General features: G+C 38.7%; 2 protein-coding genes across 2 annotated transcripts; both read right to left on the bottom strand.

Moving 5' to 3' along the window:
• Positions 1-14,294: 14,294 nt before the first annotated feature.
• LOC308362815 (complement factor B-like) lies at positions 14,295-32,627 on the bottom strand (the record flags this gene model as incomplete). Its single annotated transcript, XM_080835539.1, has 18 exons — positions 14,295-14,450; positions 14,870-14,919; positions 15,111-15,243; positions 15,576-15,676; positions 16,555-16,634; positions 18,556-18,688; positions 18,773-18,902; positions 19,236-19,348; positions 20,571-20,708; positions 21,079-21,168; positions 21,324-21,452; positions 23,300-23,447; positions 23,934-24,076; positions 24,626-24,703; positions 25,713-25,886; positions 26,085-26,270; positions 26,420-26,632; positions 32,564-32,627. The coding sequence occupies 18 exons, from the start codon at positions 32,625-32,627 to the stop codon at positions 14,295-14,297; spliced, it is 2,259 nt and encodes a 752-aa protein (XP_080691665.1).
• A 1,841-nt stretch (positions 32,628-34,468) lies between these two features.
• On the bottom strand, positions 34,469-59,572 carry LOC308362814 (complement factor B-like; the record flags this gene model as incomplete). Its single annotated transcript, XM_080835538.1, has 18 exons — positions 34,469-34,642; positions 34,808-34,857; positions 38,088-38,217; positions 38,525-38,640; positions 38,879-38,958; positions 39,280-39,418; positions 40,712-40,847; positions 42,307-42,422; positions 42,722-42,856; positions 47,098-47,193; positions 47,559-47,690; positions 54,047-54,194; positions 55,927-56,069; positions 56,718-56,804; positions 57,492-57,665; positions 58,579-58,764; positions 59,147-59,344; positions 59,512-59,572. The coding sequence occupies 18 exons, from the start codon at positions 59,570-59,572 to the stop codon at positions 34,469-34,471; spliced, it is 2,301 nt and encodes a 766-aa protein (XP_080691664.1).
• Positions 59,573-62,653: the final 3,081 nt, after the last annotated feature.

Raw genomic sequence — 62,653 nt, 5'->3', positions numbered from 1 at the left:
ATATGGCGCATCTAAAAAGTTAAGGGGTGTTCAGCTGGTTTTCGCTGAGCATGTGACTATCCCACATGTTAAGGGGTGTTCAGCTGGTGTTATTGAGCATGTGCCTATCCCACATGTTAAGGGGTGTTCAGCTGGTATTCGCTGAGCATGTGACTATCCCACATGTTAAGGGGTGTTCAGCTGGTGTAAGTTGAACATGTGACTATCCCATATATTAAGGGGTGTTCAGCTGGTGCCTTGCTGACTGGTACTGAATTGGTAATTCAATCATTGGGGAGGCTAAAATTGCCCCATGTTAGGGGTAAGTTGAGCCATCTGAGGAGACAGTTACTATATATTGTATTAACAAGTGTATGGTTCTATATACATGTACAAGTATAATTCTAAATAGACTGTTTAATCATTTAATCCCCCATTCTGCTGATTCTATTGGGGTTTATTTAATAAATATTAAAACAAATGTGTCTCCAGTTTTGACTCCAGTCTAACAAACCAGAGCTGCACTTTCACTAATTAATGTATTTTGTACAGATTTTCAGGTCATCAACATATTAAATGTAACTGTTTTAACTGACATTAATAACTTTTGATGGGGGTCTGTTTATACCTATACAAATCATTTTTTGGGACAAAATTGTGTATGAACTTACCAACTGGCTCATCTTGCCCCTCTCTCTCCCCCAAGCCTAATTGCTTCAGTAAATATTCAGCTGGATAAATTAATGGTGTGTAGAAGTGAAAACTGTGGATCAAAGTGTCTGCTAACTGCAGTAGGTTTCATGTCATTTTATGTTATAATGTCATCAAAATGCACATTTTTTATCCAAATGAACTGAAACTATTTTAAGGTCATTAAATGTTATCTATTTATATATTCTGTCTTTTTCATCTTTCAGGCCAACACAGGCTGCACTTGAACATCACTGCTTAGATACAGAAGGATTCATTAAAGATGGGGAATGGACCATCAGAGAGCACCATGGGCGACCGGCTGAGGTGCTGTAAGTGTTCTAAAGTCCTGCCTCCTTGCTGTTCCGACTCAAATTACTACAAAAGTACTGTTAGTGGGCGGCATGTATATGTTTACAATAATGGAGAATACTATAGACCAATTGGACACCATGACGCCTACGAGTGTAAGGAGTGCTTTCACAAGCCAGAAGAGGAGAGGAGAAGATTGGAGGAGAGGACAAGAGAGGAGGAGAGGAAAAGAGAGGAGGAGAGGAGAAGAGAGGAGGAGAGGAGAACAGAGGCGGAGAGGATCAGAGAGGAGGGGAGGAGAAGAGAGGCGGAGAGGAATATTGGCACAGTGCTGAAATGCAGTAAATGTTACCATGTCCTGCCTACTGACCGTAACTTGTCAGATGACTACCAAAGTACTGTTCATGGGCGGAAAGTATGTATTTTCAATGGAGGACAATACTACAGACCAGTTGGACAAGATGCCTATGAGTGTAGACAGTGCTTTGTCAAGGAAGAAAAGGACAGGAGATTGAGAGAGGAGGAGCAGAAATGAAGGAAGGAGGAGCAACAGAGAGTGGAGAGGAGAAGAGAAGAGGAGCGAAAGAAGAAGAACTGTCTCAAAGACTGGAAGTACACGCAAGCATGCTTGAGAACAGCATGAGACACAACTGATCAGTGACATTTTAGAGGAACACAAGTCCAAGCACCATGTTCTAAAAAGCCATCCGAATAAGTTTGAGCCAAACTATGAATCAGGCAGTGACAGTGATGAGCTTCTAGAAACCCTCTCCTCAAAATGCAACATCCCCCTTTCACCCCTCAGTGCACCCTCACATCATCATTATAAGGTTAAAAGAGATTCAATGTCTATTTTACAGATGGAAATCCGGTGCTTAAAGTCTTTAATACTCAGGCTTACACATCTAAAAGGCAAGGAAAGCCATGCAGAATACATTGAAATGCTCCTCAAACTTGTGCAGACAAGCCAGGGGCCCCCAGAAGAGGCAGTGAATCTCCTCAAAGCACGTTAATACCTGAAGTGCTCACGATGGTATAAGTATATAACATATCAAGAGTGGACAGATGACTCCAGACACTCTCCCATCCAGGCTCTGGACTTCTGTGGCTCTGAAAGATTCCAACTGGATTTCCAAAAGACTCTTAGAAAGCAGGAGTCTAGATTCACGTCTGGCAGAATTAAAGAGGTTCAGGAATTTGCAAGACTCTGGTGATACGATCAAAAACCTTACCAATGGTGACCTACAATATTCAGAAGATGCCCCAAAGGATGAACCATTTATGAAAGATGTATTTAAATGTACAAACCTGAACGCAGATGAGATCCAAAAACTCTGCCTAAGCTCTGCAAAGCCGTTTTTGACACAAAAGGCTGGTGGCCCACAGTACAGCAGATGCTGAGGTGGTGTGTGTTAGTACTGACTGAGAAGAGTGGAGCGCCAGAACTGGTTGGTGTGGAAGAGGAACCTGTGTCATAGCCATGTTTGCAGCCACACAAGTCTGCATGGGAAACAAACTGGACATCGTGCTGAGCTCTGACGTTCACTCACACAAGCAGACTAGGGAGTGGTCTGACTTCTACAAGCACCTGGGAATTTCTTTCAACACAAACGTGACAGAAACTAGAGATGTCTATGAAGCAGACATTGTGTATGGTCTTAAGAGATCAAACAAACAAACTTTTCCAGATGGTGTCAAAACTTGTAGCACAACACCTTTGGTCACCAGAAGAAGTCTTAGACCTCCTTGTAGCATTACCTGATCACCATCATGATGAAGACTGTGTTTCGATCATGACAATTTACATCTGATGAAAACGTATCAGGTGTCTTCTGATTGGACAGATGAGAACAGCCAGTCTCCCCTTACCACCTTGAACTCCTCTGAAACAGAGAATGTTATACAGCGCTTAGAAAAGAGCTTCAGAGATGAGAAAGTATTTACTTGAGTTTTGATGAAATACGGCAGATGAAAAACATTGATGAGCAAACACTAGAGAAATCTTGCTGTATAGTAGAGACTGTAACAGCCGGTGATCAGGAGATCGCTTTGGAAGCAGACCGCCTCAGATCCGTGGAGACCAACATCCTCCTGAAACACCCAGACCAATGGGATCCTTTCATCAAACGCAAAGAGTGGACAGAAGGAATCAGAGGAGGTGACTGGTACGTGGCCAAGGGAGCTACAAAAACAAAAAAGACCATAAAAGAAAACAAAATGATGCTCAAGAAAGAGGTTGCAAAAGATTCTACAAAGAAATTCTGCAAAGATTGAAAAAAGAATATGGAAATACAATGACCTGTTCTCTGCAATTAATCAATGCAGATCACCAACCGTCAGTGAATGGTAAATTGTAAGCTACACAATTTATCCGGAATAGAAAATTAGCTGAAGGTTCAGGATAAAGTTACATGGATACATGCTAGTCAGGGCAAATAAGCAGAAGCTCCTGAAAAGAAAAGAGATCTGGCCTATGTAATAGATAAAATTGCTATGGATACAGCAGTTGCTCTTAAGCAAATCAACACTGGACATAGTCGTAGTCAAAAAGGGGGGAGGGGCTACTACTTGAAGGGGGGGGGGGGGTATACTGATTGGGCATGGATTCCTAGGTGTGGTCTTTCGGTGGGTCTATTTTTTAAAGATGAGGCTACTAATTGGTCTTTGGGTTCCTGGGTGTGGTCTTGGGGTGGGTCTGTATTTTGAAGATGAGGCTACTGATTGGTCTATGGGTTCCTGGGTGGGGTCTTGGGTGGGTCTGTTTTTAAAAGATGAGGCTACTGATTGGTCTATGGGTTCCTGGGTGTGATCTTGGGTTGGGTCTGTATTTTAAAGATGAGGCTACTGATTGGTCCAAGGGTTCCAGGGTGTGGTCTTTGGGTGGGTCTGTTTTTAAAAGATGAGACTACTGATTGGTCTATTGGTTCCTGGCTGTGGTCTTGGGGTGGGTCTGTTTTTAAGAGATGAGGCTACTCATTGGTCTATGGGTTCCTGGGTGTGGTCCTGGGGTGGGTCTATTTTTTAAGAGATGAGGCTACTCATTGGTCTATGGGTTCCTGGGTGTGGTCCTGGGGTGGGTCTTTTTTTTAAAGATGAGGCTACTGATTGGTCTATGGGTTCCTGGGTTTGGTCTTGGGGTGGGTCTATTTTTTAAGAGATGAGGCTACTGATTGGTCTATGGGTTCCTGGGTTTGGTCTTGGGGTGGGTCTGTTTGTAAAAGATGAAGCTACTGATTGGTCTATGGGTTCCTGTCCGTGGTCTTAGGGTGGGTCTGTTTTGAAAACATATCCAAATGATGCTGCCATTATTTCTTCCAATGATTATCCAAAAGTGGGATATTGTTCTCACTTGTTCTCACAATATTCTCACTTTTTTATTCTTTTAAGATGCCTACTATGTTAACCCCATGTTTAATGTTTAATCAAGGGTTTGATCATGAACATATATTTTTGATGATCAAGGGAGAGGAATGAGGGACAAAGTTTGAGTGAAAGCCTTTCTCACTGTGACTAAGTTTCAATTTAAGAAGATTTCATGTAGCTTGATTAACCATGCTACTTAGACTAAATATTCTTTGCACATGTTCTGTATGTCAATGATGGCCTTAAGATATACCGGTATGACGGTCACTTGGCCTTACTGGGCATGTGGGTCTGGTTAGAGCATCTGACTATACCATCTGACACTGGTCTTCAGAGTAAACATCACATATATTGTGCTGTTGTTTTTACTACTCCCTATTATGGTCAGTTCCCAAATCTGTATCTGCTAAGTGTAGCTGTTGGACAAATGATTTACGTCTCTTTAGTGGTAGAACTAAGGGCTTCTGCGACACTCAGGGATGAGACTCAGAAGGAGAGATGGAGAGACAGAGGAGGGAGAGAGAGACACCACAGAGACTACGTAAAGAGACCTTGATGCGATGAGCGGTAACATCTTGAAAGACACAGAAACTCTCAAACCAACAACATCGACACCTGATGGCACAAGAGGACTTCAAGACTTATCTTAGCTTCACAGTTGTTCTGTAGTCTGTGTAACTTTGTTTTATTTGAATCAATAAATGTTTTCAAGATTTTACTCCAGTGTCATCTGAAATCATCTGTTCAGGGAAAAAGTCATGTTTATTTTCAGTATAGCTCATTTCAGAAACAGAACAATTAAAATCACAGAAATCAAACAAAACTGACCATCTTTGGTTCAATGGTCAGATTCAGGTTAAGTAGTGCCAAGAACTTCAAGAAATCACAACAACCCAAAGAGTAAAGCCGGGTTTGCCAGTTTTGAAAAGCTTTTCCAGCAACATTCGATAAAGATGGTACAGGAATGGTTAATCCCGCTTCAGGACAAGGGTGTCATGGCAACCTCCTATCTGAACACTTCAAGAACAATAATGCATTTAGGTTTTCATATAACATACTTAGATAATGAATAATATAGGTACTCATATAACATACTTAGATAATGAAGAATATAGGTATATAGCAAAATGTATATAAGAAATAATCAAGATGTCCTCTCTACAGACTTTAATAATCTAGAGGTCCCTTTTACAGATTTTAGTTATCCAGAGGTCCTCTCTACAGACTTTACAAAACACGGGGACAAAAAGAGTTAAAAACAATCTGATATTTCACACCAACTGCCTATCAGAGTGGAATCGTTCCTCTGCAAACACTATGATACACTCCTTGATCTCATAAGCAAGGAAGGCATCGGACGCGGAGGCAGATTTACACGCACACACACACCCACACACACCCACACACACAAACGAACACACACACACACACACACATACATACACAAACTTACTTCCAGATATGTCCGTCATGACCCACTGAACTGAGACTAGTGATCCTCTACACTTTTGACCATACATCTCCAGGTAGACCATCCAGGGCCAAGCCCCCCTGCGTGCGTCACAGCCCCCTGCGATCGACAGACAGCTTGCGGGGGTAGGACACACTCACACACACACACTTCATATCATACACACACAACAGATAGTAGGCTAATCTCTCTCTCACACACACACATATATACTTCATATCACACCAGACACACAACAGATAGTAGGCTACTCTCTCTCACAAACACAACACATCTTAGGCTACTCACACTTGTGTGTGCGTGAGTATGGAAGTTTATTAGACTCTTTATTCAAATGGCAATGCATTTGTCAAATGGCAATTCAATGCGCAAAGTGACAATGCAATCCGCAATTCAAATGGCAAACCAGTTGTCAAATTGCAATTCAATGTGCAAATGACAATGCAATCCGCAATTCAGTTTGTATTATTTTGAATACAAATTTGAATGAACGCTTACTGCATTGCATTTCATATTGACACGTTTTTTTCGACTCTTTATTCAAATGGAAATGCATTTGTCAAATGGCAATTCAATGCGCAAAGTGACAATGCAATCCGCAATTCAAATGGAAAAGCAGTTGTCAAATGGCAATTCAATGTGCAAAGGACAATGCAATCCGCAATTCAGTTTGTATTATTTTGAATAACAATTTGAATGAGTGCTTATTGCATTGCATTTCATATTGACACGGCCTTTTCGACTCTTTATTCAAATGGAAATTCAATGTGCAAAGTGGCAATGCAACCCGCAACATATCAATATCCATGTTATGTCAGTCACGTGATATGTTAGTGTGAACCTCAACATGGGGTCCATGTATTAAATGTCAGAAGAATCAGAATCAGCTTTTTTGGGCCAAGTAATCATCTTTTAATCAAAAATGAACATACAATTTTCTGTCACTGACATGGAAGTAATTGAGGAGGACACAAGAGACCAGGCAATGGGTGGTTCATTTTTCAAACACAGAGCCGGGAGAATTGGGGCTTCGATCGCTAAACAGGACAGTTCTTCAAAACCTGCCCAGCCTTCACAGTCCCTTATCAGAAATATGTGTAACCCAAAGCTTTTCAACTTCACCTCACCTGCCACTAAACATGGATGCACACATGAAAAACATGCAGTTAATGAATTCTTACATGCTACTCCGGATTTCGTTTGTAGTTGTGACTGCTGTGGTCAAGGTTGCGGGGAAGTTAAGTGTCACTGTGCTTACACATATTCCTCAAAATATACAGCATGACACAAAACAATACAACAGTGCAAAACAATATAATACAACAGTTCAAAACAATAAGTTGTTCTTAAGAAAAATGTATCGTAGAGGAACTGCCGAAGACCGTACAAGCCTGGGTGCTAACGCTTTAATGTAGAAGATAGCTGCTAATCCTGGCTCTCGGGAGTCTGTTAAAACTGGAAATATTTGTATGTGAATTAAGGTGTTTACACAACTTTTATAAGTCTACATCGACTCGGTTTGTTGTTAATATACTATACGAACACTGTCAGGGCAAACAGAATATTGTAGGTCTTAAATTAAGCTCTCGACCGTTATGGTTAGCTTGCTGCTAAAACTTTAATTGGAGATCAATGTAGAAGATAGCTGCTAAAATGCTATAAGCGCTGCACTGCAGCCGAGCTTGCTACTTGACACTCGCTACATGACAGCCAAACAGTTTTTTTTCTGACCACGACCCCTAGGCGAAATACCGCCTGCCGATAATTCATCCCAATGGAAACGTGGAGTTAGACTTGAAGAGAAGAGAAGAGAAAATAAGAGCTTCTTGAGAATAGCGGTATAAAACACTGCAAAACAGTGCCGTACATGGACCCCAACATGGCCGGCAAAGGTTGTTGTCATGGATATTGGTCACGTGACTTAATACGGGGTAGGGACCCGCCTTGATGGGGCGACTGACAGATTGCATTTTCATTTGAATTTTGCAACAAAAAGAGCGTGATGACAGGTAAATGCTAATGCAATATACTGGGGGCGCTGTTTAGCTACTACATTGAATTTCCATTTGAATAAAGAGTCGAAAAGACCGTGTCAATATGAAATGTAATGCAAGACGCGCTCATTCAAATTGTTATTCAAAATAATACAAACTGGATTGCGGATTGCATTGTCATTTGCACATTGAATTGCCATTTGACAACTGCTTTTCCATTTGAATTGCGGATTGCATTGTCACTTTGCGCATTGAATTGCCATTTGACAAATGCATTTTCATTTGAATAAAGAGACGAAAAAACCGTGTCAATATGAAATGCAATGCAATAAGCGTTCATTTAAATTTTTATTCAAAATAATACAAACTGAATTGCGGATTGCATTGTCATTTGCACATTGAATTGCCATTTGACAACTGCTTTGCCATTTGAATTGCGGATTGCATTGTCACTTTGCACATTGAATTGCCATTTGACAAATGCATTGCCATTTGAATAAAGAGTCTAATAAACTTCCATACGTGAGTCTGTGTGTGTGCATGCGGGTGTGTGTGTGTAAATGTGAGTCTCTGTGTGTGTGTGTGTGTGTGTGTGTGTGTGTGTGTGTGTGTGTGTGCGTGTGTGTGTGTATGTGTGTGTGTGTGTGTGTGTGTGTGTGTGTGTGTGTGTGTGTGTGTGTGTGTGTGTGTGTGTGTGTGTGTGTGTGTGTGTGTTTCTGTGTGCGCTCACAAAAGTTTGTGTGTGAATTGAATTTGTCTGTGTGTGACAGCAACGAGTGCATATGTGTGTATTTACACATTATTCAGTCAAATGTGTTTGTGTGTGTGTGTATGTAGGCATGTAATGGTATTACGTGCTAGAATCAGTATCAGTGACAGTAAGTGTAATGGTGGCAATGACCTTCCGAAGGCACCCTGCCAATTCCCTTTCCCATCAGCAATTGTGTTTTGTTGGAAAAGTAAGACTCAAAGTTCAGATTGGTCTGCTACCACTCTTGTTCAACTCCCTTCACCATCAGCGATCGATTTGTAAACAGTTGGGCAATCACAGTAAGACACAAAGTTCAGGGTGGTCTGCTATGGATACAACTCCCATTCCCATCAGCGATTGATTTGAAAGTTGGGACAGTTGGGCAATCACAGTGAGTCACAGGGTTCCGATTGGTCTGTTCCCAATCTTGTTCAGTGGCAGATGATTAAAGTTACAGTCCAGTTAACAGTCAAATGTGAAGGAAATTGTTATTTATTTTGTATATTCAGCATAGTCAGTATATTTAGTATATTTAGGATGTTTTAAATGTTCTACGTTAGTATAGGTTTTTGATATGTTAATTGTATGTGTAATGGATGTTCAGAGTACTTATGTTATGTTAGGTTGTCACAAGCATTTCATATATAGTCTGACTGTGTTGCATCTGACAATAAAAACACGTGACTTGACTTGGATGGTATATTTGGGGATGGATTTAGATATACTGAATGGCCCTGTGATTCCGGGTCCAGGGCCCTAATACAGGATGTTTGTTAGGTTAGAATACACTCAAGTTATCTCAGTATAGATCAGTATGTTTATTCAGTAACAATTGCAATCGTGCTCGCTCACAGCACAAGGATGAAAGTGAAGCAATCCCAACTGCGCTTTCTGTAATGCAAGGATGTCAGTTTTACACAGGGTCAAACGAGGACAGTTCAACGCTTCTTATCGGCTCTGAGCTCACCCAAACATATGCGGACTAAGTGGTGTCAATGACAAAAATACTAAGCTAACTCTAAGCTCACCCCCACCTAGTGCATAGCACCTATACTACCTACTAGTGCATGTGACCTCATCTGCACTGTGACCTCTCACCCCATGGAGTGCACATGATTCTAACTGACGGCCTGCTCTACGTAAGCAAACTCTTTCTTTATACAGCGCGTATCATACCTATAATGCAGCTCAAGGCACACAAAACAAACACAAATATAATAAATAAACCACACATTACTAAACAGAAAAACCACACAATCCAAAGAGGATGCAGTCAAGCTTTTGCATTGTTTGGCAAACTGTTAGCGATATATTTTTATATTGTACATTTTATGTAAAAACAAAAATGTAAATTGACTTTATAATGAGTAAGTTACTTGATCTTTTTGTTAAGACTTTACTTCAAAAGCATAAAGGGCATAAAACAGGAAAGATCATATAAATTAAAGAAGACACCAAAGATAAAAAAAACTGAGCCCACCTCATTAATAGCCTTCTTCTTTATAGGGTGCCCCATAAGCAAACACAGAGCTCATAGTGCCTCGACCCCCGGCACACTATATGGGGAATGACGGACAGCTTTGTTTTCCAGGAGGAAAACTATGTACATTGGTGTATGGATTCATGTATAAACAAAGGTCTGACAAAATGGTGTTCTCAATAGAGGTTTAAGGTGTAGTCCAGGATTCTAATGTGATGCATTTTTTGTGACATTTTGTAAATTGATACTCACGCCCCTTTAGCTGTCCATTCACTGTGTGCACTAAAATAAGTGCTTGTGTGTTTGTAAACAGTCCTGGCTCCTTACAGAGGACCAGTGGCTTGGATCAATAAATAAATAAACACAACAAACCATGAATGTATTTATTCCCTTAGAAAAATGTCACAGCAATAACCAAATTTGTATCTAATCCTATCACTATACTTTTGTCTGAATTTCTGCAGGTTTTTGAGTTACACAGGTAAAACAGAAATATTTATTCCAAAGCTATTCTGCCACTATAAGTAACACATTCAGACAGTATATTAGGATGCTATAAACTTTCTATTTTGATTCTTATATATCAGTAAGCTTTGATTGAGACCAACTAGTCTGTTATTAAGCGTATGCAAGGAATAAATTACCTATTCAATTAGAATAAGAAGTTGGTGAATACAGGTGAAATAACTGATTAGTCATGTTTAACAGAGACCTTATTGAATACAAGTTTAATAACTGATTACTCATGCTTAACAGAGACCTTATTGAATACAGGTTTTATAACTGATTAGTCATGCTTAACAGAGACCTTATTGAATACAGGTTTAATAACTGATTACTCATGCTTAACAGAGACCTTATTGAATACAGGTGTAATAGCTGATTAGTCATGCTTAACAGAGACCTTATTGAATACAGGTGTAATACCTGATTAGTCATGCTTAACAGAGACCTTATTGAATACAGGTTTAATAACTGATTACTCATGCTTAACAGAGACCTTATTGAATACAGGTGTAATAGCTGATTAGTCATGCTTAACAGAGACCTTATTGAATACAGGTGTAATAACTGATTAGTCATGCTTAACAGAGACCTTATTGAATACAGGTGTAATAACTGATTATTATTATATGGCAACGACAGTACGAGCATTCTGATTGGCTAATGGGTAGTCATGCCAGCCGCGTATTGACCTCCTCGCCGGTCGGCCGGTCTGATAAGTATTATTATTGCCCTCTAGTGACGTCATCTTCAAAATGAGCGACATTGATAGACATCAAAAGCCATGAGGAAATCCATGTAATGTTTAGTACTGATAGAATCAGGACTGCTATTATGAAATTATCTGTGATCCAGAAACCAGTTGAATGTATCACCATGTCAGTTGATGACAGTTGAAGAATAAAGACTCAAGAACTCACGGACATTGTGCTATCAGGTAATACTTTGTAGGACTTAGTACAAGTCAGTATAATTAAGAAGCAGCGAAAATGTGTTATTGAAAGTGATGATGAAGACTAGACTACTACTATAGTTTGAATCACTTGTGTTGTTACTTTACTGTAAATTAAAGCCATTTTAGCTGAGCCATGTTGTCCGTTTTCTATTGATCATTGTAACTTGAAGTTAGCAAGTAATTGGTTGCTAGGCAAAACAGTAGGCCCATATACATGTGTCAATGTGATCCGGTCAACTTATCGCATCGTATTCGCGTGTAGGTGTGAACATTTTTAAGGGAATCGGCTCTTGTCGTTATGTGTCTACATGTGCAAAATGTGATCCGGTTACCTTGCCTCGGGCATGCGCAAAGACGACAGAGATGTGCTCCCACCTGGTTTGTTTACTAACAACATCAACGTGGATCCGCATTGTGCAAAGGCAGTGTAGTGGCTAAAAGTTCCCTTCTTTCTATCAGTAGGCTATATAGTTCTTAATATTTTCTTTGAATAACCACTCTCAGCCGGAAAGAAAACAAGTCTACGCGTGGATGTGTTTCAACAACGGTAGAAAACTGTGTTTGCTCCGTCTTTTACTGAACTCATAATTGACAGTGGTATTAGTACAGTTGAGACATGGGTACAGTTGATACACCTGCTGTAACAGTGTTAACCAGTATGTGAGTAACGTGGGTTTTATTAAAGCATAGCGTGTGTAATGTGTAGCTATTTCATTCCATTTGTTAACCTTTCCGGCTGTCTGTATTTACTAACCAGCAGCAGACGTAAAGGGAAGGGAATTAACCCCGAAGTTAAAAACATGTAATCTTTTTTGGCAGCGGAGCATTTTACTCCCCTGCTATCTCGGAATGAAATAGCTACACAATTCACACGTTTTGCTTTAATAAAACTCACGTTTTATTAGACACCAACAGAGGGACAACAGACAAGTCTTACCATTGAAGCTCTTTTTGCATGCCGACGTTCGTTCTGAAACTACATCCAACCATCCAGGTTTATCCATGTTGTTGTGGAGAACGAGAGTTGCATCAATCATATTTAATTAAAACTTCACACTCCATACATTGGACATATCCAACAGCCTTATTAGAATCTGCATTGTCTACTAAGCAGAAATATCTGCATACAGTAGATTTCCCTTCGTTTAGTATCATTTTGAACTCTCCAGATGACTATATTGCCCCCGCTCGTCAAGTGAAAATCCCCGGAAACAATGCTCCTTCTTGGGCATAGCATGGGCTAGCAAGAGCTAGCATAACTGTCATTCACATCCAATGGTAATGCTACCTAGCTAGGTATGCTAACTGTCGGTATCCATCGTTAACTTGTTAATCATTAATACTCATGTCACTGGCTTTAATTTGAGAATGGCATGTTAGTAGTACATTTAATATCAGAACAGTTGATTCATTACTGCTGATGTGTTACTTATATGTTACTAATATCAAATGTTACTTATTAGCAGACAGCTACCTAGCCACTATGTGTTCCAATGTGTTTGATAGCGTCAAGCTAGCTGTAATAGTTGAGTTGAGTTGAGCTCCAGTTAGACCTACACTATTCCGTTTGACCTCACGGCATTCGTGTAGCATATTACAACAAACCGAGTCGATTAGAGGTATAAAAAGTCCTTTATTCACATAAAATATGTTCTGCACATGAGACCTGACTCCCCTGAGATCACTCGCTGTGAGTGAGCTCTGCCTTGGCACTCCCTATAAGAGGCTGGGGTCATGTCCACGCAGGCTGTCACCGCCGTCACATCGGCCTGATTTGACACGCCCTTTTCTGAGCTAAACGATCGGTGTAAACCACCTCCCTCGAAAGGCTCAGACATGGGCGGAAACACGACCGGATCACATCGAGGCTTGTGCTACATGAGGCAATTGTAACCTCATCGCGAGTTTCTATCGGATCAGACGCGATGTGATCGGATCACATTGACACATGTATAAGGGGCTACTGTGTCGAGAGACTTAAGAGCTGAACATAACAACATGTTTTCTATTTACAATTACCATTTCTTTTCATTTACAAAATGAAATGAGCTAAAAATGCCATATCATTTACTTTACTAACCTCGACCGTTCGGTCATGCCTGGAAATATCAGACTGAGGCTTTGCCGATACGTTACAGCCTATGATATTTCCCGGCATGACCTCAATCTCGGTTAGTAAGTAGTTAGTCATGCTTAACAGAGACCTTATTGAATGCAGGTTTAATAACGAATTAGTCATGCTTAACAGAGACCTTATTGATCACTAATAAAGGTGTAATAACCGATTAGTCATGCTTAACAGAGACATTATTGATCACTAATAAAGGTGTAATAACCGATTAGTCATGCTTAACAGAGACCTTATTGATCACTAATACAGGTGTAATAACTGATTAGTCATGCTTAACAGAGACCTTATTTGTCACTAAAACAGGCCTGTATTAGTAACCCGTAAATGGCTAACACACAATCGTAACAATATTGACCCCACTTCCTCTTTTCACCCGTGACCTTTCTGCTACTATATTTAAATGAGCAACAGTAACGTTTTAGAGTAGAATCACTGATGCAAAAATGGTTGTCCAAACATTATCTTCATAATTTCATCTTTATTGATTAATTTATGTCATCAAATTCTAATATGTGTTTAAAATACCCAAAGTTGCTGTAATTGAGATTGAAATTGAAGTTCAAATTAAAAGTTAAAAGACTGTCATTCATGCGTCTTGAAGAGTGGTAAAATCGATTCTGGGCCTTGAAAACCAGGTTGTTTTTTGAATACATGAGACAATATTTTAGTCTATAAAGGTTAGAGTCTCATTCACCAAGTTGTCCCTCAAGAACTTCTGTACTTTAAAGAGGTTGATGTGGTAATCTCGATGGTCATCATGAGATTTTCCTGAACCTTTTCCTGTGCAGACATCCACCACACCCCAACTGATAACTCCAACCTTAAAGGAGAAACACACAGTCAGTTTAACAACAGGATGGTTCAAAACCTCTAAAATATGCCATTCAATTCAATGTATTTATATTGCCCCAATTTAATACAATTGTCTCAAGGTGCTTAAAAGGCACTGTACATTTTCTTAAAATATTAAACCGCTACTTAAACCGCATTACATTACTTCACACACAGACATGCACACACACACACACACACAGACACACAGACACACAAATGCGCCTTGTGTGTTAGACTTGTGAGGCCAATGACTTGCTGATCCGTTGATTCAAACAGAATTGTTTGAATCAACTAATGTACACACACACACACACACACACACACACACACACACACACACACACACACACACACATACACCTACCTACACACGCACACACACGCACACACACAGACCTTTCTTACCTGTATTGATCGCTTGCGTCTCTCAAGAAACAAGGCACCCCCAGATTCCCCTGTACGCGAAAAATGAATAAATAAATAATTCCATACTGTAGATGTAGCCAGTCACAACGGAGTGAGTCACAAAGCAAGAGTGAAAACTATCTCTGGTCCAAATGTGCAATATCTTCTAACAACAAAACTATTGGATATGTGTTACATTTTGTTTTTAAATCCAACAATGCCATTATAAAAGTCAGCCAACCTTTGCAGGCACCATCATCAATATGGTTATGATCAAGCCCTCCAGTGCACAGGAACCTCTCCGTCACCACTTCCTCGTAGCGGGTAGTGGTTATTTGTTGGGGTATTATTGACTTTTCAAGGCAGGGCTTCTCCTACAGAGCAGATAAATGTTTGCAAGCACACATCACACAACTAAAACTAGTTTAAGCCTATCAAGTGACAACGCTGAGGTGCGCTTTACCGGTTACAGTGTCTCTTCGTGTTCTACAAAGACTCGAAAGCTTAACTTTACTAAAGATGTTTCCCAAAGTATCTCTTAAGAGTAACAAAAGACAATCTGAATCTTTTAGAGAACGATGTTTTACGAAACACCTCTATACCTTACTGTAAGGTATAATTTAGCAATGACGTTGCAATAAGAAGGCTCTGGAAAACACACCTGTGAACATTTTAAAAAGGAAAGTAATGTCACACACAAGCTCACTTTATCTTTTAGATGGATGAAGGCTTTTTTCATCTTTCTATTCTTTTCTGGAGTTGACATGAATAAAGCTTCCACATGTTTGTTATCCAACAAGATGTCCTCTGTAGGAGAAAAAAAATAATATGACTATGGGCACAATAAACAATGTTTTATAGCATCCCAGGCCAAATCTAGACAGCATTGTAATCCCCAGTCATACGTTTATGCATCTATGGGTGGGCTAAGCTGACAACACTTTTAAATTGTTTAGCCAACACTAATGTACTGAAATGGGTATATACCAATATACACCAAAGATCTCTACAAAAAAACATAGAAATCACACTTGTCATGTACGATACTTGCATGATAAATCTGTGGTCAAGAGCTTGCATATACATTTCATATGACAAAATGCCCTTTGAAATTCAGGTCATTCATTATTTCTATGTTGCTGTATATGAAAGGGGTTATATGTGTAAACACACTGTTATCTTTAATACTGTAGAAAAATGAACGTATATAGATTTTACAGAATTTTCCATCGTGTCTGTTTAACACGTGTGAAGCCTGGACTCCCAGCATTCCACAAAACACACAGTCATTATCAAGAGATTATTTAAGCAATATAGTACGAGTGGGAGTGGGGCAGGTAAGGGATATTCCCACGGGTGGTGTTTGGCCGTAGCCACCGAGACCGGAACTTCCAGGCGGAAAAATGCATTCCCTTGTATATAGTTGGGAAATTACAGTTATTTATTTAAAAAGTGAAATATTGGTGTGTACACTGGATGAAATGTGAACTTCATTTTCCCTCTTTTTTTTGGAATGTTAAATATTTTTGTCAGCATTTAGTATTTATATTTGTATATATTAATTTAATAAAATTATTTAAAATATAATTATTATTTTTGTAATATAATTTACAATGTATTTTTTAATTTATAGTTATGATATGTTTTGGTTCCAATTATATTAATCTGACCACATATATACTTACCATGCTGCTTACAGGTAACACCAGTGCGGGCCAGTTTTAAAGCACCACTGGTTTCCTTAGTGCAAGGAATGCAGATCGGTCTAAAGAGGAAAGGAGTAATCAATCACCATACACTGATGAAAGACACCCTTATACTTAAGACACTGATAAAAGACGTGATTGTACTTCAGACACTGATAAAAGACACCATTGTACTTCAGACACTGATAAAAGACACCATTGTACATATATTTTACTGTAGGATAAACTTTACACTTGTAAACTAGGGGAGGCTGTAAAGCTTTGAAAGCTGGACATTGCTCAGGCGCCATGCAGGTTTACCTGCCAAATTAACATTCAACTCTGCGCTACAGTTGATATACCACATGTTAAAATACTGTGAAAAAGAACACTGAACCAATGAGCAAGTTTACTATCAAACTAATTAGCATATCCCAGAAAACAGAAAGAAAACATAGCACTCAAAAGATCATTACAAAAATCCTATTAATCAAACATACAATTTCTCATAACACTTCTATTCATCAGCATCATTCAGTCTTGCACACAGAAAAAAAACATGGATAAATAAATGTAAAAAAAAAACACACACAGTCCGCACAAACACAGTAGTTTCTCAAACCTGCAGGTCCTCGTTTCACTCAAGGATCCTGGCAAGCTGCTTGAAATGAATTATTCCCAGGGTATAATCGAAAGGAAAGTCCAAAGTAATACTAATTTAACTCTAATTTACTTCAACTGTCTTCTTTTGCTCTCTCTTGTAATATTCTCCCCAGCTGCAGCACTGTCCACTGTTGGCAACACTTCTGAAGTGAGCCACCGAGTGCAATAACAGGCAACCTCTGGTAAATGGTAGATTAGTAGATTGTTAATCATATAAATGTTTCATTTCATAAATCATATTCATGCATATATAAGTTAATGCTTAAAATAAATCAATTATTATAATTTTTTTAACTAAAAGTAAATTTAAAACCTATATGCACTATTCATGCACTTGCATTGGGCTCTTCCATTATAGTCAATAAATGTAATTTAATTTAAAAGATCTGATTCTTATCTTTTATTCGACATGAACTTGTAATTGCAAATTTTTAGCACAACCTTAAAGATGACAAGAGACGATATCCATATCACCCAGCCCGAGTTCAAAAAGGGAATAGAATTATGGATTCTTGCTTTAGGCGGTCAGACAGTTCTGTACTATAGTAAACCAAACAATATGCACATTGTCTTGATTTATGTATGCTTTTATGATTGTATTACTATTCAATGATAATACATTTTTATTAGTGCTGTCAAACGATTAAAATATTTAATCGCATTTTTGTCATAGTAAACTCAAAATGAATCGCGATTAATCGCTAATTTTTATCTATTCTAAATGTCCCTTCAATTATTTTTTTCCATCATTTTTATTTTATTTTAATGCTCTTATCAACATGGAAAAGTGGATTGGCTTGCTTTATGCAATGTTTTATTTTATTGAAAAGCAACATTGCCAAACAGGGCGGTACAAAATAAAATTATAGTGCACACTTCAGAGACTCAGCCTATAGTGCAGTTAAACCGTGGCTTATTATTTTCTTTTTTTCAAGTTTGCTGTGAACATAGAAGTCAGGCCTCTTATTTCAAAAACAATGAACCATAACAGCTAGGTTACCAATAAAAGGTAAGCCTAATACTTATGTGCTTTCAGCCAGCTGCCTGTTGACATTTTCAGACAACAGTGAAGCCTGCTTCTTTTGCACAACACAACTTTTAAAGGTAAACTTTCTATTCAGAAGCTTTTTATCATCCATTTCGCCGTATTGCGCTCACCATTCACTCAAACGTAACGTTAGCCTACTATACAGTTTGGGAGGTCAAAAATTGACGTTAACGTGTTAAACTGATAGCATTAATTTTTATCAACGCTTTTGTTCAGTAACAAAGTACCTCTTGCCAATTGTTCACTGGGACAAGATCAGAGATTTGAGGAAATGTGACGAAAGGACTAACCTTGTGAAGGCAGAGGGCGTAATCTCTTTCTTAAGCTTAATAAGAGCCACATCGTAGTCGTAAAACTCAGGTATTCCTTTATCCGTTTTGGCCTTGCTATTATATCCACTATGAATTATGACCCGTTCCACCCCTACAAGAAAAAATCAATTATCAGCAACACATAATTCTATTATAAAAAAAATAGGTTACATATGACTGTGTATGTGAGTTATACAACCTGTGAAACCTGTGGTGAGTGTTACAGTGGTTTTGTCAGTGTTGACAGACTTGAAGCAGTGGGCAGAAGTTAGGACAAACCGGGGTGTGATGAGAGATCCCAAACAATTGGAGACGAGTTCTTCATGCTGAAGAAAAGAACTTAAAAGTCAACTTGTGGTCATACAAGACTTTACATTTGGAGCATTCACTGTCATACTGCATAGAGAGTGAAGGGCAAACAGGTAGCCAGTTCCTGCCAGCAAGGCAATGCCTTTAGCAATAGGTCTTTAAACAAGATGTCACTGATTACTGAGTGACGATGGCTTTTGTGTTTTACCTTATTAAGTTGCAAATCTAACTTAGTGTCGTTTGGCTTGGTTTCTATAACAACTGGCATTGCAACAGACCATCGATTAGTTATTGTTCAATTCTGAATTTAAAAAGAATAATTTATAATTATTTCCAGAACACTAACTAACATGGACTTTAATTTCAACCAGCCAAGGTTGTCTCTTCTTTAGATTTTCGTCTTGGTCCTTTTCAAATTGGTAGTCTCTGTGGAGTCCACACAAACCGACACTGGTCTTCTCATCTACAGAAAGGACAAAACAAAACAAAACAAAACTGAATGAAATACATGGTGAGTCGATCATTCATTTTGCCAGTACTGCTTTTATCACTAATCAAAAAAATAAATGACATTGTATCATAGTATTGTACAGATGTTAGGAAATGTTTAGTAACAGAAAAAGAGAGATTTTGGAGAGATTGTCCATCATGTAGCCTAAATGCCCAGGATCAGAGGTCAAGTTATATTATGAGGCTCATGGGGGGTCTCTAAGACAAGTGCACGAGGAGAGCTTGCTGTCTCACACTGAAGACACAGGAAATCACAGTGCTCTTAGTGTTGGGGGATACTTCACTGCTCACATTTGGGGTCATATCAGCTTGAAGCACGTGGAAACTAATAGGCCCTATTTTTTTCAACTGACGAACCCAACAAACCCTTAAACATTTTTGTTGAATTCTGAAAATGAGGGTGAACTCAGTAACAAGCAGTTATTTGTCAGTACCGAGCCATAATGCCTCCACCCACAGGTTACTGTGACACCATTTGGCCTTAAAGGCAGAGTTTATGAGTTCTGAGTTTCTTAAGTGCACATTCAGAACTGACAGCTAAAGGACAGTGAGGAGCAATTTTATAAGACGTGTATTGGATTGGAATTACTGACGGCACGTTTTCCATGGCGGTTAAAAGTGACGGCAGCTTTTATGATTTTACCCCTCTATTAACTATTTTAGCCTGATGTAATAAGTATGTTAAATAAGCTATATCCTGAGTTAAAGGTGGCATGTCCTGTCTGAGTTGAGCGTGGCATATCCTGCCAGTTGTCATGGGAATCAGTTGTCATGGGAATCACTTGGCATGGGAGGTTGTCACAGGAAGTTGTCATGGGAATCAGTTGTCATGGGAGGTTGTCATGGGAAGTTGTCATGGGAAGTTGTCATGGGAAATTGTCATGTAAATCAGTTGTCATGGAAGGTAGGGTAGGATGACATTGATCCTCATCTGTGCTGATGGCTAGTAACTGGATGTGGCATGTCTTATGACCTGTCAATAACGCTACAGTTCTCACTGAGCGGATTCCTGGCATTCCACAAGCAACAGTGAATGGCCGACATATTAAATGTTTTGACTTTGTCATACCAATGATACTGAATTATTTCTGCATGAAAGGTGACATAAAGCAGGGACTCTCCTTTTCAGGCTTAACCCCTACTGGAGGCAAAGTACATCGTAAGACAGACCATACCAATCATGTCCTCAAAGATCGTGTGTAGTTTTTCCATGTCCGTCACCACAAAGACATGCTTTTCATTGTTTTTTTTTGTTGCGTAAATATTGAGTTCTTCTCTCTGAACTTCTCCACCAACACCAAACATATATATATCTGTGGGGGAAAAGGAACATTTGCCTTAGTCTTGAGGGTCCAAACACAACTGAAAGGCAAGCCCATTCATCTGCAGAAAACTCTATTTCAATATAGCTACTGAAAACATTGGCAGTTCAGGGTACGAAGTCTAGTGTTTCTTTCTAGAATGGTGCTGCAGAGATACATTTGACTTGTGTTACGTTTGAATATATACTGGTAGCTGGAGCCGAACCTTGACAAGGCATTGGGTGTGTTTATACTTGGAAAAATATAGTTTTCACCCATATTCAAACTCAAATTCAAATGTTCATTTTTGAAGTCTAGATAGTATTTCATTTTGGAAAATAATATAGTATTTCATTTTGGAAGTTTAGAAAGTATGTCTCACCAAGATTTTCTGGATTGCCTTTTTCTTTTTCTAATAGATATTTTATCTGATCAATCTTTGGTTTTGGGTTGCCACCCATGTTGGCTTCACCTTGAAAAATAGATGCTATATCTTTAGATGAACTTCAACTTGGTTATATTATGATTAAAATGCATATGTCATACATATTTCATTTAATGCTATGGTAATAATAATAATAATAACAATAACAATAACAATAATAATAATAATAATAACATGATTACCATCAGTGAACATGATGATGATATGACTAGTGTTCACAAACCGGGCTTCATTTTCCCTTACCCAACTCATTTGTGAAAGAATGTGGTGAAAAGCTCCAGCAATATTACTTCCTGCGTTATTTCCCCTTCCTGTCAAAAGAACAAACATCTTGCAGTAAACACAAGAACACCTTTTGAAAGCATTTATAAATCAAGAAATTAGGTTCATAATAGATATTATAGCCTGACATTTTGATTCTAATATCATGTACATACAAAATGTGGCGTGTCATGTGAATTATTTATCTACTGTCATGTTGTGCTCATTGTCCATGGGTGTATTCTTGCGAAATGTCATCATTATGTGCTGCTCTCTCCTACTGTTGCTAATCTCATCACCATACGCTATATATAAAACATATTCCTAATTGGTCCCCTAACTGGGGGTGTGTTAGTAAGTAACCTATGCAATAAAGTTAATTAGATTTACACTGTACCATTAACTGTGCACCTAAATGCATAATCTGCTTAAAATCAAAATGGTTCAACAGAGAGCTAGGTTATGCTATAGGCTGGTCTACCACGGCTACCTACTTCTGCTTCAGTCAGTGGCCAAATTATGAGTTAAGCATGCAGACATTTTACTCTATGTTTCTGTATTTTCATGTTCTTTAGCATCGGTTCCTAAACTGGGGTACGCGTACCCCCAGGGGTACGCAAAGTGGTTCCGGGGGTACGCGGGGAGAAGATTTGATTTGTGTTTTCAAAGTGAAAAAGCCCATCACATTTTCAAACTGAGCTATATATACACAAGAAATCTTAAAAAGTCCGAATAGCCAAGTCGCATTGCCAAAAATACTCATGTTTACCCATATTCAGCTAAATAATTACACTGCCAAAAATAGCAACAGGTAGGTTAGTGACCTACCCTGACAGTTTGAAGGGTTATAGGCTGAATATGTGTGCAGGGGGAGGGGGCGTGGCAGCGGCAGTAAGTGACCTACCCTGACAATTCCACGGCTGGATATGTACGGGACTGTAAACATTTTGGGAACCACTATTCTATAGTAACACTATTTTCTTGAAATGGTCATGCCAATAAAGCGCATTGGACCTTAGGTAGTAAAACACTGAGGGCGTGTCACTACATTTATGTACACATTTAGGTTTGAATACCTCACTGTAAACCCAAACAGTTCAACTAACTTATTAACATTATGTATTCAGCACTTAAAACCTGGTATTTAGTTGACACAACTTTTAATGTAATAGTTTTCTGAGCAAGTGAAGACGTTTTAATTGTATTGGAATGTATTTGTCTGAGTAAACATTGCCTGATAACTAATATTTTTTTAGTATCTGACGTCATCAACGTCGTTGAGAACACGATTGCAGAGATCTTGTGATGAGAGATGGAGACAGCAGACTTAAGGTAGAGGAGTCGTTTAGTAATCGAGAGGTTGGAAGGTTGCTAGTTCGATTCCCCACTCCTCCTTAGCATTAGCAAGTGTATAAGTGTGAACCCCTTAACTGCTCCTGATCTATAAATGCAAAATTCCTTGTAAATCGCTTTGGATAAAAGCGTCTGCTAAATCACAGATGTAAATGTACATCTGACAGCACTGGGAAGGTGGTCGACCAATGACAGTTCTCTCTACAGTAATAGCTTGCGCAAGAAGTTGGAACATAAGGGAGATACCCTTTTAAAAACTTGTAATTGCGTAGTAACTAGTTTGTGAAAGACCCAGAGAAACACAAATATCCGACGAGGCAAAATCATGGACAATTTTGGAATAATATGAGTTCAGAGAACTTAAAAATTATGAAAATGATACCAAAATAAATCAGTATAGCCGATGTATATTTTTAAAGTTAAGTTTACTTTTTATATACTATGTGTTCAAATTGTATTATGTAATCGGTTAGATCAAAAGTTTTAAGTACTCTGAACTTGATCAGGTTTACAGAGCTTCATGATCAAAGAAAAAATTGCTTACCCTCATAATCAAAACTATCCAAATCAACAATGACCTGAGAAAGTTCCCTTTGAGTTCCCCCATAGTACTTTTTTATGTCTACCATTGAGGTCACTGTTGTGGCAAAAATTGCAATATCATATTTGGGGGTCATTTCATAGTAGCTGATCTGTTGGAGTATAAAACATTTAGCATTAGTAGTCAATTTGTAGGAATTATTAACAAATATAATGAACAATATCATTTTCAGTTATTATTGTAAATATATTTATTCTAATTCCATAGGGATCTAGGAGAAAAAAAAGTTCCTGAATGCGGTATAGTACTGTAAGATGTCATATTGACAGAGTTTGCCAAGTTTGTATGAAATGCTAAAATTCACTCAAAAATATGTCAATCTAACAATTCATACATTTAACTGAATACAAGCACGATTCTGACCTCGTCAATGAGTTTTTTGACGATTTCTTTCACATGATTAAAGCTTGTAATCTCAATGCTATCAGAAGTAAATTGTACATTAAAATAAATACAAGCACGATTCTGACCTCGTCAATCAGTTTTTTGACAATTTCTTTCACATGATTAAAGCTTGTAATCTCAATGCTATCAGAAGTAAATTGTACATTTAAATAAATACAAGCACGATTCTGACCTCGTCAATCAGTTTTTTGACAATTTCTTTCGCTTGATTAAAGCTTGTTTGGTCAATGCTATCAGAAGCATCGATGGAGATGTAGATGTGGAGGTCTCCTCCTTTCTCCATGCGTATTTTCTTTCCTTCTTGTTCATTTGATGCTGAAAACATGGAAAGCAAGTATAAAGGTATGTTCTGTTATTGAGGACAATGGCATGATTAGCACTGAAATGTCAAATTTAAAACAAAAAAGTGCGTTTCATTTGATTTTTTTGTTCAGGAGAGCAGATATTTGCACTGCCAGTGCAACAACAACAACCTAATTCTCTGGAGTACAAGACCCACCCTGTCAGCAGGGTCTCAGCAGAAAACAGAAGAAGAGACAAAACAAAACAAGATATTTTCCTTCTTTCCATAACCTTCTTCCACACACAACTAAAATAAGATGCAAACTGGTGGTAGGCTAGTAGCTGTTTTATTCTGCATATTTTATATACTAGGGATTTTAATTTCTCTATATAACCTTTCATTTTAATTGGCAGCCTTTAAGTTCAGTATTATACAACTAACTAACTTAGAGGTTGCTGTCTCGGCATGTTCAACACAAGTGCGAAGACTAACATTTCACAAACACATTTCACAAAAAAAGCAAAAAAAATAACACAAAAATGTGACTTCTATGTGAGAAGAATTAAGAAACTGGAACTCACTCTCTACAGTTAAGCTGGTTTGAAGGGAACTACTGAATGCCTCAGCAATTTCGTCTGCTGTGTCGTACGTATAATCATCTGAAACATAAAAAGTTGTGTTACATATATTTAAAATGCAATACAACATTTTAAAATGTATATATAATCGTAATTTGTTACATAAAAAAAAGCACAAATTGAAAGTAATCTTGGTTGTATTTTGCTCACAATTTGAAATTCTTTGCACAGATTGATACTCCTTTTCACCATTTATTTGGAAGGGCATAAGGTAGTAAAGAAGTTCCAAATAATGTGGCTACAAAATAATGAATATCGGAGAGACACTGTTTCCAAAGTCAGGTTTGCGCTAAGAGACCCTGTCCCCAAGGTCCTGTTTGCTCTGAGAAACACTGTTTACCCCCACAGACTATCCACAGATGCTCAGATTGTAAATAAACTATCTGTTGAAACTCTGTTAACTACAATACATGGTTAGGGTTAGGGGTTGGGCTTGGTTAAGGTGATGTCCAGTGAAGAAGTACACATACCCAGCAACCCAACCTAACCAATAGAACAACTGCCCATCAATAGATCCTGTAGAGCAGGGTACAACAACAAAGCACAACTGGCTTGAATCAACGCAACACACAATGCAACAGGACCTCCTTTTTATATATACATAAACATGATTGAAAAATCAGGATACAGGAAAATATGTAAGTTATACTCCTCTGGAGGAATACATTTATTGTGTTGTCAAAGGTCAGGTCACCTATGTTTTTGACCAACTGCATATTTTGACAAGAATTTTCTGTCAGAAGTTGTCAACATTAAACAGGCGAGCAGGCAATGTCTGATTGATGCACGGAGTGTGTGTGTGTGTGTGTGTGTGTGTGTGTGTGTGTGTGTGTGTGTGTGTGTGTGTGTGTGTGTGTGTGTGTGTCTTAGTGTGTGTGTGTGTGTGTCTTGGTGTGTGTGTGTGTATGTCTTAGTGTGTGTGTGTGTGTGTGTGTGTGTCTTAGTGTGTGTGTGTGTGTGTATGTCTTAGTGTGTGTATGTATGTGTTTGTGCGCATGCATATTTGGATATGAACCGGAATGAACCTTACAGTAACACGCTGGCTCTTGTCCAGTCCAGTCTCTACTCTCCAAGCACGTCCGCTCCTCGGAGCCCATCAGAATCAGTCCATCCTCACAACGGTAGCTGATTTTGTCACCAATGTTGAAGATGTTACCTGTTCTGCGCATTCCTGCAGGAACTCCAGGATCTGGGCAGTGATCACCTATGACACGAAAGAGGGAATGAGATAGAATATAGAATAAAATAATAAAAATAGTGGTAATAATAACAATGCAATAATAACAATTTAAATACCAATGCTAACACCAATGATAATACCAATACCAATAGCGATAGCAATAACAACAACAACAACGACAACAACAATAACAATAACAATAACAATAATCATAACACTCACTGTTGCGACTGCAAATGGGTGTCCTGTCACTCCACTTTCCATTGGCTTGGCAGACACGAGTCGCAGACCCATAGAGTTTGTAGTCAGAAAAGCACTCATACGTTGTTGTGTCATTTACGTAGTACCTGTCTTGTGCCGGCAGGACAGATCCATCTTCAAAAACCATTGGATTAGGACATCTGACAACTGCGGGAAGTGAATAACAGAGATTTTTATTCTATTACTGAGTTCATCTTCACTGATCCATGATAAAAAGCCATTACATCAGGACAAGTCACTGACTGACGGACAAGACCAGAATGAGTGAATACTATCATCCCAGGAAAATCACTCACGTTTGCATTTCAATCCCGGTCTTCCAGATATTGAGCGTTTTGGAGGAGGATCCCATATTCCAGTGTCCAGACAGCGTCGACTTCTGACAGAAGAATAGTACCCAGGTAGACAGTGGTAGACCAACACACTGCCGGGCCCAAAGTCCTTGTCAACAGTATAATTTCCACCTTCAATGGACAAATGGTCTCCTGAGCAGTGCCCAAATGGTGCCCCTACAGAGAGGAGGTTACAATGAAAAGTACATGGTTAAGTTTAACAGAATGTATGTAGATGTGCTTTTCCTCAAGTACATACGGGTGCTTGCATAGCAACTCCAACATAGGCCTTATGTTTACATTTACGTTTAGTCATTTAGCAAACGCTTTTATCCAAAGTGACGGAGAAAAGAGAGAACAATAACTATTTTACATAAAAAAAAATCAGGAATGTGACAGTACTGTAAATGCGAGTTGAGTACTAGTGAGAGGATATAGCATTACAGTTAGGATAAAGAGGGGTAGAAAAAGGAAGAGGAAGGGGAGGAAGGGAGAGGAAGTGAAAGTTAGGAAAGGAGAGTTGGGTCTTCTTTATGCCCTTTTGAAAAGTATCACTGGCATGCAATGTGGCAAATTTGACACTAGATGTGAGAAGTTGAACATTTTCTTCTCACTGTTAAGAACATTCCGGACTGTTAATTTGCGCGACTTTTCACGTCTTGCGTGCGTCGGCCCCTTTTTCTAGACTTGCGCCATTTTACGCAAGCCTATTGTTCTGGGTGTGAATTGCTTGGCAACACCTCCAACGCAACGCGTAAGCACCTAGCAATTCATGCTCCCTTTAGAAGCATGCAAGGGCCTTAAATCAGGCTTAAGGATTGCGCAATCACTCCAAACTGGGTTTTACGCATGCGTGCGCAAGCGCAGAACCTTTGAGTTGAGCTCAAAACCCATTGAAAAATATTGCTACTGAGGCAGGCAGTACCACTGCTTCAAGAAGGGAGGCGAGTGAGAGCGCAATTGTCGATTATATGTTGTTTTTAAAGCTGGACTACTTCTAGGCTTCTACTTGGAAGGTTGTATTGCTAAGCTGAAGCAGTTCTCAAAATTGGACTTGCAGTCCAAACGTGAAATGATTAATAATGAGAGACCAATGGCGGAGCTAAAATGTTTGCTTCAAACGACGTGACAGAAGGTATTGACATTTGCAGTGGAGTGTTTCAAGTTTCCCAACGGGACATATTCATGCGCAACACAAACCTAGCTAAAGGCTGCTAGGTGCAGGGGAACCGTGAATGGATTACGAGCTCCAACAAACGTGCACCAACTTTATATATTTTATACCAAACTTTATACCAAAATTATATCGGTCAGTAGAACATTTTGGTATTGTGTGCTATGTCTGTGGTGTTTAACTGTTTGCTTGTTAATACGTTGCGTAAATAAATATGTAAGTGTTTTTTTCTCAACTTCGAATTCAAGTGTCCGAGTTGCATTGTTGGGCAAGCTACTTGATATTTAAGATAAGCTATCAGCTACTCTACAATAAATTCAGCTTCACTACCCAGAAGCTATCTTCAGCTGTATCTAAATATCAACAGCATTCTAGTTATCCGGTTGTCTAGAATCTGCATGCAAACTACCCATTTAAAATTAGGGGAGAATTCATTTTAAATGTATGAGCAGCGTCTGGTGTACTTGAAATGACGATATCTATCTATCTATTTTCACTCGTCTCGCCTAAAGTGATGCACTGCTTAATTTGTGTGTTTAATGGCTGCAGGGAAGCCTGTTATGAATGAACATCAGAATGGTCCAGGATAAATTAGCTTTCGAGGACGCTACTGCGGTACTTGATCAATAAAAGAGCTTAGCTACTGAAAAGTTACTTGGTTTTGTAAATAGCGACGTTATTGCCAAGCTACTGACAAATGACACTACTGCCCATCAGTGCCGAGTTGTGTAAAAGGTTATATTTTCCCTAGACAAATTGAAATGAGCCATATCATTGGTGGGAGGGCTACATAAGCTTCCTTGTAACGATTAATATCTTATTTGACACGGTGTAAAAGTTCAATTACCACACCGATTGTACGTTTAGCCTTAGTAAAAGTCAGTTAACTATTGAGCCGCATAACTTCTTATAATAATAATCATTTAAAAGGAATAGTATTAGACAACTAGAAAATGCATTTCCTGAAGGAAATACCAGTGCATGAAATGCAAAAGTTAAGAAAGGAAGATGAAAAGAAAGAGGAAAGAAGAGTGAAAGAAGGAAAGAAGAGTGGAAGATGGAAAGAAGAGTGGAAGAAGGAAAGAAGAAAAGAAAGAAGAGTGAAGAAAGGGAAGAAGAGTGAAGAAAGGAAAGAAGAGTGAAAGAAGGAAAGAATAGTTGAAGAAGGAAAGAAGAAAAGAAAGAAGCGTGAAAGAAGGAAAGAAGAAAGGAAAGAAGAGTGAAAGAAGGAAAGAAGAAAGGAAAGAAAAGTGAAAGAATGAAAGAAGAGTGGAAGAAGAAAGGAAAGAAGAGTGGAAGAAGGAAAGAAGAGTGAACAAGAGTGGCTCTGGATAAAGAGAAAAAGAGAGTGAAAATATTGAAAAAAGGAGATACAAATGGAGTGAAGAAGAGAGATTGAGTGTGAGAGAAAGTAGACTGAGAGGGATAGAGAGAAAGATGGAGAGATGGAGAGAAAAAAAAGTGGAGAATGGAAGGTGTCTTAATGTTCCTAGTTACAGTTAAATTGAGAGGGACAGAGAAGAGGTTCCTTGGATTTGGCGCAGGTGTCAGTGAAGCACAGGTGCAAGCCAGTTTAAATACCCTATTATGATGTCATAATGGCCCAATGTAAGTCAATGGGAAAATTTTGATTCGTTTTTATTTAATATCTTAAAAAGTATAAAGTTTAGAAAGGTGAAAAATACATAGCATAAGTGTCCTTTACAAGACCTACGCGACAAAGTTTGAATGAAGTTTCTACGTTAAACGGTTCGGGCTGAATTAATCGCAGAAAAAGGTAACAAGAATAAGAAGAAGAAGAAGAAGAAGCCTAGGAATAACAATACAGGGCATTTCATGCACTGTAATAAAACATAACGTTTTTTCAGTTCTGGTGAGATGACAATTTTAAAACCATAAGCATATATACATGTATGATGTATACATTTCTATTTTTTTTAAACAACTAGAGATCGGAATGACGTAATCACTTCCGGTTTCTGTGCCTCACCAGCTGTGAACCTCACCGCCCGTCACTGATTAACCATGTGCATTGCAATACGATCCATGAACTGGTTAACATGTACTCACACTTCCTTTTTCTCACGCTCTCACATACTGGTCCCAACGCGAGTATATGGGTCTACATAAGGATATCATAATAAGTAACATCATAATGATGAAGATCACTGCATTTGGATTAAACATTGTAGTTTAGTTAATACCTTTTTTTTCAACTACTATAAACTAGCCATGATAAGCAATTAGAATGTTAGGTGAAAATTCACTCAGGTTAATCCACTCACTCACAGCACAAGGATGAAAGTGAAGCATTTTCACTAACATTGCACAGAGTTTATATACTTAAGATTTATCTAATCCTGATGCCATAGATGTTTCTAATGTCAGCAAGAATAGCCAAGCTCAACTAAAAGTCCTTTTGTGTCATCCCAACAGCACTTTCTGAAATCAAGAACAGTTTGACTCTTCTTATCACCTCTGAGCTCACCCAAACATATGCAGACTAAGTGGTGTCAGCACCGAATAATATGACACACACACAGAAACACAGAGAAGCTAAAAATGTTTGCTTCATATTGAATGCATTTTCCTAATTTAATGGGGACAACTGGTCAATGTCCTGTACACATGCACATGCAGTTAGTGTTCTTTGGGGTCAATTTGACCACAGGCTGTTAAAGCTGTATGAAACATATAAGAAATATCATCATTTTACACAAATTGTTACAATTCTTGTTAACATTAATTGTTTTTAATTCAAAATGTTATAGAAAATAACAATATGTACTTCGAAACAATATAAAGCCATGACCACACCAAAAACATATCTCTTTCCATTTTTGGTCAATCAGTGACAGGTTGCATAACAGGTATTCTGAATGTATAAAGGGGGTGGGTGGGGGTGTTTGTTGTGTTTAAAGGGCTATTTAGGTAGTCGACACACAAACATAAAGTACCTGACACATAAACTTGGGTAAACATTTTAATTATAATCATTTTTCTGGAGGTTTAAATTGCTGGGGTCAAATTTACCCCAAGGATAAAATATGTTAGTAAATGTGAAGGTAACAGGAGGGTTAATACATTAATAATAATAGTAATAGTTATAGTAATAATAACAATAACAACTAGAAAATGCATTTCCTGAAGGAAATACCAGTGCATGAAATGCAAAGGTTAAGAAAGGAAGAAGAAAAGAAAGAAGAGTGAAAGAAGGAAAGAAGAAAGGAAAGAAGAGTGGAAGAAGGAAAGACAAAAGGAAAGAAGAGTAAAGAAAGGAGAGAAGAGCGGAAGAAGGAAAGAAGAGTGAAAGAAGGAAAGAAGAAAAGAAAGAAGAGTGAAGAAAGGAAAGAAGAGTGGAAGAAGGAAAGAAGAAAAGAAAGAAGAGTGAAATAATGAAAGAAGAAAGGAAAGAAGAGTGAAGGAAGGAAAGAAGAGTGGAAGAAGGAAATAAGAAAAGAAAGAAGAGTGAAAGAAGGAAAGAACAAAGGAAAGAAGAGTGAAAGAAGAAAATAAGAAAGGAAAGAAGAGTGGAAGAAGGAAAGAAGAGTGAACAAGAGTGGCTCTGGATGAAGAGATAAAGAGAGAGTGAAAATATTGAAAAAAGGAGATAAAAATGGAGTGAAGAAGAGAGATTGAGTGTGAGAGAAAGTTGACTGAGAGAGAAAGATGGAGAGATGGAGAGAAAAAAAAGTAGAGAATGGATGGTGTCTTAATGTTCCTAGTTACAGTTAAATTGAGAGGGACAGAGAGAGTAGAGGTTCCTTTGATTTGGTGCAGCTGTCTGTGAAGCACAGGTGCAAGCCAGTTTAAAGACCCTATTATGATGTCATAATGGCCCAATGTAAGTCAATGGGAGAAATTTATATTTGTTTTTCTTTAATATATTAAAAAGTATAAAGTTTAGAAAAGTGAAAAATACATAGCATAAGTGTCGTTTACAAGACCTACGCGTCAAAGTTTGAATGAAGTTTCTACGTTAAGCGGTTCGGGCTGAATTAAGAAGAAGCCTAGGAATAACAATACAGGGCATTTCATGCACTGTAATAATAACAATTTCAATACTAACACCAATACTAATACCAATACCAATAGCGATAGCAATAACAATAACAACAATAAAAGTAACAGGAGGGTTAATAAATTCTTAAGTCATGAACAGTGTTTTAAAAATAATTCTATCACCAGCCATAGCTCAAAAACTACACGGTGCAACAACAATGAACTCTGACTCAGCACAGTTTTCCTCATTTTTAAAAAGAAATCCAACTACATGATTGCTTAAATTAAACTCCCAGCTCCCACCCAAAAGGTCACGGGGTAACTTTTAGCATTTTAAACCAACAAAAATACATTCTGAGGCCTTTTGGGTGTCAAACTAAGTATTTTGTTGGGTTTAATGTGTAGTGTTCAAAGTGTAATGTTCAAATTAAGAGGGTATTCATGTCCCCCTCTAATGTTGAGGTCAGTGTGTATCTTCTGTTAGCGATAAGGGGTCTGTGTGTTCAGTGTGATGCCTGGTGTAGGTTCCCTCATGTATAAGCATCTGTGTCCACCCTTACCCTGTAAACTGTACCTGTATTTAAGACCCCGAGCCTTGCCCTCAGTCTGTTTTAGTTTTTTGAAATACAAGTGCCATATGATATGACATCAGCATCAAACAGAAGTCTAGATTGTTTCAGCGAAATATAAGGGATGTTTTGTATATAGGTATAGGCATTAAGAATAACTGACAAGTTTGCTAAGTAAATAGGTCTCTGTCCAAATGGTGAACTTCTTAAAGTAAAATACGGACCACAGAGTAGTTTCAGAGAGACTAGCATAGGTACATTAGGAATTAGAAATTATTTTAAAGGACAATGTTTTTGTCAGATAAGCACCAATTACACTTTGAGATATTCTGCTGGCATTTAGTTTACGTTTTTTGTTCTTACCTGCCACAAATGAAGACACTGTGATCAGACTGAACAAGTAAGTCCACAAAAATGTGTTTGCCATGCTGAGACCAACTCTGGACAGCCAGTTCTGAATGTTTTTTCTCGACAGATAATGTAGTCACTGTTTAATTAAGAGTTCAGCTAGGTTTAGGAGCAAGCGCTATTGTGCAATGACCATGGTATGAAAAGAGCAGTTGCATAACAGCACTTTTGGGAAATTTGTGTTCCCCTCTTATGTTAAGGTCCGTGTGTATCTTGTGTTAACGATAAGGGGTCTAGGTGTTATGTGTGATGCCTCGTGTAGTAGCGTCTGTGTCTACCCTTACCCTGTAAACTGTACCTGTCTAATAGACCCAGAGCCTTGCCCTCAGTCTGTATCAGTTGTCCTTTGATTCAATGAATGATGTTACTGTCAAAGAAAAGCTTAGACTCCTCTTGTCGCTGTTATACCCATAGTTATTCTAATAGTAATAGTTATAGTGGATACTATAACGGATTCTATTAGGGATACTTTACTTGATTCTATTATGGATACAATTACAGATTCTATATGGATACTATTAGAGATTCTATTATGGATACTATTACAGATTCTATTATGGATACTATTACAGATTCTATTATGGATACTATTAGAGATTCTATTATGGATACTATTACAGATTGTATTAGGGATATCTATAGTGGTATAGTCTGTGGTTGAGGGCAATTGTAGTTGAGTAGGCACTGCTCGAAGTTTTCCACTGTTTCTCGCTGTTTCACTGTCCCTTTTGCCCACCAGGTAACAATTGTAGTGACCTCACTGAAAACTATCAATTCGGGCTATTGCTCTATGGTTCTCTATTCTGTGTTCCGAAAGAGATAGACACACTACTTCCTCAATGTTTTTATTCCATTTTATGTGCTCTTTACCTTCTTTTAATGTTTTAACCAATATGATAGTAGGGGTCTGAACCCATAGTCTTTTTGTGAACATACAAAAGACAGCGGCTAGAGGTCAACCTAGCACAAACACACCAGCAACGCACTCAGCTCATTTATTTGATTCTGTATTGAATTAGAAAAAAGAAAAAAGAAAATCAATGGGAGGTTTGGCACTACATGCTGCCTGGGACAGTATAGACATAGAAGTTTAGAAGAAACTGTAAAATGCAAAAAAATAACTTGTCTAAACTTGTCTAAATACCTAGGTAGGGAAAAAATGTTTGCCAAAAAATAAAGACAACAATGAAAGTCAATATTCCTTTAATGTATATTTCGTGTATAGGGAAGAAAGAACACTACTGAAATGGCTCACTTTTTTATTTTCCAGAAGGCTCTCCAGGATCTAAACATACCTTTAATCATTACTAAAACACCACACATCAAAAACCCAATCTTTCCTGATAATTCCCGAACACTGAGTGCCTGATTATGTGGTGATTGGAGCCAGACAAACATGTTGGTACAGACAGACTACTTACACGCGACTTACATTGCATGTATTTAGTTTGTAATGGGCGTCCTTTTCTGTATCATGCATTGGCTGCTGTTATTATTTAATATTCAAATGTGGATTAAATATAGCAGAAATATAGTAATGGTTGTGTATCAGATGTAAACATATTTTATGATCATTTCAGCACATGTTCAGGCATCTTTAAGGGGTTTAACTCCCACAACAATATTTTAAGATGATTTAAGGTATTCTGATTCCAAATGAATGGCCCCTTATGAGATTAACAGAGATTATTGTCTATGAAGTTTAAAATAACAAGCAAGGCAACAATGTATTATATATAAAATATATTAAAACTTAGGAAAAATGTCATCTTTATTGAACAGTGAATACATTTCTACTGAAACAATGAAAAGCAAAGAACAGTGTGCATAATCACAGAAGGAATTTACGTATCTTCACTCTTAAGGAAGAAAGGTTAGTGGTGCATATTTTGCAGTGCGATTACCCAGGATCTCCTTTAAGAATGGCTGGACCTTAAAGAGGTTGATGTGGTAGTCTCTAGTGTGTTCACGTGATAATACAAGAGTTTGGTCATGGGGACAGATGTCCTCTACACCCCAGCTCACAACTCCAACCTTTAAAGGGAGAATCAGTCAAATAAAACAAGAAAACAACAATAGCATACAGGCATACAGCACCAATAGCATGCAGAACACTGTATCCTTACTGTAAACTTGAATTGTAAGAGATTCCTGCACCACATCTGAACCCTAGGTAAATATATAAGCATGTTTACTAACCTGTATTGTGCGGTGACTCTTGTCAGTAAATAGGGCACCACCAGAGTCGCCTGTGCAAAAGATAGATGAAAATAACAATCAAAAAAAGTAAGACATGAGCAACAGCAACAACTGTGACATTTATGACAGGCGAAGCCCACTACGTTCTTTTCTCACCAATTAGTACAACATTTGGCAATACGATGCTATTAATGCTGCAGTGATACATTTAACAGTTACACTGTGTCTTATCACTTCGCACCATGACAATTAAGTGTTTGATATAATATTGTCAGTTTCAGTGTCCGAGTCAAGTCACCACTTACTATAAAACAAAGAAAATGTGCTTCAAAGATCAAACTAAGTAAAATATAATCCAGGTACCAAGGGCCTGATTTACTAACATGCGACCGCTGCTTAATCTGCGTTCGCACATTAACGCACAGTGTTTTTGCGCATTTTCCGTGGTATTTATCAAACCAGATCTGCGCTGGGCAAACTGTGTTTACTCCGCCCTATATAGGGCCTGATTTAGTAACATGCGACCGCTGCTTAATCTGCGCCCGCACATTAACGCACGGTGTTACAGCGAAGTGGAGATAGATGTATTGGTTCACGTTTGCTCAATCACTGAACCTGATTCAATCTGTGCGCTGCTATATTGTTGTTCTGCCCGCCATCACCTACAGCGAGATGTTTAAAAGAACACGATTATAAAGAATATGCTATTGGTGGCATTAATGCATAAATTGTCTATTATAACAATATAGATGTGTACATGGCAAGATTAATAATTTCTACAAGGGACATGGGTTCACTACAATATATATGGACGTGGGTGCAATCAATGGTTCATATTACGTTCGGAAAGTTTGCGATTTCAAAAAAAGTCCTGTTTGATGTCTCTAATTTCAGCTGTGGCAGTGGGGAAATGTATTGGCCAGTGCGCCGTAGCAATGCATCGAGTACCTGTGTGAATATTTGACTGAGTGAAGGCTGAGATATACCAACTGCTGATGCTATAACTGTTTGAAATTATCAGATGCCAATATTTGCAATGTTGTCCGGAGTTTAACATGAATGTGATCTCCGGTTGGAGGTGTATGGAGGGTTCGATGTCGTCTCTGATCTGGTTCAGTAATTGAAGTATTGCGTGGCTGGTTAACCTGTACCGTCTAATGATTTGTGGTTCGCTTAACTGAAAATGTGTTATACGAGTTGAAAAAATTATTTCTGTGCGCTGTCTCTGTCTTCTTTCTTCGCCTTGCTCTTATCACTGCTGGCATATCAACGTTTTCAGACTCAATGGAAATGCGCTTCCTGGTTAAGACGTGCTTTTATGAGGCGGAGAATTAGCGCGCAAATCAGAGAAGTGCGCTGGCCAGGCAGTTTAATAAATACCATGCAATACATCATTAGGCGCACTCCTCCCATTAAAGTGCGCTTCACGCCTACGTTACCACCCACGTCTCCGTGCCATCCCACCTGTTGGCAGGTACACACCCTCAAAGCGTTAATATGCGACTCTACTCAAATGCGCCCCCTTAGTAAATACCGTTTTATGTTTACGACCGCTATTTTACGCCAGAAATGGGCGCAATCCTGTTAGTAAATCAGGCCCCAAATGTCTTGCGATGCATGATGGGTAGGATTGAAGCTAGTAATGTGGATGACCTCACAATTGCAAAGGCCTATGGGAGTTGTAGGCTTGCTGGGAAGCTAAATTAAAACGATAAATGATTGGTCTCACATCCGGAAATGGGCTGCCTTGTCAGATACTTTAATAGGCCTATGTGCTACACAAATTGAACATCAGGAACTATGCTTCCTCCTCATAACACGGTAGTTAAAGTAACAATCACAAACATTGGATGATTGGTATTACAAATATATACCTACATACAGCCAGTGGTGTAGTGGTCCCTTGAGAAGTGGGTATACTGTTAATTTTTTTTTTTTTTTTAAAGCAGCCCATACAGCACAGGATAAACTGCCTGTTCTGAGAAGTGGGTATACTCAATGCTGACTAAAAAATAAGTGGGTATACTCCGTATACCTGCGTATACCCTGAACTACACCACTGCATACAGCTCCAGCTCAGCTTACTTTTACAACAGTGACATCCCCCTCTCTTTCACGGATGCAAAACCATCTATGACACAATCATAGGACTGACCTCTGGCCTTGAGAGTCTGAATGGCCGAAGACTCCATAGATATTTTGCATAAATTAGAACACCTGTTCAAAGCCCTCCCAGTCACAACAACGTCTTTTCCCACAAGATCCCACAACCTCAGTGGCATGATCACAAATGTACTGATATCACTGATACTGATATATTTGAATGGCCACTAGTGCAGCACAAACCCCATTCACCCACTCAACCGCAAACAGTGTTTTGGGCTGGATATCCTAAGTTCCCTGAGCAGGTGCTATTTTTAAGGATGTAGTTTGTGGTGCTGTTAAACTGTATTGATTTAAACCAAAAAGTGTTAATGTACTGTGATACTTTAATGATTGCGACTCATGTAAGTATGTACTTGTGTGTATATATGTATGTGCCGCATGTATGTATGTATGGATGGATTTATGTATGTGTCGCATGTATGTATATGTATGTAGGTATGTAGTCAGTAGGTATGCAATTTATTTATTTGTTTACCTAAATGACAAAATCAGGCATCGTAAAAATCGGAAAATCATCCATCGTACCGACCTTTTTTTCTGTTGTTTAATTGACGATTAGTTGTTTTAAATGTACTGTATGTCTAAATTATGTATTTGATAATGTTACCTCGAGCAAAGTATATAAAATAAACACAAAAGTCTTGATGTTAGCCAAGCCTCACTGATTTAAATGGGGTGGTGAAAACAATATAAACATGTGAAAGTAGGCCTACATTGCAATACAATTCAACAGCACCTCAAATTGCAGACAATCATCCAATTGTCCCCACATCCAAATTCATGTTCGGGCTTCCTCAGTTTCAAAAGTGATGTGCCGCCACCGCAAATTTCATGACATTATTTGCAACATGAAAAATGGCTTCTATCTCTGTATTGTGTGTAACCAAGCCAACCAGCTGGCCTCTAGTTCATTAGCATTGATTGTGAATGGGAAGGCCTTCCTGCCTGCAATTATTATATGCATATGCCTTCACACACAGTTCATGCCTACCACCAGTTCCTCCCTTCCTGCCGTGCCAAGAACCTCAACCAGCCCCCCAAAACACACCCCACAGAGTGCTGATACAGTGACCTGCAAAATGATCTGTGTGTGTAATTGGTTAATTCAGCATACCTTTGCATGCAACATGATCCGTGACAGGAGCGATCCCACCAGTGCACAGGAAGTTTTCAGTTATAATCTCCTTTGCATCTGTGGCCGTCATACCTTTAGCTCTCTTGGCATCTTCAATGCAGGCATCCCTCTAGTGTGAAACAACATCATTAAAGCACACATATGCATGATAATCAAGCAAATCAATCATCTGTGCAAGTCAGTCATCATTCAACCATGAAGGTCATTGCACTATGTGTTTGTGTATAGGTAATGTATTTCTGTAGTCCAGTGGACAGCACTAAGGCTGTTGGTCCAACTGCAGAAACCAGACTTATTAAAAAGGGCACACAATCTGAACTGTAAGCCTCCATGGATATATAAGCACCTTATTATTTATATCATTGTTATTTCATATTTATTTTATTAATAGATGCATTTTTATAGTATGTACTCACCTTATTTCCGAGCTTGATTTTAGTGAATTTTTTAGTGAATTCCCTGTTTTCTGACATTTTTTTTTCTGGCGACATTATATAGGCGTCTTCATACTCATTATTAAATAACAGCTTCTCTGTGGAAACGAAAAGTATAGTATAATATATATCATATATAAGTGAATATAGGCAGTACTTAGAGCATTCGCACCTGTCGTGAGACCACATGTACATATTGTGCAGATTATGCATTCAAGAGGAAAAACAAGGTTTTTGGACCCTCAGGCCACTGAAATGTATCAGTGGAAAAATCTAGAGGTAGTCAGCTATGCACCCCAATTTTGCTGGTGTGTGGTTTTGCCTTGATCAACTCACCATGATCTTTGCATGTCACATCATCACCGGTCAGCTTCAAAGCACCACTGGTTTCTTTAGTGCAAGGAATGCAGATCGGCCTCAAGAAGGAAAAAAAACACAGGAAACAATCACAGTCTGTTGGCGGGCAGCCCTTGTCTGGTCAGAAAGAACTTTAACATTTGGACCGCCAAGATATTTTTTGAACAAATACAACAAACAATACTCTGCTCAGAAGGAGTTTGTCATTTGGACATCTGAGATAATTTTTGAAAACAAACAACGCACAATTCGTTTTTATACTTAAACAATGATAACATGGCTCAGCTAATCTAAAACTATTTTGTGACACTAATTGGCTTAACATGTCATCAAAAGTACATAGTACACTGCACAGAGGAGTAAAGCGGAATTTAACTAACCTTGCATCGGCAGAGATCACAACATCATCCTTAAGTTCAATTAGCGCCACATCAAAGTCAAAAAACGCTGGTATGCCTTTATCTTTCTTTTTCGTGATATTATAATCTGGATGAGGGATATATCTCTCCACTTTATGCTCTGGGACACAAAACAAGGAATTAAAAAGGAGTATAATACATGCTCAAAATAAGGCAATCACAAACTTAGCTGGGCTGCAACTACAAAATAACTTTTTTGTCGATATATACCCAGATATACAGTACATTTCGCAGACGCTTTTATCCAAAGCGACTTACAAGGATGTATACACATTTTCCATTTTTACACTGATGGCACACTGCACATCAGGAGCAATTATGGGTTCAGTGTCCTGCTCAGGGACGCTTCGGCAGGGAATCGACCTAGCAACCTTCTGATTACTATACGACTTCTCCAGGGGCGGATCTAGCCATTTTGGGGCCCTAGGCAAAATATAGACATGGGGCCCTAATTTTTGAAACACGTACACAAAACAAATAACCGACCCAATACTCTTAGAATCGCAATAAACCCATAGTGCACTGCCACTCAACTCTCCACAGTAAAATCAGTTTCAGATTTCTCCAGCCTTTGCCAAAATGACATGTTTATTACTCAGATCAAACGAGAGAGAGAGAGAGAGAGACAGAGCGAGAGAGAGATTAGAATTTCCATTCTCTGCCGTGTTCTTTTAGGAAGGCTGATACATTTTTCCAGTCGTTCGTGCCGTCAGTGCAGAACCGCTGCTTGTTGCAATCGCCAAACAGCCGACAACAGAAACAAACAGCATGGTCTTTCGTCTTACTGTACACAAGCCAGGACCTTTGGATTTTTTCGCCATTTTTCATGTTCAAATAGTAGTGCGTGCTTGTAAAGCGTCTGCCCTGTTTGTTCTGGGGGAAATCTCCTCGTAATTGCACTGGTCCTTTCTGTACAATTGAACAACGCTCGGAGTCTGTAAACTTTTCTGGCCAATGTGCAGGGTAATTTTCACCGAGTCGCATACAGATCCCTCTGCTTTGGTTTGAAGTAACGTTATTTCGTGCTGCGCGCGTTACTACGTCATCATATTCTGGACTAGTCCAATGCACAATGGAGGGGGGCATGTGTGCTGGAAAATTATTATTTAGGCATTAGTTCGGCGTTATGTTGATATTTTTTTCTACTAGAAATGTGTTTTATTTTTTTTTACTTTACTTAAGTAATGGCTGGGGGGGTCAGATTTGGGGGCCCCTAATAAAGACAGATTTGATTGGGGCCCTAGGCACTTGCCTAGGTTTGCCTAATGGAAGATCCGCCACTGGACTTCTCTACCTCCTGTACCACTGTCGCCCCCAATACTTACATGTGATAAATATCATATTCAAAGTGAGGACATTATACAAATTAAAGCACATGGAATGAACGTGGAACCTTTGGTCTTTCCGTCTTGAATTATAACACTTATTCTGCCGCTTGTGTCTCCAAACTTGAAGCAGTGGGCAGCAGTCAAGATGAAGCGGGGGGTGACCAGAGAACCCACACAGCTGGAGGGAGGTCCATCTTCATGCTGGAGAAAGAACAGCGGTCATACAAGATCTAACTGAGACCTGTTCCCTGGGTGTAACAGTGGTTCTGTCACTGTCTGCAGACTTGAAGCAGTGGGCAAAGCTGGGTGCGACTAGGGAACACAGACATTTGGAGGTGGGTTCTGTATGCTGAAGAAAAAACAGCGGTCATACAAGAGCTAACATTTGGGGCATTCACTGTCATACTGCATAGAGAGTGAAGGGCATATAGGTAGCCAGTTCCTGCCAGCAAAGCAATGCCTTTAGCCAGTGGCGGTTCTACATGGAATTACGCCCCGGGCGAGACCCCCCCCCCCCCCCCCCCCCCCCCGAGCGCCCCCACACATAATAATAATAATAATACATTTTATTTATAGGGCGCCTTTCAAGAGACCCAAGGTCGCCTTACAACATTAAAAAAATTTAAAAAATAAAATACATTGAATTATAAAAAATACATTGAAAAAATACATTGAATTATACATTATACAGCAACCACTTTACAGGTTATAGGCTTGCTTAAACAGGTGCGTTTTGATTTGTGTTTTAAAAAGAGTGATTGAGTTAGGGTCAATGTTCCTGATGTCAGGGGGGAGGGAGTTCCAGAGGTGAGGGGCAGAGCGGCTGAAGGCTCTGGATCCCATGGTGGACAGATGGGCTTGGGGGACGGTCAGGGTGATGGAGGAAGCAGACCTGAGAGACCGGGTAGGGACATTGATGTGGAGGAGGTCAGAGAGGTATGGAGGGGCGAGGTTATGGATTGCCTTAAATGTGTGGAGGAGGATTTTGTAATTTATGCGGTGTTTAATGGGAAGCCAGTTCCCATTAATTATGTTATTCACACAGTGATATGATAGATAATAGAAAACCGCTCCGCGGCCCAGATTATTATTATTTATTTTTTTTGGTCGTGCCACCCCCCCCCACGTGACTTAAAATAGTGCCGCCCCGGGCAACCGCTCGGGTCACCCGTGCCTAAAACCGCCACTGCCTTTAGCAGTAGGTCTTAATACAAGAGGTGATTGATTACTGAGTGACAATGCCTTTAGTTTGGCTTACAGGTTAAGACCTGTTTTCTAAATGTCAACATTGTGATGGCAGATAAACCATTATTGCTACATGTTGAATTTGATCCTCATCTTCTTCATCCCAGATTCAGTGAGAGACAGATAGAGGTTGTTGTCTGAATCATCTCAAGAGGCTAGGATTAGCAACTACTAATAGATATACAGCCACAGCATTAAAACAAACATTTGCAAACATGAGGTCAGTTAAAATAGTAAATAATATAGAATTTATAATTCCTGCAAATAAAGTACAAAGTAACTAGCAGCCAAATTACATCCTACTGGTGATTGTATAGGGTGACCAGACATCCCATTTATTTTTACACAGAGGAATCTGGTCACCCCTCTGGTTGTAATTATTTTTGATCAAAAAAGTAGTAGTAAAGCTACTTACTCGGACAGAGATCTTAGCCAGCCAAGGCTGCTGCTGACGGTACTTAGAGGCTATCTCCTTATCACCATAGCTGTAGTCTCTGTGGAGACCACACAAATCTACATTGCTGCTCTCATCTACAAGAAGAAAAAAAATACTGTCAGTGTGGTACGCAGTGCAATGGCTATACAACAACACACAAGAACACGAGGATACAAATTCAATATTTTGTAAAAATACAAATATTTTTAAAATATGTTAATACAGTAGTCTCTGCACTTTACTCAAATCTGTAATTTTTTTAATTAAAAAGGAAACAAAAAAGTAATTACGTATTGTGTATTATGTCTGGATGAATACTAAAATAAAAAGAGTACATTGATTAGGGCCAACAGAGTCTACACAAAGACATGTATTCTGGGAAGGAAAGCTATACCAATCATTTCATCAAAGACTTTATGGAGTTGGTCTAGATCTTCCATCAAAAACACATGCTTTCCTGCGTTGTCTGTTACGTATTCGTTTAGCAACTCCTTCTCTACATCCGGCCCCAGGCCAAACATGTATATATCTGTAAGGAGAAAAGACATGAGCAAACTCCAGGATTTCCAAAAACACCCTATGCACCTGTCAAATCCTCTACATTGTATATCATGGTCATATCTGCTTTTATTATACATATTCTATTATAGAATACCTATTCTATTATATATATATACAGTAATATATATTAGTGCTGTCAGTTTAACGCATCATTAACGGCGTTAACGCAAACCCATTTTAACGCCATCAATTGTTTTATCGAGTGATTCATCTCGATTACTTTTGGGTTAACTATGACATAAATGCAATTAATCGCGATTTAATATTTAAATCGTTTGACAGCACTAATATATATATACTGTGCCCTCCACAGATATTGGCACCCCTAGTGAATATGAGCTAAACAGGCTATAAAAAAAGTCTTTGCTGTTAATCCTCTTGGGCCTCGTTTCCCGATAACGACGTATCTTAACGGCCTACGTGGATTTTGGCGACATCGTAGACTCATCATAGCCGTAAGTGCGGCGTCGGGAAACCGCTCTGCAAGGATCCCTCTTACGACCGATTTCAAGTCCTTTTTAGCGTTCGGGAAACTAGGCCTTGGTTTTTCACTCGAAATATTCACAAAAATCTTACCTTTATATTGAAGTAAAATTATTGAAAGAAAAATAAAACTGTTGACATTAAATCAATATTTTTCCCCATAACATGTGTGCCACAATTATTGGCACCCCTAGAAAAATCTTTAATTAAAATATAACTGAAGTATATTTCCAGTCATATTTTACATTTTTTAGTTCACCTGTTCAATAAGGAACTCTTATGAGGTCAACCATGACTTCCAGTTCCACTGATGTACAAATATGAGGTGACACAGGCCAAATTCCATTAGTCATTCATCACTATGGGAAAGACCCAAATAACACAGTGACGATGTGCGATGAAAAGTTGAAAATCTCTAAACAGTTGAAAATACCCATTTCCACTATCATGGAAATAATTAAGAAGTTTAGAAGGCTGCACAAAACATTACATTAAGGGGTGCCAATAATTGTGGCACACATGTTTTGGGCATGTCGTTCAGGAAATTAACATTTGAATATATATATATACATATATATACAAAAGTCTGAATATATATATACAAAAGTCTGAATATATATACAAAACGAAGTCTGAATATAAATACAAAACAAAGTCTGAATATTAGTGCTGTCAAACGATTAAAATATTTAATCGCGATTAATCGCATTTTTGTCATAGTTAACTCAAAATGAATCGCGATTAAATTAATCAAAATTAATCGCGATCGCAAATTTGTATCTATTCTAAATGTCCCTTCAATTATTTTTTTCTATCATTTTTATTTTATTTTAATGCTCTTATCAACATGGAAAAGTGGATTGGCTTGCTTTAAGCAATGTTTTATTTTATTGAAAAACAACATTGCCAAACAGGGCGGTACAAAATAAAATTATAAAGTGCACATTTAAGATAAACAAGGACTCAGCCTATAGTGCAGTTAAACCATGGCTTAATATTAGTATTTTTCAAGTTTGCTGTGAACATAGAAGTCAGGCCTCTTATTTCAAAAACAATAAACCGTAACAGTTAGGTTACCAATAAAAGGTAAGCCAACTACTTCTGTGCTTTCAACCAGCTGCCTGTTGACATTTTCAGACGACAGTGAAGCTCGCTTCTTTTGCACAAAACAACTTTTAAAGGTAAACTTTCTATTCAGAAGCTTTTTATCATCCATTTCGCCATATCGCGCTCATCATTCACTCAAACGTGACGTTAGCCTACTACACAGTTTGGGAGGGCAAAAAGAACGTAAATCTAAAAATATATATATATTTAACGCGTTAGACGCGCGATAAAAAAATTAACGGCGTTAAAATGGGTTTGCGTTAACGCCATTAAAGGCACCCAGTGCAACTTTCGAGGCTAAAAAATAAACATTCAATTTCTAGTCTTTTTTACACGTAATAAGTTTCAATAACTCCATACCATTACATATCGACATTCAAGGAGCAAAGATGAGACGTCATTGTGTGGTGAGAACTGATAGAAAATCGATAACAACAACAATCGCCGCCATTTTCTTTATTTTTTGTGACCTACAATAAATTAAGCAGGATTCCAGTCAATGGAAAAAAGGCCTCTCCCCACTGGCGATTGTTGTTGTTTATGATTTTCTATCCGTTCTCACCACACAACGACGTCTCATCTTTGTTCCTTGAATGTCGATATGTAATGGTATGGAGTTATTGAAACTTACTACGTGTAAAAAAGACTAGAAATTGAATGTTTATTTTTCATTGAATGTTTATATAAAGTTGCACTGGGTGCCTTTAATAACGCGTTAAACTGACAGCACTACTGAATATTAGGGCTGGGCAAGTTAACGCGTTAATCTTGCGTCAATTCATCAATGAATTAACGCCGACAATTATTTTATCGCGCGTTAACGCAGGTTTTAATATTTATTTTATTATTGTAAAAGTCTGTTGCCAATAGGCTTTTATTTTGACTGCTACGCAACCATAAAAAAAAAAGAATGGGCGGAAGCGGCTGGCTATCGTAGCCTGTCACCCTACTGGATCTATCATTAAGATCACATCAGGATGACAAGAAAATCAAGTACCGAAAATATGATTTTGAGCTTGTTGTTCAATTATGTCCCCTGTCCTCCCGGCTCCCGATAAGTTAAGCTAACTAATTTTAACGTGGTAGCTGTCGCTAGCTAGCATGGGAAGTTGCCTTTAAGTTGCCTTTAACTAGCAAGCTACAAACTTCAGAGGGCTATGGCAGAAACAACGTCATAAGCAGGCTGGTTACATAACAGGGAAACAAGCCATCAAGTACATGGAATTGAGTTGTAATATTGTCAACACAACTTTCTGGTGCTTCACCACACTCTAAACATCAATGCCCTGGCAGTGCCAATAAGCTTCAGTTTTGTATTTTTTTTTTTTGATAACATTGTTTAAGTTGAGAATTACACAAAGTATTTATTTTATTAAACTGCTACTATATAAAAATGCTGATGTTAAGTGTTTGCACAACAAATGTTGTGGCATTTTTGTTCATATGGCAGAACATTTAAAATAAAAGTGCGCTATACACTACTTTTGAATTGATTATTGGATTTTGTGTATAGAAATGCGATTAATCGCGATTAATCAGGGAAATCATTCGATTAATCGTGATTAAAATTTTTAATCGTTGCCCAGCCGTACTGAATATATATACAAAACTCTGAACTCTGAAGCGCTCAATCCGTCTTTGTCCGCCATATTGGATTGAGTGCTTCCTATTAAATCAATGGTACCAAAATGTTTGTAATTACGTATTTTCTGCATCATGAAATACTGTTTTTCTGTTATATTGTTACATTTTGACATTGATTTCTCAGTAGAAATGCAATAATAATACGTTTATTTTACACCGTTTGACTTCACGAAGGATATTTTTAGAGGCCAGTTCCTCATTGACTTGACTGGGGTCTCGTCAAAATCTTCATAATACTTTGTTTTCTGCTTCATGAAATTCTGTTTTTCTGTAATATGGTAGGGTGACCAGACGTGCTCTTTTTCGGACATGTCCTCTTTTTCAGACCTAAAAAATGCGTCCAGCAGGGATTCCCAAATCGAGGAATTACGAAGGATTTGACAAGACCCCAGTCAAATCAATGAGGAACCTGCCTCTAAAAACATCCTTCGTGAAGTCAAACGGTGTAAAATAAACGTGTTATTATTGCATTTCTAGTGAGAAATCAATGTCAAAATTGAACAATATAACAGAAAAACAGAGTTTCATGAAGCAGAAAATACGTAATCACAAACATTTTGGTACCATTGATTTAATAGGAAGCGCTCAATCCAATATGGCGGACAAAGACGGATTGAGCGCTTCAGAGTTCAGAGTTTTGTATATATATTCAGACTTTGTTTTGTATATATATATTCAGACTTCGTTTTGTATATATATTCAGATTTTTGTATATATATTCAGAGTTTTGTATATATATATTCAGACTTCGTTTTGTATATATATTCAGACTTTTGTATATATATTCAGAGTTTTGTATATATATTCAGACTTTTGTATATATATATTCAGAGTTTTGTATATATATTCAGACTTTTGTATATATATTCAGACTTTTGTATATATATATTCAAATGTTAATTTCCTGAACGGCATGCCATAATATATATATATATATATATATATACATGTGTGTGTATGACTGTTGTTCCTCACCTAGTTTTTCTATACGCTGCTCTTTGTTATTTCCATACACAAATTCCTTGATCTGACCCACTGGACGCTTTGGATCTTGGCCCATGTTGGATTCGCCTTAGAGAACAGAAAAATCACATCAATGAACAGACAAAAACACACACACACACACACACACACACACGCACACACACGCATACACACACACATACACACACACACATACACACACACACACACACACACACACACACATATACACACACACACACACACACACACACACATATACACACACACACACACATACACACACACACAGACACACACACACACACACACACACACACACACACACATACACACACACTCACACACATACACAATCACACGCACACACACAAACATACTGTATATTTGTATGTTTATATTTATATATAGGTGCAAAGACTTGTGTCTGCAGTATGAATGTGGTGTTTTACCATCAGTGAACATGATGATTACATGGCTGCTGTTCAGAAAGTGCTCAGGCTTTCTTGTTTTTATAAAACTCATGTGCTCCCAAATTTTTGTAAAGGCTGCTCCCAAGTTGGTTCCAGAATCGTCTCCATTATCTGTCACAATAAACAATAAATCTTCAAATATAGCTAAAATATAGCCTCAAATATAGCTAAAGTTGGAGAATCTTAATTATGGAGCTAAAACAGACACAAGTTGTATTAAAAAAAAATCTAAACTGAAAAATAGAACATTGGCTTTAAATTAAATTATCATTGGTTACTGAAAAGATGTTTTGATGTATTTTTTGTTCAAAAATGCTTTTTCAATGACAAATCTCATCTAAGTTCCTTCATGCATTCTTCCTGTACTGAGTAAAGTTATGGAAAAGATTCTTTATGTTCAGATTCAGGAATATTTCACCTCAAACGGTCTAACCACCAAATACCAACACGCATACAGACAGGGACATTCAACTAGCACTGCCCTAACACAGATGACCGATGATTGGTTAAGGGACATTGACGACTCAAAGGTAGTGGCTGCAGTTATGCTAGACTTTAGCGCTGCTTTCGATGTTATTGATCATGAGCTGTTGATTAAAAAATGTATCTCTTATGGGTTTACACCCACTGCCGTTACCTTGATTAAGAGCTATCTCTCTTCTAGAACACAGAGAGTCTATTACAATGGCAGCTTATCTCAGAGTAGCAGCCATTTAACTTGTGGTGTGCCTCAAGGAAGTTGTCTGGGACCTCTCCTCTTTTCTATTTTCACTAATGACTTGTCTTCCGCTGTAAAAAATGCTAGTATTGTGATGTATGCTGATGATTCTACAATGTATTATGCAGCTAACACTCAAAATGAACTCAATCAAGTTTTATCACAAGAACTAGAAACTGTGCATGATTGGATTACATCAAACAAACTGGTCTTAAACATATCTAAAACAAAGGGCCATATTTTTGGGTCTAGACACAGGTTGTCTGCTAGGCCAAAATTAGACTTGTATGTGGACAAAGTACCAATTGAACAAGTGGAGAAGGTACAATTACTTGGCATGGTCATTGATAACCATCTGACATGGTCAAAACAGATTGATAACGTCATTAGAAAAATGGGTGTTGGCATTCATATGACTAGACGGTGTGAACCATATGTACCATCTCATATTCTAGTGTGTAGATCTTTAATACTATCCCACCTGGACTACTGTTCAGTGGTATGGGCCTCAGCCACAAAAACAGTATTATTAAAACTACAAGTTGCCCAGAACAGCAAGTCAAATTTGGAATGAATTGCCTCAAGATATCCATCAAGAAAAAAGCAAAATATCCTTCAAAAGGAGAATTAAGGTGCACTTTTCTTAGTGGTTATATGGACGCTGCTTTTTGTAGGAACAATGTATGCTTTCATTCATGTTGTCTAGGATTACTATCAAGTATTTTCTAGTTTACACTGTACTGTTTTAGTTATTTATTATACTATATTAATAATTGCTGAACTTTTGTGATGTATTATGTATACTGTTATTATAGTTGTGTATGTATGAACTGTATTTTAATACACTTAATAGTATTACTTGTAATGTGGATTTTATGTGGACCCCAGGAAGATTAGCAAACTACTATGGCATAAGCTAATGGGGATCCTTTAATAAAATAAAAAATTAAATAAAATGTCAGCCTTTTTCAGTGCCTGTTTTTGACGCTGCAAGTTTAAGCAACTTTTTTCGATGCCAATAATTTACAATGTCAACCTACAGGCCAGATACATGCCAGTGAAGTGAAATTCTATATTTCATTCATTGCTGTTCAAGGCGATTGTATATTAGATTGTGTAAAAGTGATTTCATCGCCTACTAGCTGGCTTGCTAACTAGCTCGCTAGTCCAGTCTGTTACACATGCCACAGCACGCCTACCCATAGCATAACGTTTTGCGTCGCTGGCATGTATCTGTACCATAACAGGCCGCATACATGCCAGCAAAGCGGCAAAGCTATATTTTATATCCCATTAATTTCTGTTGGATGCATGCAATTGTGATGTAGACAAGCAAATAAGGGCAAGCAAGCAAACTAAGTTTGGTTTGGTGGTGTTTGGTGTTGTCTGTAAAATTTGCTAAAAAGAAAATGTTCGGAGGGCATTGTAAACGGTTGTTGTTGTCCTTGGTATGATAGATATTGAATCCTGTGCTTACTTAAACAGAATAACAGTTCTGATATAACGACAAATTACTGGGTAGCCTACAAGCTGGCTAGCTTGGTAACTAGCTTGCTAGTCCAGTCTGTTACACCACTTCCACACGCCACAACACGCCTACCCAAAGCAAAGCAAGCGTTTTGTATTGCTGGCATATATCTGTACCATTACGGGCCATATCAATGCCAGCAAAGTGGTTAGGTTATATTCTATATCCCATTCATTTCTGTTGGAGACAGGCGATTGTGTCGTGGCCAAGTAAATGGGGCGAAGCGAGAGAAAAAAGTTGGGGAAAGTTTAATCCTATGCAAATGAGGAGCACATTTCGCCCGCTGCAGCCAATCAGATTGTTTGGTTTTGTCTCTGACGGTTTGAAAATTGCTGGACTATGGCGTTATTCGGTACAAATGAGGGGCGAATTTCACCAGCAGCAAAATAAACGACCAAATGACGCCATAGTCCTGCAACTTTCAAACCGTCAAACGCACGTAATCCTGCACGTAATCTTAGGGAGCAGGTCCTTTCCACGGAGTCCGCCATGTTGCACCCCCATGTGTCTACAGTAGCCCAAAACGGAAAAACCAAAACACTGGTTCGAGATAGAGCATTTCGCGTTGTCATGGGATTTGACAGCCACCTTAGGCACTCGCACACACTTGAAAAGGGAAGGGTATTCAGCCACCTCAGGCACTCGCACACACTTGAAAGGGAAGGATATTAGCTGGTTGCAACTCAGCAGCACCAACTCTAGATGCCACTAAACACAATATACCAGTTAGTCAAAAATAGTGGTTCCAAAGGGGAACTGTCACATGCAAAAGAATGATATCTTTGGTCTATCTTTGCGTGCTGGTTTAAGGAGAAGAGACACCGGACGAAGCTTCTTTTGTAGCAAGATGAGTTTACTTGGTATTCAATAGACACAATACAGCCGTCAATGCAATGCAGTCACAAGTGATACATTCAACACTAAGGGCTGGAGAAAGGCCTTTCTGCCTTAACACCCCTAAAGCTTTGGCTTTTAACCTCTTGTTCTGCCCCTCTTTCTATGATGTCATCCTCCTTGGTCAGCAACTAAAAAGCCCCCCTCCTCTCATCATGGGATGTAGTTTCATATCAATGTCTGGTGTTCTTGGTGCACAGCGGAACACCCAGCAAATGTGGTTTGAGCTTGTGCCCATATAAGCACATTTGCCCTAACGGTTTGTAACTGCAGTGTACCTCACAATCTCAAGTGCTTCTTTCTGTCCTATCAATACCATCCTTTTCCTCCTATTCTATCAATACAGCCTTTTCCCTCCCTAGGTCAAGGCCTGTTTACATTATCTGTCAATACAGCCCCTGGGCCCTTTCTTACTCTGGGCCTCGTTTCCCGATAACGACGTATCTTAACGGCCGACGTGGATTTTCGCGACATCGTAGACTAAGTAACACTTTCTATTTACGTGCGTTTCCCAACCATCAACTTAAAGTCAGGTGCACGAGCGCAACGTGCACGAGTTCTTAAGTAGCTCTTAGGAGCTGTTTACGTCAGGTTAACCTGTTTACGTTAATTGCTGTGAAATTAGCTAGCCTATGCGTGCATGGAACGTGCACTGTGCACTGAATTCGGGGCGGGGATAGTAACGCCATCTCCAGCAGAGTAGCAGAGAATGTAAGGACATTTATTACGATCTGTCTGAGAGTGGGCTGTCAAAGCTAGCATCATCGAAGTCATACAGTACAGTAGGCTACATACATTCAATAAAATTAACCTACATTTGAGTCCAACTGCATGACCATTCTTACCCTACACTTACCCTTACAATAAAGAAGTGATCCTATTTCAACCATAACTTTTTAAATAATGTCTTTCTTTATGACATTTAGTTTATAGTTTAGACAGCAACGTTGACATCTACAGTATATTCAACTGCATCCACTACATAATCTCAAACTTTATTTGTTGGTAACTCTCCAAAAAGGCTACCATTAACACATTTCTTAATGAAAAGGAAACATGCATCACAATAATACTTCAGTGTAACCTGTACCTATGTGGAGTGCAAATATGTCTTGCCATTACACTACCCAACAGCTCTACGTCTGCTAACACTACAGAATGCATAATTCCTACGGGCACTGCACTAGTTTTGTATAGCCTAATCTTTATTTTCAAATACTCAATATTCTTTATTTCTATTTTGATGGGAATAGGCAGGTGAAACAATGACATTCTCATGATGTGCTATACACAGAAACATCCTTTGGATTTCTTCTATAATAGGGCGAACGACGCCCCTGGTGGATTGCATCGCTAAGTGTGAAGTTACTACTGGTCCTGACCACACGTAGAATTCTTCTCAACGAAAGATACACTTAAGCTAAGTGCCGCGTCGGGAAACCCTACTGCAACGTAGGATTCCTCTTACGAACGATTTCAAGTGCTTTTTAGGCTAAGTGCGCGTTCGGGAAACGAGGCCCTGTCTTAGCCAGTGAGTTACGGCCTTGTTGTTCTTCTGAGCTGTGTTTTGCAACTGCCAGGTGTTTACCAGCTTCCTGTAAACTTACTTGCCATTTTGTCATGCTATGGATATATGCTTAATTTTATCTTACACACACTAGGACATAGTTTGCACAGAAAGGTAAGATTTTTTAGGGGTGCACGATTCAGAAAATGTCACGATTCGATTCGATACCGATTTTCAGGCTCACGATTCGATTCAAAATCGATTTTCGATTAAAAAACGATTCTCGATTTTAAAAAATGTAATCACAGTATGTAAATGTTAGTGCTGTCAAACGATTAAAATATTTAATCACGATTAATCGAATTTTTGTCATAGTTAACTCAAAATGAATCGCGATTAATCGCAAATTAATTCATCGCAAATGTTATTTTAATGCTCTTATCATGGAAAAGTGGATTGGCTTGCTTTATGCAATGTTTTATTTTATTGAAAAACAACATTGCCAAACAAGGCGGTACAAAATAAAATTATAAAGTGCACATTTCAGACTCAGCCTATAGTGCAGTTAAACCATGGCTTAATATTTTCTTTTTTTCAAGTTTGCTGTGAACATAGAAGTCAGGCCTCTAATTTCAAAAACAATGAACCATAACAGTTAGGTTACCAATAAAAGGTAAGCCTACTACTTCTGTGCTTTCAGCCAGCCGGCTGTTGACATTTTCAGACAACAGTGAAGCTCGCTTCTTTTGCACAAAACAACTTTTATAGGTAAACTTTCTATTCAGAAGCTTTTTATCAACCATTTCGCCGTATCGCGCTCACCATCACTAAATCCGTGACGTTAGCCTACTACACAGTTTGCACAGCCAAAAAGAACGCTAATCTTAAAAAAAAAAAAAAAACTTTTTTTTTTTTTTTTTCATTTTGTATGAATCGATTTTTGGGATTCTATGAATCGATTTTGAATTGGAAGCACTTGAATCGCGATACGATTGTGAATCGATTTTTTTGCACACCCCTAATTTTTACTGTCGGAAACTTTATCAGATACACAGCCCTGTTGTACCATTTAAATAATGAATTATACAGGGAACTAACAGAATGCAACCTCTTAAGCAATGATATGCGACTGGCTTAATCTAAGATATACAAGAGCATGTACACTAAATGAAAGACCGCTTAAAAGTTAGCAAAGGTAAACACTGTACACTCGTATTTGTACATTAGCAGTTTATGCTAAGCGAGTTCACAAACAGTAGTACCATCATGCTAGATTAATTAAGTGACAGTGCTCGTAACAATTATGAGCAAGCTAAACTATAACAAACACATAAAGACAAGGTAGGCTACAAAGTCAAACTTACAAATAGGCTACATGGATGCACACAACTTCAACAAAGTGCAACATTCAAGTATGTGAAAATATTCCCGAGGTTAACTGCCACTCCATCTAAATAAGCCGTGAAGAGAACACTATCACATGACCAACGCAAATACCAAATAATTTACCGAAACATGCGCTGTCTTGGCAACTTAACAAATAATTACTATGGCCTTTTTAACAGGTACTGAGCAATGACAGGTTGCAAGCATTCGATCTAGACAGCGTCTCAGTAGAAGGAAAACATTCCGTAACGTTTTAGCTAGACCTCAGTTGCACCGGACCCAGATAATATATGAACGTGTTCACCGTTCAAATTCATTATTTCTTATTAGGTTGCGTTCAGTTCATCGTTCTCATAAAAATGAACGTGTTCAATGAACGCACAACAGTGTCAGTGGTTAACATTGGCGTGCTGAACAAACAAACAAAAACTTACCATGAAAATCAAATTTGTCCAAATCTGTTATGACATCTGCCAGACTTTTTGGGTTCCCTATATAGTAATTTTTAATGTCAACAACTGGGGTAACCTTGGTGGCAAAGAACATGATGTCATAATTGGGCGTCACATCGTAGTAGCTGATCTGGAAGATAACCAAACAATACCATGAGTCCATGAGGATCCAGAAGAAAGTGGATACACAGGCTATACAATCATTATACAGATTAAGGGCCTGATTTACTAATATGCGAGCGCTTCTTAATCTGCGTTCGCAAATTAACGCACGGTGTTTTTGCGCATTTTACTTGGTATTTATCAAGCCAGATCTGCGCTGGGCAAACTGTGCTTACTCCGCCCTTTAAAGAGCCTGATTTACTAAGATTGATTTGCGAACGCATCTTTGCCAGGCGCACATTAACGTACGGTGATTCCCCGCATTTTCCGTGATATTTATCAAGCCAGATACGCGCTGGGCAATCATTATTTAGCGCACCGTTAAAAGACTGGAGAACTTGCCAGCAAGTTACTGCCACCATGGAGATTCGAGGAAGAAAAAACTAAGGTGCAGCGAATAGATAGCGAATAGATAGCGAGATAGATATATTGGTTCACGTTCGCTCAATCACTGAACCTGATTCAATGGGTTATATTGTTGTTTTGCCCGCCATCATCTACAGCGAGATGTTTAAAAGAACACGATTATAAATAATATGCTATTGGTGGCATTAATGCATAAACTGTCTATTATAACAATATATATGTGTACATGGCGAGATTAATACGTTCTACAAGGGACATGGGTTCACTACAATATATCCCTACTGAAACAAATACATTTACCAAGTAGACAGGCCTCTCCAAAATCACCGTTGCTCAATCATGGATAAATGGCACTATTCCGAAAGATAAAACTGTCATGGACAGACCACTTCCACATAAGTAATGGTCATGTTGGCATCACATATGACCTGGACATTCATTGAATATGTGTGCTTTCTGTTTCGGTAAACGTGTTCGCGGATTGAAGGTGGGACTGTTTGCATGTGGGTGCGATCAATTTCTCCAATTACGTTCGGAAAGTTTAATTTCATATATATGAATATATGAATTATACGAGTTGAAACAAATATTTCTGTTCGCTGTCTCTGTCTATGTCTTTGCCTTGCTGCTGCCATATCAACGTTTTCAGACTCAGTGGAAATGCGCTTGGTTAAGACGTGCTTTTATGAGGCGGAGAATTAGCCTGCAAATCAGAGATGTGCGCTCGCCGGGCAGTTTAGTAAATACCACGCAGTTCATCATTAGGCGCACTCCTCCCATTAAATAGCGCTACACGCCTACGTTACCACCCACGTTTCCGAACCATCCCACCTGTTTGCAGGTACACACCCTCAAAGCGTTAATATGCGCTGCGCCAGCTTAGTAAATACCGTTTTTCGTTACGACCGCTATTTTACGCCAGAAAATGGGCGCAATCCTGTTAGTAAATCAGGCCCTAAGAATGTAAATTGCACTCTTCTAACTTTCCCCATGAACTTATACTAAACTATAAACACTAAAGAAGAATATAAACACACAACCTCAGTATCCCTCCATTGTTTTGTTTTGTGACCTGACATGAAATATCCTGTAATTCGTAATTCTCCAAAAACATCCCATACGTCCTTATTTCTATCATATTCTGTGTTGATATTCACATCTCTAGCCTAACATCTCTAGTCACATGGAATACATAGCCTTCGGCACTGACAGATTTCCTGACACAAACTGTAACTCACAGAAATCTTTCAGATTGTCTCATGGTGTGCTAACATTTATGTTCTAGATTAATGTTCAGTATAAGTGCTTGAAAACAAATGCCCTGAGCAACAGACCTTGTCAATCAGGTTCTTAGTCATATCAATGGACTTTTGAATGTGATCCTGGTCAATGCTATCAGATGCATCAATGGCGATAAAAATGTTGATGTTCCCACCCTTATCCAGATGCATTTTCTTCCCCTCCTGCTGATTGGGGCCTGAAAACACCACACATATGACGTAATGGTAACAATGCAGTGTCACATACAGTGGGGAAAGAATGCTGAGATGTGTGTAAACCTGGTGACCAACTACAAGAAACGTCTGACGTCTGTGCTAGCCAACAAGGGTTATTCCACCAAGTACTAAGTCATGTTTTGCTAGGGGTTAAAATACTTATTTTCTGCATCAAATGCAAATAAAGCCGTAAATGTTATAAAATGCAGTTTTCTGGATTTTTTTGGTTGATATTCTGTTTCTCACTGTTATAATACACCTACCATTAGAATTCTAGATCACACATTTCTTTGCAAGTGGCCAAACTTGCGAAATAGGCAGGGGTTCAAATACTTATTTTCCCCACTGTACATTTGTGAAAAGTCTGCATTTGGTACCAAGTACACGTTTGTCTAAAATCTCCATGAGTGAAATTCCCAGCAATACTAATAATAGCTAATAATAATTTCTGCAGTTTCTTTGGACCTTCAGAGAAAAGAAGTGTGATTTTCTGTCATGAAAATAAAACAATATTTGTTACTTGTGCTTAAGCCGATGAGAATTTCCAGAACGGGGTCACATTGTCTTGTGTAATTCTGTACTAATCATTGCATAACTGTAATGACAAAACAAAACAGAACAAAACTCACTTTCATCATCAGCTGTTTCCAAGCTATTCTTGAGGGCACTTCCAAACGCCTCAGACACTTCCTCTGGTGTGTCAAATGTGTAAGCGACTACAGCAGAAAAACACACTTTACTGAAATGTGTAATCAACAGCAGCAGAAAAACATACTTCACTCCAATTTGTAATCAACTTCAGCAGAAAAAACATACTTTACTCAAATGTGTAAATCGGCCGCAGCTGAAATACAAACTTTACTTAAAAGAAATGCATGAAATGGGTTTTAGAAGTACTGATAAACTAGGTTGTATTTAACTGTTATTGCTTTATGTTATGTTGATGTTGCTGGATATGAACACATTACGTATGTCTGGAAGAATCTGTTTCTCCATATGTTAAGTGCTTGTAGTTATTGTGTTTGTGTCACACACTGATTGTCAGAAAAGGTGAAAACCTGTGCTATTGAGACTCAAACAGAGGAGTCACAATGCCATCTACAATAATTGCATGATACATGTGTGGTAAAGAACCTACATGCAAATGTCAAACTAATGTGGCATAATGCCCATCAACATGCAAGGTAGGTAATATATAAAACATATATATTTTTAAAACATGCTGTGTTTTTTTTAAAAAGTGTAAAAAATATATATATTTTAAAACATATATTTTGTCCACATTACTGTACATGAAAGGGTCCATAATTATGTTTTTCCATATGGATTGGTCAAGCAAGATAATGATAATAAAATGGTTAACAACAACAATAATAATAATGTTTATTGTCAGTTTCACTTACAGTGACACTCAGGCTCGTTGCCAGTCCAGTCTCCACTCTCCTTGCACGTGCGTTCCTTGGAGCCGACGCGCATCAAGCCATCCTCACAGCGATAGGTCACTTTGTCACCGATGTTAAAGATGTGGCCATCCCTGCGTGCACCGGCTGGCACTCCAGGATCTGGGCAGTGGTCCGCTGTGGAGAGGCATTGCAGCATGTGGCTTCAGCATTCAATGTCACACAAAAAAGACCATTATCACAAGATACTATGAAAAGCACAATTGGGGGACTCTTCTACTTAATATAATTTTTTTTAATTTTTTTGTATTATTATTTTTTTATTATCATAATTTTTTTATTTCATCCTTTACTCGCAGCATACGAGGACACGACTGAGGGGGGCAAAAACCCAAACAAAAAACATAACAAGAACAGACCAAAGAAACTAGAAGTTTTCTGAAGTTTGTGTTTACTGTGTAACGAACATATTTAGGATACCTTCTCCTCTTTTGGCTTGCTCTCTCTCCCCCTCCTCCTCTCCAGCCTGAGCTTCACAAGCCTGTGTTTCTCCAAGGTATTAGATTGGACGGCTGTTTGGGGGTTGCCGGTTTTAGTGTTCTAACACAATACTGGATCAATATCAGTGACTTTTGTTACAACTAAAAAATTCCGACTAAAACGATGTAAGAACTGGGACCATGTTTCCCTGAAATAATAATTAATTTCACTTAAAATGATGTTGGTTTTATTGTTTTGGTCCTGATAATAGTTTTGTCAAGCCAACTAGTTTGTTGTTTAACACCATATTTAAAAACTTTTGGAATAGCTGTTGTTTAATATTATAGAGTGTATATGATATTTAATATTATTTAGAAATTGTATTGTTATTAAAAACAGAAGAATCACTGTTGCGACTGCAAATGGGTGTGCTATAATAATAATAATAATAATAATAATAATAGTCATAATAATAATGATAATAATAGTAATAGTATAATGCCGTCGTAATAATAACAATAATTACAATTCCATTACCAATACCAATAGCGATAGCAATAACCATAAAAATAGCAACAACAATAACAATAACAATAATCATAACACTCACTGTTGCGACTGCAAATGGGTGTCCTGCCACTCCACTTTCCATTGGCTTTGCAGACACGAGTCGCAGACCCATAGAGTTTGTAGTCAGAAAAGCACTCATACGTTGTTGTGTCATTTACGTAGTACCTGTCTTTTGGTGGCAGGACAGATCCATGTTCAAAAGCCATTAAATCAGGACATCTGACCACTTTTGGAAAGAAAGCAAAAAACAAAAAGGAAATATTATACAAATCTATATAAATATAATTCCTTACCTATAGTAAGCAAACGGTACAACTACTACTCAAACCCATAACAATCATAACCTTAAGTCCAACACGACAAATCAATTATCAGTTTTATCAATATTCCAAATAATAATCAATATAATCAATCAGTTTTCTTGTGTTATCTTTGTATTTATGTATTTATTTTAACCATCTTTGAGAACTGTGAAAAACGCTATAAAAATCTGATGTAATATTATTATTATTTACCAAAATAAAAAACTCTGTTGTACTTGAATTAGGAAGTTAGGACCTAAACAGAACCTGGCACATATAATGTGGGCCGACATTTTCTGTACTTACTCTTGCATTGTAGTCCACGCTTTGGTAAGGGCTTCCACCTCCCACTGAACAAACAGCGACGACTTTGAACTGGAGAATAGTATCCATCTTGGCATTTGTAGGTCAGCAAAGTGCCTAATTCAAGACCCCGGCTAAGGTTAAAATGTCCTCCCTTTATCGACAGTAGCTTGTCTGAGCAAGTTTGTTGGGATAGAGCACCTACGGGGAATTATTAATAAACAAATGATTGTATCCTCTAAAAAGCTGGTCTAAATACAGTACATCTGTGTAATCCAGTGACTAAAAACCGTTTTCTGTTTTTATTTTATACCTTCAACACACTGACATTTCTCGTGGCAGTTAATCCCCCATTTGTCCAAACTTACCGGGTGCAAAGGAAGAGACTGTCAATAAAGTCAGCAAAGTCCAACAGGCAGTTTGCGCCATGCTCCTCTGGTTAACCTACAAATGAACAGACTGCATACATGATTCAGTGTTTTATTTCTGTGTGTGTGTGTGTGTGTGTGTGTGTGTGTGTGTGTGTGTGAGTGTGTGTTTGTGTGTGTGTGTGTGTGTGTGTGTGTGTGTGTGTGTGTCTGTGTGTCTGTGTGTCTGTGTGTGTCTGTGTGTGGAAAGGTAGGGTGGGTGTTATTAAGATGTGGCAATTGTTTACACAAGAGCTGAACTTAGCTGATCAGTAACTGACATAGTGACAGAGAGAGAGAGAGAGTGCGAGCAAAGGTGATTTTATCGAATATATGTTAAAGTTATTCCATAAAGCTTAATACTGTCACCCGTGTCTGGTTTTAGCAATGGTGAGACTGTGAAATGATCATCATTTTAATATTTTTGTCGTACACTGTGTTACTTCAGAGCTTTTGAAAGAATGTTAAGGTGGCTGAGCTGTTGTGTTCCTAAGCTAAGGTAGCAAAATTCAGCCCTGGTTGCCAGAATCAGATGCTCTCAGCTGCATAAAACAATGACTGTAATGATCACACTTCATTGTCTGCAGTATGTTGGAAATAAATGTACGTTTGTACGCTTGCAGACTGACTTCCCTTCCCGTAACTATGATGAGGCAATACAGGCCACTCCGGTCTTGCTTCATCACACAGTTAGAAAGACGTCCCTGCAGAACAAACACAACAGGAAGAAACACCACTGGTTGACAACCCAAGATCAGTGTAACTTGAGATCAGAATAACTTGTGGAGCAACTTTAAGCTGAGTTCTTAAAAAAAACCAACCACTATATAAAATACAGTATGACAAGCTATATTGACTACTAGTACAAATAATAAAACAAATGTAGCTGGGTAGCTTAAGGACCTAGTAGCTTTTAGGCAGCCCATGGCTGAGGTGCTACTTCCTTTAGCTTTAGGACCCAGAAGCTTTTAGACAGCCCATGGCTGACATGCTGCTTCCCTAATGAGGCCCATGATAGTTCAAGTTGGTGTGTAGGACTGGAAGAAAGTGTTTGCTGTGCGGTTTACCTAAAGGCTGAATTATGGTTCTGCGACTGCGGCTGGCCACGCAGTTGTGTCGATGGACTCGTTTTCATTTATGGTTCTCCAAGGGTTGTGTGTGTTGGGAAGCAATTCACCGCCAGAACAATAAGTGGAACAACATTTCTTTTTTCGAAGACGACCTTAGAGAAACCTACTATGCCCATGACATCTGTGGCGTTGGAAGTCGTTGGTTTGTTTATTTATTGTTTATTGTTTGTTGTCCACATACACAGTGAACGATGGCAATCGAGAGATGAAGACAGATTATGGAGTTGTTGATCATTAATAATTGGGGTTGTATAAATTGTTATATCTCCTCACCTCTTCCAACGGGACCCGGCGGGCCGAGCCGGGTTCGGGCAAATATTTAGAAAGCGGTACGAATGCACATAAAATGATCGCTTTAGGCATTAGCTCAGTGTATTTCAGGTAGTCTGGAAATGTAGCGGGCTATCCTCAGAGCCGCAGGGCCATACACACGAACACACATACACCCGATCATGCTTGGTTCACTTCAGTCCACTAGGGACGGCACGGTGTCATTGGATGCACTCTGCCAGGCATGGAAGGATAATAGAAGGACTCATGCCTTGACACCTTTGTTTATTCCTTTACTTTTCAAGGTTATATAACCTTTTCTTGTGGGTTTGAACTGCTGCAAGTGAATGTGTATGATCTAAAAACAAGCATACTGGTTATCGGGGTGTTACTTTGTTAAAGGATGTCTGTGTGTGTGTTTAATGATGTTTATAGATCGTGATTGAACATGGTTTTGGGCCGCTGATGGTGGTAGCCTGTCTTGAATAGTTATGCAATTGTTAGTGAACCTGTGTTATGGTATTGTGGTTTTCCCTGCGTCTGCTGTCTTCCCGTATCGACAAGGTGGAGTGGGTGTGTTCTTGGACCCTGTCTGATTGCTCGGCGGGACTTCGCCCTTTATAAAGCCGGCCCTTCCCAAGATGGAGGCGCTTACTTTCCCCCAGGACCACAACCTGCTTTGGATTAACTGCCTTACACCCACACTGAACTTTCAGAGACATTTAACTGAAGACCTTTAGGCGTGTTAAGCTTTTTCGTTTGCCCGCTCTTAGTTGTTTTGGTGGTTGTTTGTTTATGTCTGCACTCTTTTAGTTTAGCGATAGGTAGTGCAGGTAAGGTAGTTTCAGCGGAAGACTCACCTTATTTTTCATTTGACGCGAGAGAGGTACGCTGCTGCAATTATTTAGTTTATGAAGGCTTTTTGGTTGGCATTTTGTTTTCCCTCTCTTCCTCTTTTCCCGACAACCACCACTGTGTTCATCTCAATAAACATTCTTGTTTACCCGCAATTAAGAGTTTGTGTCACGATCGTGGCAGCATTGCCACGATTTGGCGGCATCTGGTGGCCAAAGGACATCCTTTATGTATTCTTGTCCACATGTGTTGTTGTGATCTGTGTTCTCACCTGTTACCCATTTGTGTCACCCACCTGCTCCCCGTTGTGTGCCCTCACCTGTTGTCCATTGTGTATCAGTCACCTGTTTATAATTACACACTGTTTGCTACTTAGCAAGGGTTTAAATACCTGGTTAGTTTATCTGGCCCTCATCGGGTCGTTACATTGTCTTTGTCCCCCTGTCTGTTAAGATTTGCTACAAGACATGCAGCCCTCTCCCGCACTCCCAAGTGCCTCTAGCGCTAGCTAGTTTTGGGCTGGTGTCTCGCTGTGGTTCTCAAGCCACTTTTTGTGTCATCAGATACGAACACTAGGAAGCTTAGTGCTCTCTAGCACCTTGTCACCTCTAGCTATAGCTAGTGCCAGGTTAGTCTTGTTGCGGTTCCCATGCCGCTTGCTGTGTGTGGTTCCTTAAAGCCCGCCAAGGGTAGCTGTTACACAGGTCCCCCTGAGTGCTACACGTTTTGCACCTCCTTAGTTTTTTGCCTTTTGCCCTTATCTTCTGTGTTTTTTTGGAGTTTCCACTGTGAATCATTTATCTTTGTGCTGGACTACCGCTGTATGGAAATATCCCTGTTTTGTAATA

This window comes from Sprattus sprattus, assembly GCF_963457725.1.
Source record: "Sprattus sprattus genome assembly, chromosome: 3".
Lineage (NCBI taxonomy): Eukaryota > Metazoa > Chordata > Actinopteri > Clupeiformes > Clupeidae > Sprattus > Sprattus sprattus.
Note: the sequence above shows the minus strand (reverse complement) of the source record. Positions and strands in the feature narration are given on the sequence as shown.